Genomic DNA, 72,089 nt, shown 5'->3' on the forward strand with positions numbered 1-72,089 from the left:
GTTGGTTATTTGATGCGATAATGCAGAAATTGTGGTTGCAGAAGAAATTACGACGGCGCTGCAGTTATAAGATATTGGAGATGTGTGGCTTGGCAATGACGCGATTCGCGTAGGTAACAACGATCATTATCGGCACGATATCGCCGCACCAGAAGTGTCGATCTACGGCGGAATAAAAATTCTACAGAGTATCCCTTCTTTTGCGTCTGATAAGGGCATGAAAAATAAAAGCGAGCACTGGATGGGGGCTTTGCGAGTCTTGCGACGTTCCCTTACTGCATGTTCAAAAATGAACGCTTGTACTCATTATCTACTACGCCAAGTTAGACTAGTATACGCCCTCACTTTCCGAAATCGGCAGATACAACGGGCGGCAATGCTCTGAGGATGTATGGTGTTCGCAGTTCTTAGTTGTCCCCTCTGCAAATGTTGAACACAAAGCAACTGGAGGTGTCATTAAGGCGATGACTAAATTGGATATAGCTATACGCTCAAGTCTTTGGAGAATAGACGAACATGCAGTGCAGCCGATACAGAGCACCAGCTTACAACTACCAATAACGGCATTCCTGGGCTATATATACGTGTGTCCACGACATGCAAAGGCGACGCACGAAATGAAAAAAGAAAATGGCAGCAGTAAAAAAATAAATCCCAGGGTGTTACGTGCCAAAAGCACGATCTGACTTAGAGAAACGCTGAAGTCGAGGGTTCGTCATTGATCTGGGAAATCTCGGAACACTATAATTTAAAAAAAAATTCATAAGCGTTCTTGCATTTCGCCCCCATCAAAATGCGACCGACGTGGCCGAGATCTTCCGCTGGACTTTCAATGACAACATCCAGAAAATTTGCAGCATATATTCAGAGCAGCAATGCGACATACAGTGCTCTCATTATCCTTCGTTCCTTTCAGAAATGACTTTTTTTTTTCGAATGACCTCTTTCACGATTGTCCACCATGAAGTAGAGGAGAGTAGAAGATTAATATTTATGTAGGAAAAACAAAAGGTTCTCTTTACCCCTTGACCGATCAATAACACCGAGACCCCATGGGTGCTTGCATGTAATTGTCGACTCTGTACGTACCAGCAGGTTCATGGCACTATTCTTTGCTTCTGGCTTCCTTCGAAGCTGCAGGTCTTCTCAGAAATAAGGGAACATGTTTTTCAAAGCTCATAGTGATGACACGCTTCTAGCATCTCAACTGAATGTGGGATATTTTATAACGGACTGAACAAAACGTAAGCTACGTTGATGCGTACGTTAAACTGCTTCAGCTTCTAGTGTAGCGGAGCAACAGAACTTGCCTTGCATTTCACTATTTTGATGCTTTATTTAATGAAAACTTGTAGCGCACACTTTTACAAATATACTGCATTACGTGTAACGTAAGCAGTTGAAACGTCACTCATTGTTCGTGCTTTAGGTACATATTGGTATAGTGTTAAGCACAGCAACAATCAGCAAAAACGTCTTTTAGAACCAACGTAAGATTCGCCGTTCATTCATTAAAACACAACCGTCGCTTAAGTTGACGTTTCGTGTAAGAACCGCTCATCAGCACCACACAAACAGGATATTTCGAAAGCAACAGATAATAATAATAATAATAATAATAATAATAATAATAATAATAATAATAATAATAATAATAATAATAATAATAATAATAATAATAATAATACAGTTGTGATTATGAGATTGACATCGGAACAGTATTTCAGGTAACCATGATGGCTGCTATTATTTGCTTAAATTATGTTTTGTTTGTAGTCAATGGTTCAGCTTTCATTGCGTTAGTGCAGGAACACCGATAGTAACTTCAAATATCAGAGTACGCAAGAGATACTTTTTCTGCACAGCTATTCAAACCATGGTTCTCTCTCGCAAGACAGCCTAGTTTAGTGCCCTTACATATGTATAGGAAAAATTAGGAAGCATATGAAATATATCAGAAAATGCATCTGATAAACACTTTTATGTTCTAATTCTGCTTCACAATCTTTTCGCCTTTACGACGTTGGCGAAGCCCTTTATCTCTTTCAAATGGCTTCAAGCAGTGGGAGGTATTTATACTTGCTATTCATTGCTTCGCATATTTCTTGCTCTGTGCGTCAAGAAATACCGGATGATAAATATGACCAGCTGTTTGCTACCCTGCGCTCGCAAATTTCGCTGCGCGATTATGTGGCACTGGTAACGTGGAAAGACTACTGGAGTTCATGCAATCGTTCTTTGCTCCACGAGATGCCTTTGGCAGCAACGTTGTGGACGCTTCCCAGTAGAACTTTTCATAACTATATAAGGGGAAATGCGGCTGCGATTGTCAAGACAAGCGTGCTTGCACTAAATCTTGGTCATAACGCAATGAGATATCTTAAGATATGTCCCACACGTCCAGTCAATTTTGCTTTGGTGGATTGCATACTGATTGAGGAGAGTGCTGCTGGTAAAACAATTTCGAATGTTTATGTGAATGTATCAATCACGAGAACATTGCCATGTAAATTTGGTAGATTCTGTAAGGGAAACAAAAGCACAGCAGGATGTTTACAGCAGCCACCTACCCGAACTGTTTCACTGGCTGCTAGAGAATGTCACCTTTTTGCTCTAAAAGATGATTCCAAATATTTACGGCAAAGCAGCCTCAGAAATGAAGTAGTATATGTAGGCTGTGTAAAGCACGAAAATGTAGATTTCGCTTGCCACTCACATCCCACTGGATTCATCTTAGATGCACTCAGTTTTTACAATGTCACTTTGAAATGGTTCTTCAGCACCCGCACATCCACTGTGACGAATGCGCTCATGAATGGAAGTGTCGACATCTTTGGACACCATGTATACTTTTACTATGATAATGCACAATTGTTTGGCATTGATCAGGTTCTTTCTCACACCACTGAGGTGTTCTACGTCAAAAAGGCGAACTTTATCTCGACGTCTTTTACGAACATTGTCGTCGAGTCAAAACTTGGTATGTGTCTCCTACTGTCCTGCCTCGTAGTGCATGTTACTTGTGCTAACCATCGTTGACTGCGCAGAAAGAAAACCCTGGCGGATCAGCTCTGTAATGGACTCCTTTCTGTTTCTTCTGGCTTCATTTTACGCAACCTCATCACCTATTCCCCGCGGAAGAAATTCGTCATTGGCACGCGTGGTTCTACGCATCGTCTGGCTTATCGCCATCCTTCCACTCTCAAACTATTTCCGCAGTGAACTTGTTTCCCGCCTCAGTGTACAATCGACAGCGAAAGTTATGGACACATTGGACGAAATTAACGATGCGCTTAGCCGCAAAGCTATCACTCCATGCCTCCGAATCGGCTCTATGACGCATGACAGCATCGTACGGAACAAGAGCTACACGGATCTTCACGCCAAGCTTAGCTTAGCGTTCTACGCGGCGAAAGAGAGAAAGTCTTTAGAGGAAATAGACACTGTCGGCTGCCTGTCATGTGCAAAACAGAAGGGCCATGTTTGTTTTACAGACAGGTTGCGAGAGTGTTGGAAACACAAGCTCCACGGATTCGTTGAATCTAGAGATACTCTAAATCTCGCAATAGGGGGCATTCTAGTTCGGAAAAATTTCATGCTTAAGAAAGGCTTTCGCGAGACGGTGCGCAGAATAAGTGAAGCTGGATTTTTTGGGGACAAAATGTCGTGCAGTGTCGAGCCTGCCATTGGCGAGAGTGGCCATAAAGCTTACCAGTCAGTCCAGATGAATGAGCTTAGCAGCTTTCTACTTCTTTTTGTTCTGTTCATGGCAGCATCTAGTGCAGTTTTTATGCTTGAGCTCATAATTGGGAAGCTGTAGTTATCACTTCTTGCATGGATTTTTTGTTTGACAGGAATGTTTATATTGAGCCATGAACTAACCTTAAATTTTGTTCAAGGTCACCGAAGAAGTTCCGGTTTTGACAAACAGGGAGCAAATGGACATCTCCTTAATTTTTGTGACCTTGGAAAAGCACCGCAGGACTATGAAGCCATACAGAATGACTGGCGGAATACTAGTAAAGCAGTTTCTTTTGAATGGTTCCTTTGTGAATTTCTATTGTCAGTAAAGAAAGAACGCACTTAACACATTGCTCGCTTATGAGAGATGACATGTAGATTATTTCTTGCACATTTTAACTACACGTCCATTTTTTTCTTTATGACATAGAGAAAACACACGCAATACATTCGTGCAATGCCCTCCTTATACGTTCACACAATAAACATAATTTCATTGCTGTTTTGAAATATATAAGGGGAAATACACATTGTTCTTGCCGTGAATTGAGGTAATTAAAATTCGGCGGAACTCGTGTCACGATGCCTGTCTATGGTAATGCGTTTAGGTTTGAATCTGTATAGCAACACAAAGTACTGCCGCTGTCGAAACGAGTTAAGTATGAGGTGTGTATTGCAGCGGAACTCCTCTCTTCCGCTTCCCTAATAGTGCTCGGCATCATCTAGCGCCGCCGGCGCGAAGCTTACGCGTGATTTCCGAAATGCATGGCTCGGCGGTGCGTACGAATGCTGAGAAATGCGTCACGTGACAACCAGGCGCCCCTCTCCCGTTTCTTTCTGCACACACTACGTCATCTGGTGGCAATGGCGAAAAGTACGTACGCGGCCTCCGACACAAGTGTGGCGCTCGGGTGGCGGCGAACGCTGAGAATTGTTCCTTCGCTTCGCTGGGCTTACATCCAGTGGCACATATTCCGTGAGCCAAGTGGGCGAGTGGTTCACTGAAGAGTGGCACGTACCCAGTGCATTCATGGCGTTGCTCGCTAAAGCAATCTCGTGGAAGACGATTACTGAAAACGCCTAGCGTGTTTGGGGCGCGCCCTGCTGAAGTATCGGGTTATTGTCCTTGAGTATGGCTTGTGACGGGGGTTCGATTCCTCAAAGCATCGGGGAATTTTAAGGCATAGTTGTCGTCATTGTATAGCTGGGCATTCCCATTGCCACATACCTATTTACCGACGATGGCGTTAAATACGCTCATTGCATTAGAGCAGTGACCGAGCAGCATTTACCCAGTGCTCCAAGTCGGCGTCAAAGTGTTTCATTTAGCAGCGGTACCTACCCATTCCCGAATCTACTGCGACCCATTTGTTGTTAAAGAGGTTCGTTGAAGAACAGCACATATGTACACATTGCCACGTACTCAGTGACCCAAGTTTGTGTGACGGTAGGTTTCCAACCCTGTTCCCTCAGTACATCATCCCGATGCAGTATACGCAGTAGACCACTGACTAACGGTGACCCAGCCTGGCGGGAAAAGCGTTTCAAACAAGCCTATTCCAAGAATATACGTGTCCTCGTCTCTCATCTTTGTCGCACCGCGACAATATATGAATACATAGGCCTCAAAATGTGCTTGAAGTGAATGGTAATGGAGTAAAGGGGCTTGGTGAAATAATATAGACCACGGGTAGCGTACATTGCTGTGAACATCTTAGCCAAGTTTTGTTGCCTTACGCGATGCGTGGAGCTAGCCAGCGGAGCGCGAAGTCACCGTTCTCTCTAACGCTCTTTTTTTAACGGAAGCCATGTTCCTCACTCTTTTCTGGACGCTATATTTTGTAATAAAGCGGATCCCCAAACGCGGCTTCCATTTGTGGCTTCGGTTGTCTACGGAACGTAGATACCGCGGCCGGCGCGGGGTTCCGCCACGAGTCCACTGGCTAAGCGCACTTTGGCTCGCTGGGGAGAACAACGGATGGCTGAAATTTTTTAGCGCATTGTAGGCACCAAAATCATAAATCTTGGCGTCTACATTACCACCCAAAATGAAATTTGAACTGCTGCACCACGCTGACATCATGAAGGCGGAGCATTGTGGCCACGCCCCACTCCACCGTAGGCTTCACAGTGCAAGAGAGAGATAAGTTTAATGATGCGAAATGCAGAGAGGTCGGCCTGAGGTAAAGCATTGAAGAAGGAAGGGGAGCACAGCGTAAGCCGTGTTTAGTTGACAATAAGTCCGCTTTTGGTGAATGTATTGAAGCACTTTTTGTTGCAAAGTATTTCTGAAATAGCCTCTTTTCACTCCAAATGCCTTTCTCCACTTCGATAAGAAGTGGTTCAGGGCCCCTTTAAAAAGGTGCAGGGTATCATATAATCACTATCTCTAATGAGCCACGAGGGAGTATGCGCTTTTAATGGACGACCTGACTCTTACATCGTTGAAGCCGCACGCAATTTGTAGTGCACTTGTGGTAGTGATGCGGTCCCTGTTGCCTTTTTTTATTGACATGATATGAGGAGATGTTGACGCACAAGTAAGGCGCCGGCTACTCCTTAACTCTTGAATACATCTAACCTGAATACGTTTAAAATAGCCTTCTCATATAAGCAACGTTTGCACAGCAACACGGTGAGGAAAAAAAAGTGGTACATACAATGTAGAAGTTCAATCACTCCACTGCACTGGATAAGAAAGTCTCAAGAATATAAACAATAATGGCACCTTACAATACAGTCTAATCAGCGGGTGGTGCACACATCGTGTACATGCATTTTCACATATAGGCAGCACAGAATATAAACATAAATCCCAAATCCACAAATCATAATCACAACACGTACAATCAATCATACATACAACACAATCCTGTTGCCTGTTGCCTTCATGTTTCTGATATAGTTTTTCCCAGATTTGAAGCGGTTTGAAGCTGAAAAAGTCGGAGGACGTCTTGCTAGGCGCAGGACCACAGAGTTGTCAGACAACAGAGGCAATGCGTGCTTTTTCACGTTTCTTAGGCGACACGGGCCTGGACTCACGCTTGTGATAATCATTTATGCAATGTGTCCTTTCACCTAGTTCCTCTCATTATCTTCTCCCATTGTGACCCTCTTTCTTCCCCTCTTCCCCTTCCCTTACGTAGAGTAGCAGGCCAGATGCTCCGTGTTCCGGCCGACCTCTCTACACTTTCACATCAATAAACTACTTCTTCTTCTTGAAGCAGTTTGAGTAACGTTATAGTTATGATGAAAACCAAGCTTTGTGTGTTTGGGCGACTCAGTAGAGTAGCTGCTGCTCTGGTGTACTCTCTTTTCTGTGAACACTCCCTTTCATGACATATTTTGTCTGTGTGCTTTAATGACACTCAGTGGTACAATATTACAGATAGTGGGACTTGATGCGTTTGAAATGGCATATTTGTGTTTACCTTACTTCTCTGTTCATCTGCGCGGAACTCATTCCCCTGTAACACTGTGCACTTCTCAATGGAGACTGTAACTGCTCCGCTAACGTGCAGCTTCCGCGCTGGACAAGTTCGGCGGGGTGTTGTGAGTTGTACTATGTATCTTGAGAGTGCTGCCCCTTGTACGTGTATTTCGCAATGATCACCATGTGGCCCTCAAGTGGATAAGGACGAATAACGGCGGATCGTGACGAAGGAGTTGTTCTTTACAAGAAGTGGTGTGAACAGTGACATAGTGGTTTCGGTTGCAGTGAGTTCCGAGACAGAACATTTGATGTAGCCTGATGATTTCATAACAGCAATGGTGTTCCCTTCATAACCCTACGTGACCTCGCAACGCTGTGACAATGTAGCGCGCACGCGGGTCACCCGCCTCCCCCAATATGACCACCAACACCACAGCAACCTCGGCATCTGTTACAAAACTGTGGGGGAGCACTGGTCACCCGACCGGTGCCACGCATGATCTTCGGCGCACGGCGAGCTAGCCTGGCGGTATAGCTACGGCAAGCAGGCAGAGGGGTTTGGAAATCGTGGCGGCATGATCGTGGATCTGGAGAGAGCTGAAGTATGGGTTCGGCAGGTAAAGCCCCCACGATGCCGGAGCCTTCGGCAGTAGACCGACAGACGGTGCGTGTCCGCAAAGATCTTCGGCAGTAACGGCCCCGCGGCCCCACACTTCTCCAGCTCGCAATCTCGACGAGCACGCCTCAGATACGCCAACGTGTTCAAGCCTCCGCTCAGAACTCCCCGGCGAACTATGGTTTCCTAATTTGGCTAATTCCTCCGCTTACTTCATAATCGGGTGCCATTTTTTTCATATTCTTAGACTGTTGTAGTTGCCGCGTGCATTGTTTCGTGTGTTTTTTTATGTCATCGAAGAACCTGCTTCTGTATATACATCTCTCGTATATACATCTCTCGCATTACTGACATCAATAAAAAGATTCTGATCCTATCTTTTGTTGTTGGTCGTCAATCACAAAATGCCAGGAGGGAGACTTGTGGGAGTTTCGTGTGAGTTCTTTCAGTCGTTTGTTACCCGCACGCTTTCAGCTCAGCCTTGCACATTTATAGTTTGCCTACACAGTTTCTTCAGGCTCCTTCCCTTGATTTTCATTTTGTAAACTCCTACGCCTGTGGTCCGCGGTTGGTCAGGCGTGGGCCTAATTGTCAGTCTGCCGATGAAACACCCGAAAAAAGCCCCTAACAACTTTGGCCATTGATAACAAACTCGTGTAGCGTATACATGACGCTCTGACGACAGTGTCTGCAAAATATTACGGCACTCCACGCCCCCTTTGAAAACAGCTGAAATTTCAAACCAAACGCCACGGGCCTTCCTCTATAGGCACGCCGCCAAGCCTGAGAGTCATAGAAACACGCACAAGTGCGGCTTCATGGCGTGTGCTTCGTCACTAACTAATCATCCAATGAGTAATTGGAAACTGCGCGAAAACCGGTGAGAAGCAAATATAGGAGGTGGGGCTCGACGTGCCCCGGTTAAGGTATAAGATAAGGCACCCAAAGGAAGACCGCGTGCGAATGGAATGTCGAGGCAGAGGGACAAAGTGTCTCCGCAGGCAGCGACACTCACCTCCTATGACATATTAGCAGGACAGTTGATTTCTTCTATCTCCTCCAATAATGCACCGATATGAAAACTTATTTCGTTAAAACGCTCCTGAGGTGGCGTTTTACATCTTCCAGTGTATTTGAAGTGGTGCCTGGTGAGGGGCCTTTGAAACCCACGCGTTCTGGGGCGGTTTGGCGCCCCATTCCCTCCGTTCTAGAGGGTGCACATAACCTAACCACCTAATTTTGATGAACGCTGAGTAAGGGCATTCGTCTGCACAGCACTTGGGTCTGGGAATGGTAACTAGCCAGGATGACCCAACAGCATCATGGCCAGGACAAGAAAACTACTTACCCTACCCTCGACGGCAGTTATAGACAAGAGAGGCTGTCAGCTGAAAAAGTTAAACTTGTCGCAAGACCTGTGGCTGCATTACCAATACTAAGGGGTTGACGTGAGCAACGCGCACAATTGTTTAATAAAGCAACTTGATTTGAATTTTTAGAATGATATACAAGAAAACCGAAAAAAATGTATTCGTCGCTTCGTAAAGATTACATTATCAGAGAAACAAGCACAGGAAAACAGTTTAGCCCATGATAAGCTACTTTAATTAACATTTGCGCTAATTTGACGCACAAATCATCCATGGCTACTTTTTACGCTACTCAGAAAGTTTGGATCGCTCGCTGTTCACAATGGGTGATAAGATACCAACCACAACCAAATAACTGTTCAGATACGTCTGTGACGCGAATGCAAATCAAAAGAAAGCAATAGATGAGCTGCGTACAGCACAAGAAGAACTTGCAGTTTTAAAGAAAGAGCATGTCACCTTAAATAAGAAAAAAGTCGAATTAGAACAGGCAGTCTTTGCTACACAGAAATAACTGACTGAGCTTAAACAGTACAGTAGAAACAATAATTTGGAAATCACAGGCATTCCCCAATTGCATGACGAGACATTGATTGAGGTGGTTCACAAAATTGTTGACAAAGTTGGAGCACAGGTTGCACCAAGCGGTGTTGACGTGGTACATAGCGTGCCCCCCATAGAGAAAGAAAAAAGAACGTAGTTGTCAGATTTGTTTGCAGAGCAACACGGGAGAAAGTGCTCCAAGCAGCAAAAAAGAAACGCTTTTCCGCCAATGAACTCGGGTTTGCTGACAAAACTCCAGTCTACGTCTACTAGAATCTTTGTCTAGAATACAAAGCGTTGCTCGGCATAACTATCGCCAGAAAGAAGGAAAAGGGCTGGAAGTTTGTGTGGGCTTCCCAGTCCAAAATACTAGTTCGGAAAACGGAAGATGCTAGCGTAGGTCACATAGCTTCTACTGCAGACCTCTCCAAGATTGTTTAATTTGCTTTATTACATTGACTGCGAGCAACTGCGTGCTCCTGGACACTGTTATGGCCGACACGATTAAACATGACAGTTCCACGGTGCTACGCCTCTTGCACTGCCAACACCGACCGTAGAGGTATGTTCATCTTGTTTGAAGCAGCGTACGTTGATGTTATCCAGCACCTTGACGTTGCTCAAAACATCTAGCGCGCTGCGGTCTGCGACATCTATAGCGACAATGTTCTTACGGGCGTTGATTCTAACATCTTTGATCTGACCCGGAGCAAGGGCCTCGAGCGCCACAGATGTAGCTTGGTGGTTGAGCCGGTTTATATTGTCGCTAGCAGCCACAGGCACAAATAAAATTGTGTGCTCCGATCACTTTCGCATCGGGATCACAGTAGCCTTACTTGCGGAAGGAGAAGTCCTGATGAGTCTTCTCTTTGCTTTGCGCTTTGCTACGGGCACGAAGTCACGGTCATCCGAGGTCTCATCACTGGTCGCTGAGTAGATCACAGTGTCCTCACTGTCAGTGTCACTCGGGTGACTAGACCGCTTTCTCGGCGTGGCCACTGTTGACGTGGAAGGACCCGGCACCTCTCCAGGTGACTGCACATCCATCGCCGTAGTTATGGGACTTGTGGGAGCGGCGTCTCCCACAAAGTAGCTTGAAATTCGCAGAGACAGAAAAGCAGCGTTCCATACAAAAAACACGGCGACAAGCCGGCGACAGAGGGAATTGCCATATTGCAAGCCCGTCGCCTAGGGAAATCGACCTGCGTAAAGCTAACTTTCAAATGAGACAGTCTACAATCACACGTCAAGGTCGATCACTTTCGGCAAGTAGTACGGCCTTTTGTGCCAAAGCAGCTTCAGTGTCGGAAGTGTCAAAGGATAGGGCACGTTTGTGCAGTTTCCACAAAGACAGCCGAGTGCTCCCGACGCTCTGGGTCGCACAGCTCCGACGCCTATCGTGCAGAAAACCAAAAGTACGCCAATTGCCAAGGATCTCACGACGCATCTTCCAAGAATTGCCCACATCTGAAAAAGGAGATGAAAGTCTTGAGGCAAATGGTCAGGGATGGTTCGTCGCACAGGGAGTCTGCCGCTAAGGTGCGACGCCGGCGTTCACATCGCCGGAGATCTTCGAGGAAACCCACTGTTATTGCTAAGGATGCACCGCGTCCGCCGACAGTCTACGCACTTCCACAGACAACTAGCAATACTAGCAGTGAGGATCCTACGCAGAAAGTCTCAAATGTGATAGCCTCACGCGAGGAGTGGCCTCCGCTGCCGAGGCTAGACCAACCAGCGGAGAAGCTACATGACGCACGCTCGCCAAATCATGCTTCACCTTCGGACAGCAGCCAAGAAGACGACAAACAAGTTGTCACCATGATAAGGGCCCTAATGAACATGTTCCGTGTTCTCCTGACGTCAATACACACTCCGGCGGCTCGAGGTGCGCTTCAAATACTGGATGCGCTGAATCCGGTACGGTCCAGTCTTGAGAAGTACCATGGCTGCTCCTCTGCACTCGTTCCTTAAACAAGTCAAGGAAGCGTCTATCTTCCAGTGGAATGCCCGTGGCCTTAAATCCCGCATTTCGGACTTTCGTCCCTTTGTTTTTAAGAACAAATTTCCGATCATCGTTATTTGTGAGTCAAACATTGAGAGCGCGATCCGTTTATCAGGATATGAAGCTTTCATGTCTGGCACCTGTAGCGACCGCAGCAAAGTCATCGTTTATGTCAGATGTGATCTGACTTATGCTTTACATCCTGTGGCACCTGATGACGACAATCAGTACGTATGCTTGACCGTCAAATGCAAGAACGTCACACTCACGCTCGTAGGTGCCTACATTTCACCTTCGAGCTGATTTAACAACGCAAGACTAAGTGCAATTTTAAAAGCGACACCTGGACCATGGATTGTTACCGGCGACTTCAATGCGCATCATCCGCTATGGGGAAGCTTAAAGCTGGATTGCCGAGGACGACGTGAGCTAACCTTCGCGTCGAACCATGAACTCTGCTGCCTAAATGATGGAAGTCCCACTTTTCTGCGGGGATTGACTTACAGCAGCTGGCTGGACTTAACTTTTGTTTCAAGATCCCTCAGTAGCAGTTTGAAATGGTTCTCAGACAACGAAACGCATGGTAGTGACCATGTCCCAACATATGTCAAGGTCGAAGGCATCGGCAAGTCACACTATACCACAGTTCATCGCATCGACTGGCCGAAATACACGCTCCTCATGGAGCAGATGTGTCAAAATTCTCAGAACTGTGTACCTGGAAACATCGAGGAGCTAATTAATGATGCTGCTCAAAAGGCCACAAGCGTTTTTAGGCCTATACCGAAATTTTCCGAATTCGAAGCGGAATTGGAACACCTTCGAGCAATTCGCCGTCGCGCTGAACGACGCTACCGGCGCACCAAGTACATCTACGACTTAAGGACGCATACAGAAGAAGATCCTGCGTCGGATCAACTTACTGCAGTCTCTAAGGTGGAAGGCTTTCTGTGATTCCCTTGACCCACATAAACCCCTGTCATATATATGGAGGACGGTGCGCGGTCTTCGAACATGGCCGCAACAACGCCACCCCTTTAAATGCCTGGCTCTCTACCAAGGTCGCCGAGAGATCGACGTAGCGGAGGACTTCTGTTTGAAGGTTGCCGGCCAACCGACCTCGTTCACCGTGCATGATCCCTATGGCGTTCCTATCTCGAGGGATTCTCGTATGGACAATCTGTTTTCGATCGAGGAGTTGCAAGCGGCATTGGCAGCGTGCAGACGTTCCTCATCGCCTGGGCCTGACGGGGTGACGTACGCAGCTCTTGCCAACCTCGGTCAAACAGCCCGGCATGTTCTTCTAGACGTGTACAATAATTCGTGGCGTGAAGGACTGGTTCCTGCTGCATGGAAGTCCAGCGGCCATGTGCCTCTGCTCAAAACAGGCAAATCACCTCTAGACGTGGCGTCTTATCGTCCCATTGCTCTGGCCAGTTGTCTAGGAAAGGTGATGGAGAGGATGGTACTGACACGTCTAGAGTGGTACCTAGAGTGGTACGAGATATACCCTGACGCTATGGCAGGCTTCCGACGCAGACGTTCTTCTATAGACAACGTCAGAGATCTTGTCTCGTCGGTTCAGCACGAAAAAACCCTAAAGAGACTGTCAGCGGCGATGTTCCTGGACGTTAAAGGCGCTTATGACAGCATAATGCATCGAGCCATCCTGGACGCTTTGGGCGATGTCGGCCTAGGTGGGCTTGTTTTTCGATGGATACGCAGCTATTTGAAGGACAGGTCATTCTTCGTGCAAACAGAGGATGGTGTGACATCGCAACACAACACTTACCGTGGTGTACCGCAAGGTGGAGTCTTGAGCCCCACTCTATTTAATCTAGTGCTCATCGAACTGGTTCATTCCCTTCCACAATCCGTCCATGTGTCGATCTATGCGGACGATATATGCATTTGGTCATCAGGAGTTACGCGTCCCCAGGTGCGCGCCAGACTCTAAAAAGCGGCCACAGTAACATCAGGTTATCTTCGAGCACGAGGTCTGGAGGTGTCATGAGAGAAGTGCTCTATGGTCGCTTTCACGCGCAAAACAATGAGACCGTATGTCGTCAAAATTAATGGACAGTCAATCATCTACGAGAAGACGCACCGTTTTCTAGGAGTGATAATCGATCGAGACCTCTCCTGGAGTCCTCATATCTCCTACCTAAAAAAGAAGCTGGCCATGGTAACCCATGTTCTCAGATTTCTCGCGGGAAAGTCATGGGGTCCATCTGTGAGGGCGATGCTACAACTACAACGCACTCTTCCTGGGTCTCCTACGCTATAGCTTACCTGTACTGAGTGGGACCGGTAAGACCAACCTCCGTGCCCTTCAGTCTGTGCAAGCTCAAGCTCTGCGAATATGTCTTGGCCTTCCCAGGTGTGCATCCACGGCAGCAACAATAGCCATCGCGCATGACCACGCCATCAATACATACATTCAAGTCGACGCTTTAAGGATGCACATCAGGCACTTCACCCGACTTCCATCGCATCATCTCGCCTCCCTTCCTGCTGCTCGACCTCGTTCAGCGTTTAGCAGGATTATTGCCGCCAACTATGGAACTTTACCGTTGAACTTCACGCCTGCAGCACGACCATCTCTACCACTGTGGTGGCTGCATCCAATCCAAGCCCTTCTTGTAATTCCCGGTATCAAAAAGAAAACTGAGATGTCGTCATTCGCCCTCAAACAAACTGTGCTTTCATTCATGCATGAAAAGCACAGAGAACACACCCACGTTTACACGGACGGGTCTGTCTCCTCCAAAAGTTCAGCTGGAGCAGTGGTAATTCCCGTGGAATCTGTCACCATCCAATTCAAGACATCTGACATTACATCATCGACGGCTGCAGAACTCGCAGCTATCCGTGCTGCTCTGGAATTTATTGGTCCCAAATCATCACAGTCATGGTCCATCTTTTGTGACTCGAAGGCAGCTCTCCAGTGCCTGCTGTCCCCTTTCAACCACGGACCTAACGCACAATTAGTCGCAGACATCCGACTACTTCACCATCACGCAACCGACAAGGGGCACAACATCATCTACATGTGGAGACCGGGTCACTGCGGAATTTCGGGAAATCACAGTGCGGATGACGCTGCCCGATCGGCCCACGATGGTGCCCCTATCGTATCGCTACCACTGTCGAGAACAGACGCCGCCACAAAACTTCGTTCCCTCCCACGCGAGCTACGCAGACTCTGTGGAACACCAGTGATTTCAGCAACGCACGCCTCCACAAATTGGATCCACGTCTGCAACTCCGTCTTCCACCAGGGTTACCACGAGCGGAAGCAACACTTCTGTGCCGCCTTTGGCTCGGCGTGGCATTCACGAACGCCATTGGAATGGTTGACAGCCCTGCTTGCGATAACTGTGGCTGCGAGGAGACAATCAAGCACCTCCACTGTGACTGTCCCCGCTACAATGTGGCAAGAAAAGTGCTCGCGACTGCGCTTGAAAAACTGGACAATAGCCCCCTCACAGAGGAAAAAGTTTTAGGAGACTGGTCTAGACGGGCTTCGACACTCAAGGCCTTAAGGGCTCTGCTGAAGTTCTTGAGGGCTTGTGAATTGTGCGACCGGCTTTGAACGTTGTAGCGCGTAGGGTCGCGTTATTGCGCGAATTTTCTTTCATTTTTTTCTTCTATCACCTTTTATTCCCTTTACCCCTTTCCCCGGTACAGGGTAGCAAGCCGGTATTTACACTGGCTAACCTCCTTGTCTTTCTTCCCCTTCTTTCTCTCTCTCTCTCTCTTGCACTGCGACGTAAGAAGCTTAAACCAAAATAATGACGAAATGATAGCGCTTATTAGTCGACAAAGCATTAAATATGATGTTATAGCACTATCCGAGACATGGCTAAAAGATGGTGAATTCATAAACATTTGTGGCTACCAATTTGTATCCCTTCCAAGGAAGTCAAGCTCCCGTGGCGGCGGCGAGGCGCTGCATATATCATCCCGTCTCCCCTTTAAAAAACTTGAAAAATTTACGGACGCAAATTTAGGAGAACTAGAGATGTTGTTCGTAGATATGCAAAATAACGTCATAATGGGTGTCGCTTATAGGCCACCAGATGGGAAAATGCAGCCGTTTTTAGGAAAATTTAGAACACACTCTACAACATTTTACAAATGAAGAAAAACAAGTCATTTTATGCGGTGATTTTTATATAGACACAGGCAAACAGTCAAGCGCAGAGTTATGGCTTCAGAAATCATATTTTAGCACCGACAAGAGTTAAACCAATGTCATCTACAACAATTGACCACATTTTGTCAAACATTGATAATGAATGCATTACTGCCGGTGTAATTACTTCCGCTCATTTTGAAACAAAATTTGAAAAATCCGCCTGAAAAATCCTGAATGCGATGGCGAAGGCGGCTGTTTACTTCATCTGCCCATTGTTGCAAGACTTCCGTAGCTTTTCCGCCAATGTCCGGTATATAAGACGAGGGTCGACTTTTCGCAATGATTTTTTGAAAAAAAGTTCTACCTATATTCCGGCTTTTAGGGTAATCAACCGGCCCCTCCCCAGTCAGCCAATGGAAGTCCCCATGGTTGAGAAGAGCGATACGGAGAGGCCCGCTAAAAAGAGAGCAATCACTAATGAGTCAAAAAGAGCATGTGGTAGGGCCAAATTGGAGATTTGCGAGGTGCTCTCCGCCCTCAGTGACAGCATTAAAGAGATAAATGAGAAGTTCTCGCTCTTCCAAAGCAACATGACTTCCATAGAGGAGCGCACTAATGAGCGCATCAGCAAAATTGAATCCTTCTTGGAAAACGTGGTAGCACCTGTGCTGGTACCTACAGCTCCTACACCTCCAACAACAGCATTGACTAGTAACAGCGCGAGCTTGATCGGGCCTCGGAAGGTTAGCAAAGCAACGATGGTCACTCAAACTAGCTCATTCAGGATGTCGCAATGGAATTGCAGCGGTTTCCTTCCCAAGAGGGCTCCCCTGCAACAATATATTCGCTCACACACAGAGAAGCCACATGTTACCCTTATAGAAGAAACACTAACATCTAACGTCACGCTGTCCTGCTACAGGCCCGTAGCGAAGCACGAAGAAGGACGGGGGGTCGCGGTCTTGATTAGCAACAAGCTGACCCACATCACTCACGACCTTAGGATGACCGCAAGTAAAGTGGAATATATATTGATAGAAATCATCCCCAGCCCAGCGAACCGCGCAAGTATATTCATCTTAAATGTTTAAAGTAGTCCCAAAAACCCAAGACAGCGCTCCAAAGACCTAATCACCAAGGCCACGCAACTAGCGCGCGACTCCCCTTTGATCGTAGCTGGTGACTTCAACGCCCCCTACCACACCTGAGGCTGGACCTCTGGCGTGAAGCTCTCAACCTAAACTTGATGCTAGTCACGGACCCGGCATTCCCCACCAGATGCGGGACATCGTCGAGCCGTGACACGACACGGGATCTCTGAGAACCTTTGTCAGGAGCATCGCAGCGGTCAAGTGGACGAACCTCGGAGTAGACTTTGGTAGCGACCATTATTTCTTAGCCATACACCTCCAGGACGAGCAGAAGAGACAGCGCATGTTCCAGTACACAGACTGGGACAAGTTTCGCAAGATTAGGGAAGAGCGAAGGGAGAGTGAGGACAAGCCTAGCCTCGAAAATGGGTGGCACAGGTTAGAGACGATATCAAAGCTACCACCAAAGAGGTTTGTACCGACCTCCCGGTGGAAAAGATGGACAGTCGTCTGGCTCACCTATTGGAGGCCACGCAGTCCCTCCTCGCCAGGTGGAAGGGACAAAGGCTCAATCGCAGGCTCAGAAAAAGGATCGCTGAAATCAACAGAACTATAGAGGAACACTGCAGAGCCCTCTCTAAACAGCAATGGGATGAGGTGTGCAACTTTATCAACGGGCAGATGCGCAACGGGGGAACCTGGAACCTCTTAAAGCATCTCCACGGCGAGACGAACACTAAAACCAACCAACAGAACACACTGGCGCGCACCCTACACGCAGCCAAGCGAGAATATTCTAGCGACGAAATTTTATCCAGACTCGTGAAGAAATGCCTTTCTGTAGCATCGGGCCCTACACCAGCTTCCCCTGACTACGAATTCTCCAGGAACCCTGAGCTCGACGCAGAATTCGGGATTGAGGAGATCAGGCAGGCGCTCCACGCCTTCAGCGACAAATCGGCTCCGGATCCGGACAAGATCACGAACAAAGCTCTACGGAACCTGGATGATAAGTCCATCGAATACCTAAAGGACATCATTAACCAAGCATGGAGTAGTGGTATAGTCCCGGAAATGTGGAAATCTGCCAACACCATTCTCATCCCCAAGCCAGGCAAGCCACCCAGCCTCGATAACCTCCGCGCAATTTCGCTCATATCGTGCGTGAGGAATGTTGCTGAGCACCCAATCCTAAGCAGGCTTTCTCGCTACCTGGAGGACCACGACATTTACCCATACAACATGATCGGCTTCATGGCCGGACTACCGACGCAGGACGCGATGAAGCTCATCAAGCATCACATTATTGACTGTAATATGCGGGACACGAGAGCCATACTAGGTCTAGATCTGGAAAAGGCCTTTGACAACATTCTTAACTCATTCGTTTTAGATACAATCTCGAGCCTTAACCTGGGTAAGAACTTTCATTCCTACACGAGATCTTTCCTGTCAGACAGAGAAGCGACCCTTAAGATCGGGGACCTGACTTCAGACATGATCAAGCTGGGGTCTCAGGGGACGCCACAAGGGGCAGTCATATCCCCAACCCTCTTTAACCTCGCCATGATTGGTCTATCTAGGAGACTCTCTGCTATCGACGGTATCAGTCATACCATATATGCAGACGACGTTACCATCTGGTGTACGGGAGGTAATGATGGACAGGTAGAGACGGCCCTGCAAGAGGCGATTGATGTGACCAAGAGATACCTCGAGTCCACGGGCCTTCGGTGCTCACCTCACATGTTGGAACTTCTACTGTATCGACCCAAGCGGGGAGGCCTCAAACCAAAGGGTTGGAAGCCACTCGCCGAATGCGACATCATACTACGGACAAACGACGGAGGCTATATTCCGAGGGTGGATGCAATCCGGATTCTCGGCATGATGGTCGAGTCGAGTGGCTCTAACAACCAGACAGTGCTGCGACTCACTAAGAAGACGAACAATGCCATCAGACTAATAAGAATAGTGGGCAACCGGCAGCAAGGCCTCGGAGAAGGACAACCTTGTGAGATTGGTACGTGCGTTGGTAATGTGCCATTTCCCTTACGTCGCGGCTTTGCACAACTGTCAAAGGTCGGAGCGGGATAAGTTGAACGCATTAATCAGGAACGCAATAAAGAGAGCTCTCGGCCTCCCCATACATACACACACGGAAAGATTACTTCAACTCTGCATGCATAGCACGCTAGAGGAATTGGCGGAAGTGCAGGAGAGGGCCCAGTTCGTCAGGATATCACTACACAAGCTGGAAGACACATCCTGCAGGAGCTGGGCGTTGCCTCCACAGTAGTCAAAACAAAGTTCTCCAACATCCCTCGAGAGCAGCGGGACCGCATCACTGTCACCCCGATCCCACAAAATGTCATCATCATCATCATCATCATCTCATTATTAACAGGGCATTACATAAGGGGGGGACAGTATTGAAATGACAAATAATGGAGCGAATGCTATTTAACAAAGAGCCAACTACGTTACAAATACAGAGCGCACACACACAAATTTTTTTGTCATTTTGTTCACTTATAATGAAGTACAGTAATAAGCAGTGAAAAACACAAGGCAAGAAAAAAACGATCATGCACAAGGATGGGATGGAGCAAGTAATTAGGAATAAGCCAACTAATGAATAGATACTTTATAATAAGAGGGTGACACAAAACCGGACATTTAAATATAAGTCACAGTGTGCAAAGCAAAATGGAAATCAATGTCTTCTATTGGACAACGTCTGTAACATAAATGGTGCGAGAAAACAAAGAATGCGTAGTTCAAGTTATTTAACAAAGAGTGTAGTTAAGGACTGCCTGAATTTTTCTGGATTTCTCTCAAGAGCAACTGCTTCGGGAAGGCAATTCCAGTCTTCAATGGCTGCGGGAAGAAATGATTTGTTGAATGCAACAGTCGAACTATGAAGGCGTTGGACGCTGTTGGAGTTGAACAGGCGGCGAGAAGTCCATCCGGAACACAACGTAGGAAGACGTCGGGCGCGCGCGAAGGCCCTCCTGGGAAAGGCTCGTGAACGGGCTTCGAAGACCAGTTTCGTAGGCGCAGGGCGCCACGCCGACGGACAGGCCTTCGCTGCGTTTAGCGTAGACCATGAAAGTAAAGTAACGAACGCAATCTCGATTCGGACGACGTCCTCTGAGATCGTAGAGCAGGCTGCAATAGTGATGGCCTCATTGGACGACAAGCGGACATCAATCTACAATGACTCGAGATCAGCCGTTCGGTGATTTGCCAAAGGAACCATATCCGAGCTGGCCCTAGGTATACTAGGAAGCAAGCAGATAAAGCCACACACAGTGATCTGGTTTCCAGCCCACATGGGACAGATCGAGGGTACCCCGCCCAACCTCAATGAGTCGGCACACAATGCGGCGCGAAGGATTATCAACCGCGTAGCTACGAGTAGCGGACAGCGTGACGTTGGTAATACTGACAATCGGGACTCTCCTTCCTCGTACAACGAAATTACTAAGCACTTTTACTTGGCTCGTAGGATCTACCCCCTCCCACATTGTAAACTCAATAGACCTCAGGCTTTAACACTAAGGCTTCTACAGACGGGGGCATACGCAAACCCCCTACTTCTTCACAAAATGTACCGCGAAATTCAGACTAGAGCACTGCAAGGGCTCGGGCTTACCTGAAAGCCTGGGCCCGGCCCACCCCGTGGACCGGGTCGGGCTGGGTAGGGCAGTTCTTTCACGGGCTCGGGCCCGGCTCGGCATGGGCTTATTGACCCGGGCCCGGGCCGGGCTCGGGTATTTTGACGCGAGCCCGCGAGGGCTCGGACTTTCTGGTGGTGTGCATGAAACGTGCAGCGGGTTATCCTCGCGTGTCTCGACTCTGAAAATCCTGTTGCTCCGGCGCAGCTGGAAGCTAGCAGTGCATACTCCTGTGTACTTCCCTTTTCTTCTTCCGCCGTATTTGGCGCTGTTTGAACAGAATGTAAAAGTCCAGAAAGACCGAAGTCGCCTCAAACCAAAAGATGCCATACTATTCCTTACATAAATCAATGTAATTAATGCCTTCAGCGCGGTGTAAGCACGTTCGTGACTTGCTGATTCTTCAAAGGCGAATTGGTAAAACGATTACTGACAAGATAAGATAATTCGTGACGCGGCTGAAATATGACACTGCGTCTATCTATGATTGCACGCATGTTCTCAACCGGCCGCGTAGCAGCAGCGCATTACATTGCACCATGGAGGAACGGGAAGCTTTCTTTCTCAATTTACTCCATCCATGCGCTGCGCTCAGGACCTGTCGTGGCGTGGAGATCAGTGGTCGTGGCTGCGCTTCGGCTAGAGTGTACTAGAATACGGTCGAGTGGGACGAGCGGCTCGGGCGGCGCATGCTTTGCAATGAGGCGCCCGACGTGGTAAAATACTGTGGCGGCATGGTGATAGAAGTGGATTGGGCCGCATCAAACTCGCGCCGTTGAAAAGTGCTGGCGATACTGCTCGGCAGGGTCATTCGTACTACTTCGCTCGCTGGTATTTGCGTTCAGACCGCTCAAATAGTGTACATAATTGCATATGACATGAATGCCTTAAGAATAAATTCCTCACATTCTCTCCTTTATTTTATTTTTTAATGCCACTCGGTGCTCTTTTTCAGTCTCGAGCCGGGCTCGGGCCGGGCTCGGGCCTAAGCTAAAGGGGTCGCCGGCCGGCCAGGGCGGGTAACGTAGATTATTTCTGGGCCCGGGCCGGGCCCGCGTCTCGCCATAAAAGTTTTGGTCGGGCTCGGGCGGGTAGCTCGACGTACAACCGGAACCGGGATGAAAAAATCGGCGCGTGCAGTGCACTAATTCAGACAACAAATGCATGCGCACTATGCAATGACTTAGCGAGCTTACCTAACATGCTCTGGCGGTGTCCCGCGTTATGCGGCGATGAAAGCAACAGTTCACGTTGGAATGCGGTTCTACGCAGCCCGAACCACCAAGAACAGTTCTGGGCTGTCTAACAGACCCGCGACGCGGCGGAGAGGCTCGGCCTCTCTGTCCCGACGTGGGAGCGGCCCGCTGCGGGCTAGCGCGCGCCCTAAAGGACCCTAATAAGTTCTTCATCCATCCATCCATCCATCCATCCTTCACTTAGAACCCACCAGAAAACCCATTTGAGTGGTTTTTGTATGTTAATCTTTTGTCGCTGAGTCATTGTAATTTTTGCTGGGTCATGCTCATGAATATGACTTATACCATTACACTTTAGTGTTTCCTTCACTTAGCACCCACGTCAGAACCCGTTTGAGTGGTTTTTGAGTGTTAATCTTTTTTTTTTTGCTGAGTGATTGTCATTTTTGCTGAGCCATGCTCATGACTAGACTCCTACCATTATTCTTTTGTGTTTTCTTCAGTTAGTACCCATGTCCGAACCCATTTCAGTGGTTTTTGAGTGTCAATCGTTTTTTCGCTGAGTCATCTTCAGTTTTGCTGAGTCATGCTCATGACTATTTCTTCTACCACCATCCTTCACTGTTTCCTTCACTTAGTACCCACGTCGGAAACCAGTTCAGTGGTTTCTGAGCGTTAATTTTTTTCGCTGGTTCATTGTCATTTTAGGCGGCTGTTTTATGACCTACATGACAGGCATGTCCTGACATTTATGTCAGGACCTATCATTTATGTTCGTCATGCACTCCTGTCATACTATGCCAATTTTGGTACCTACCAAGTTAACGAAACGACCATGAGTGCACCAAGACGTAGGCAGCTGTTTTATGACCTACATGACACACATCTCATGATATTCATGTGATAACCTATCATTTAGGTCTGTCATACAATCTTTTCATAGTATGCGAATTTTGGTAAAAACCAATTGAGCGATACGACCATGAGAACACCGAGACGTAGGTGGCTAGATAGAAAAAAAGATAGATAGATAGATTGATATATATATATATATATATATATATATATAGATAGATAGATAGATAGATAGATAGATAGATAGATAGATAGATACTGTCAAAGTGTCAAATGTTCGCCAAGAAATGCTTCGCATTTAAAATCAGGAGTCGGCGAGCTGAACCTATTCATGATGGTTCGCAGAACGGCATCTCGGCGCTGTTCATTGCCAATGTTGAGGGAGCCTTAGATGTACATAACTATGGCGTCGGATTCGACGTCTGTGGCTTCCGGAAGGTCCACAGGGGGGTGTAAGAAGCAGTCGGCGTCCTGATGTAAACGTCCGGATTGGTACACTTCAGAGAAACTGTACTAGCTCTTGCAAGCGCAATGCCCAACGCCCAAGACGCCGCATAGGGTCCTTCAACGAGTAGAGCCAGCAGAGCGGGTGGTGGGCGGTAATTACGCGGAAATGGCGACCAAATAGGTATAGGCGGAACTTCGCTATCGCCCAAACCAGCGCTAGGCACTCTCGTTCAATGATACCATAGTTGCGTTCGGCCATGGACAGAAGACAGATTGTGTTAGTTATAAAGCACTCTTGCCCACGCTGAATCTGAGCAAGAACAGCGCCAATGCCGAGACCACTTGGATCTGTACGGATTTAAATTTGCGCTGAAGGGTCAAAATAAGCTAAAATTGAGGAGCTCATCAAGAGTTTGAGGAGTGCTCTGAAGGCTTCGGCCTGCCGTTATCCCCCCGTGAGAGTGACGTCGATCTTCAAACGCTCCGTCAGAGGGCGAGCAATGTCAGCAAAATTTTGAACAAAGCGATGAAAGTACGAGCATAAGCCAATGAAGCTGCGAACTTCCTTAACTGAGCATAGTACAGGAAAATCTGGTACGGTTTGAACATTGGCCAGGTCAGATTAAATTCCATCAGCGTTTACAAGGTGCCCGAGAATGGTTATTCCACGACGCTTGAAGTGACACATCGACGACTTGAGCTGAAGTTTCGCAGCCTGAAAGACAGCAAGGAAAGTCGGTTTCGGAAAGTCGGAAGGTGGGTTTAAATGTGGGAGCTATAACAACACCGTCATCTAGATAACACAAACAGATTATCCACTTCAAGCCCCGGAGGAGAGTGTCCATAAATCTCTCGAACGTTGCTGGGGCATTGCAAAGCCCGAAGAGCATGACTCTGAATTACAAAACTCCATTAGGCGCAATGAAGGCTGTCTTCTCGTGACCTTGCTCATCAACAGCGATCTACAAGTAGCCCGAGTGCAGGTCAATCAATGAAAAATATTTCGCCGCATGTAAGCAATCAAGTGCACCATCGATACGAGGCAATGAATACACATCCATTTTGGTGATCGTGTTCAGATGGCAAAAATCAACAGAAAATATCCAGGTGTGGTCTTTTTTCTTGACCAGCTCAACTATTGAGGCCAACGGGCAAGCGGAAAACATGACAATGTGCTTCTTCTGCATCTTAGCGACTTTGCTTTGAATGATGCTGCGCTCTGGAGCAGACACACGGTAGGGACGGCGACGGACAGGACTTCCATCTCCCTTGTGAATCCGACGAGTGACGACGGCTGTCTGACCAAGCAGGCGGTCATCGAAATCAAAAATACCGCGGCAACTGAATAGTATGCACCTAAGGTCTTCAGTTTGAGTTGGAGAGAGGTCGGTAGCGATTATCTTATCGAAGTCGTGGTAGGGTGACGAAACCGAGCTGTAGCACGGGACGATAAGGCTGACAGATGCAGAAATAGCGGGTGCGAGCGGAGATTCGGGAACTCGTGCACAGGTGTCAGACGGGCTAACTGTGATGTTACTGGGAAGAACATGTGCAACATATCCAAAGTTGAGAACGGGAATGAAAGTTGAATTATCCACAATGGTGGCAACGATACTGGGCGGCGCGACGCCATGCTGCAGAAAAACGTACGATGTAGTCGATGTAGTCGACTACATCGACTACATCGTACGTTGTAGTCGATGTAGTCGATGGCGTACGATGTAGTCGATGGTACGATGTACGATGTAGTCGATGTAGTCGACTACATCGACTACATCGTACGTTTTTCCATGCCATGTCTCCAGCAACATGGAGTCGATCGTGAAAAAGTACAGTAGTAGAGGCTTGAGGCGGCAACCGGGTGAATTCAGCAGAACACATGGACGGAGGATGTGCATCAGAAACAAAGTTGCTCTCAGTCCAACACGCGAGCTATTGAAACAAATCGGCCTATCCTCCGGTGTTCCCAGTGGGCTGGGCTACGACGGCGAGTTGGAAACGCTGAAAACTGGGATGCAGTGGCTGGGTAGGGCCGGTCCTGACTGACAGTGGAATCACAAATGGGGCAGAGAAACGGGATGTCAAAATTTGCCATCTAATGTTTGACAATGGCCTGTATAAGTGAGACTGAACATGCATTGTCTTGGCAATGCTGACGATGAATGGCTGGAGACATGGCTTGGAGCTGGCGACGAATTAACTGCGCCAAATTGTCTTGTCCAGACAGATGAGGTCCACGTGGATGGTCCGCACGCGAAGACGCCGGCCTGTTGAACTACTGCGTAATGCGGCAACTCTTCATTAGTTCGAAATTGCGGCACTCTTTGATGATTATGTCCACCAAGTCATAGTTCTTGCAGATAACCAGGTTGAATGCGTCAACTGCTATTCCCTTCAGGATGTGGCCAATCTTTTCCGTCTCCTTCATGTCTTTGTCAAATTTACGGCAGAGCGCGAGGACATGTTGAATATACCCACGTAAGATTCTGCAGATGTTTGAGCACGGGTCGATAGCTCCTTCTTCGCTGCCAGCCGACGGCCAAAGGGCTTTAAAAGGAGGTGTAGAAGCTTCTCCTTGCAGACGTACAAGCACGTTATGTCGTGTTCTTCGATCTCGTACCATGCTAGCACTGTGTCTCGGAGGCAGAAAATTCCGGCAGATCGCACGCCTTGTGGGAATCGATATTATGCGAAGCAGGGTGCGGGAAGCCTACCAAGTTAACGAAACGACATTTTAAGCACCAAGACGTAGGCGGCTTTTTCATGACCTACATGACACGCATGTCGTGACATTCACGTCATGAGTCCTCAGGAGTTCCTTTAGCAACGCCTAGGAGACCTCAACGCGAAAGCCTTAGCCATGCTCACAACTATGACTTCAACCATTGACCTTTATAGCCTTTTCCTTCACTTATAGTAACACATCCGAGCCCATTCCATTGGTTTTTGGGTGTTAATTTTTATTTTCGCTGAGTCAGTGTCATTTTTGATGAGTCATGGCCATGACTATGGCTTCTACCACCATCCTTTAATGTTTCCATCGCTTAGTACCCACGTCCAAACCAATTTCAGTGGTTTTTGAGTGAAATTCTTTTTTTTTGCGGAGTCATTGTAATTTTCGCTGAGTAATGCTTATGCCTATAACTTCTACCACCATCCTTAAGTGCTTCCTTCATTTAGTAACCCTGTCCGAACCCATTTCAGTGCTTTTTGAGTATTAATCTTTTTTCGCTGAGTCATTGTCAGTTTTGCTGAGTCATGCTCATGACTATTTCTTCTACCACCATACTTTAGTGTTTCCTTCACTTAGTACCCACGTCATAACCCATTTGAATGGTTTTTGAGTGTTAACCTTTTTTCGCTGAGTCATTCTCATTTTTGGTGAGTCGTGCTCATGTCTATTTCTTCTACCACCATCCTTTAGTGTTTCCTGCACTTAGTACCCACGTCAGAAACCATTTCAGTGGTTTCTGAGTGTTAATTATTTTTTCGCTGGCTCATGACCATGAGAGCACCAAGACGTAGGCAGCTGTTTCATGATCTACATGACACACATGTCAAGATATTTATGTCATAACCTATCATTTATGTTCGTCATACATTCTTGTTATAGTATGTCAATTTTGGTAGAAACCAAGTAAACGATACGACCATGGGAGCACCAAGACGTAGGCGGCTGGATAGATAGATAGATACGGTCAAAGTGGCCAATATTCGCCAAGAAATGCTTCGCATTTAATATCCCATTCTTTAGCATTAGCGTTGCGTCCCAACGATTGTTTTCGCTTACACGCTCATATCAGGAAATCCAGTGTTCAACGCCCGTACCATCGATGCCATTGAAGGTCCCTGGTTCTCGCAACGGGGACAACGTGACGTACGTCAGAGCCTGCGGCACTTCAGGTGGGCAGTCGGGCATTGTGGCGCCTTGGCCGTCGGTCATCGTGTAAGGCTTACACGGCGACCGCTGCAGAGCTCCGTGTTGGTACGTTGGTTCCCCCTACTTTCCACCAAAATGTTGGGAGGCGGAAACAACGACAAATGTCCTTTATGCAAGGGAATTTCTGAAGGCACCACCTGACACTTGAACATGGTGGCGGAAGCTCATGATGATGATGCCTCAATCAATGGCAGAACTGTGGGAGATAGGCCATGAACCGGGTGGTCTTATGATCATAATTTAAAATAAATTAGTTTAGAAATAAATAAATAATAAAGATTTAAGGAAAATAATTGAATAATTGAATTGATCATAAAATAATAACAATTCTTCGTCATCGTCTCTTGTCTGCTAGTCCTGTTCTTCTGCATCGCGACGAACAGGAACGCCAATGCATTTCTCCGCAAAGCTCAGGAATTATTATCGCAAACTGGTGTCCTCCTGAGAATTGGTTTCAACTGAATCCGCCTTGCAAACTCCCTGGTAAGAATTTGTAAATTTCAATATGGGCCATAAGTTAATTACTCAAGAACCCAATAAGTGAATTTTAATAAAGTACTCTATTATGCGTTTCAATTTCTGTGCAACTATCGTCCGCGTCTTCGAATAGACCTGCTCATGAACTAGAAGTGTGCTTCTGCATCAGGCAACCTTTAGAAGTTTAGAAGAAACACTCTGTTTAGGTTATGGTGTGTTTTCGTGCCGAACACTCACTTCCACGTGTCTAACCTGTGGGGATTGAGGAATGCGCCGGAGCCATTGCGCGGCTTCACCTGTTCTGCCATCCTTGCGCCTTCCCCCGGTCCCCACTCGCAACCGCTTTCAGCGGTGGCGCTTTACTCGCGACTTTTGTGGTGGGGGCGGGGCGCTGACGTCATGATGCGGCCGCGTTCGGCTGCTGATAGCTGAGTTTGACTCTCGTATCTCCGGGACCTGCGCAGGTTACATACAGTACATGCTTTCCTCTCGTCCGCTGACACCTTTGTGACTAGGAGTTTAGCCCGCGCATGGTGCCTTTGCCTGTGCGGGGAGCACGTGTTTTGCGCCCATCCTTTCCTGACACTAAGCTGAAGAGCGGTGCCTAGTGCTCGCGTGAGGTCGTACCACGCAGAGCCGCACTTGCCGAAGGCCCAATCCGAAGGAGATTGCCCGAGTTCTCGCGAGTTGACCCATTGGTAATAGCGAGGGCAAGTAGCATAGCCGCTGGGAATATTCCTTGTGGCGTGTCCCAGCTTGATCCTGTGCTCGCGCAGTGACGTGTTATAGGCGCCCGTGTCTATATTTTCTTTCTTGGTGCGATAAGTCTTTGGTTCCCGCCACCCGAGCACTTGCGCAGTGCTGGTGCCGCCGGAGACAATAAACGCTTTGCGTCAACTCAGGGCAAATTGCGTCCTTGCGTGCGTCGCTCGGTAGCCCCTTGCAGCCTGAGCTCGTGCGCAGCGGTGCTGGAGGCGACGGCTGACGGGGCCCTGTGGCTCACTAAGCTCGAATTCATTTGAGACCCTAAAGCTCCACAAACCATACAGCAGCTTTTTTATCAAATTTTAGGACAGCTACCAGGCAGCCACCTAAAATGCTCTTTGTTCGTTGGGCTCCAAATTAGAACGCCATCTATTTAAATCAGAACGCCTAATAGAGCATCAAATAACTCGAATATTGCTTCTTGAAACACCTAGGTGTTGACGAGATGCCAAAAGGTAGCCATAGGAAGTGGTATCTGCCGAAGGGCGGCGAGAACGTACAAATCTAGGACGTTTGATCATGCAGAGGCAAGGGCCGAAGCTCGGAGTTTGGATCCCGACAGCTACAATAGGTAGTGCCTCTGAGCCCTACTTCCAAGTTCTCTAACCCGGGTATCGAAAAGGGCAGCCTGTTTACATACTTGGTAATTTTTCTGTGGTCCATACAAACTCTAAGGGTACAGTTGTTTCTTTCTACCAATACAGGAGTGCAATTATCCGATCTGTGGGCTCATTTTTATTGATGATTATAACCACTGATGTCATTCGCTCAGGTTATCTCTCGACTGGTGGTATCAGCGGAGCCTAATGAGCTGAGTGAACAACTGGAACATCACATAGTTCCAGGACCATGTTATACGGTATCTTCAAGCACCCGAATCCTCAGCCGACATGCTTGAATTTTGTAGCGTTAGCTACACTGGCCTAGCCAAGCCCGTTTCGCGCGGCACATCAAGAGCCGTGCTGCGCATGCGCAAGGATCAGTGATGTCACACGGCTTGCGCACCGGAGCCGGCACCTCTCGCGCACTCCGCCGCCACCGCGCGCGACTCACCGCCGCCGGTCTGCGCATTCCAGAGGAGTGACGTCGTAGCCGTGGTAGACGCACTGGCGCCGGCGCGCGCTCGCTGTGCAGTCGCCGTCTGACACTGCGCTGGAGCCGCTGCGCTTCTGACTGGCGTTTGCCAGTGTGGTGTAGCCATGGAGAAGGAGAGCGCAAATGCTGCTCAACAGCGCAGAAGAACGGAGAAGCTTGACTCATCGGATCCCGAAGTAGTTGCCTGGCAATTAGCGGTTGAGCGTAGGAGGAATGAACAGAAGAAGGCTAAACGTGCTGCGGAGACACTGGAGCAAAGGGACGAACGTCTAGCAAAGCGGCGTCGCCAGGAGGCTGAGCGACGTGCCCGACCACCCCTGCAGCAACAACAAAACGCCGTCGATGACGTCAAGGCTCGCCGATCGACTGAATATACTGTGAAACTCAGCGAAAGCGCCAATGCGACTCGGACCTTCAGCTGAACCTTTGCTAACGCTACGTATATCCTGGCATAGCCGAGCTAAGCCACTGCAACTATTTTTTTTAGAAGTTCATACTGAGTGGATGGGTACACTGCGTCTACATTGTGTTGGATTTACTTGAGGGCTTCATTGGCATCGTCTCCTAGGGTGGCTTGGCGCCCATCCTTTACAACAACAACAAAGAAAAATTAACGCTTATCTCGGCAGCTCCTATGGACACTTTCTCCAAGCTTGTTCCTTAACTTATAAGCAAACCCCATTATATGCTCGTAGCACGGAGCTGGCAGGTTGCAATGCTTTATGAGCTTGAAGTTTACGGTGTGTTGAAAATGGTATGAATCTGACCTGGAAATGTGTATCTACTTGGCAGGTAACTTCAGGGCCGCTTACTGGCACTTTAACTGACCAGTCTTTAACGCGTCCGTTTTCTTTTTTTTATGGGGTTTTACGTGCCAAAACCATGATTTTATTATAAGGCACGCCGTAGTGGGGGACTCCGGAAATTCGGACCACCTGGGGTGCTTTAACGTACACCTCAATCTAAGTACACGGTGTTTTCGCATTTCAGCCCCCCCCCCCATCGGAATGCGGCCCCCGTGGCCGGGATTCGATCCCACGAAACGCGTCCGTTTTCGAAACAGATTTCGAAAATGACTAAGTCAATCTCGTCTAGTTGGCCGACTTCACTATGGCACCAACTTGCAAAGCGCTTAAACTTGCCCGAGCTTTTGCCACCCTTGGCCCACAGAACAAAAAACTAAGTGGAGCCCACATGAAACCAATACCTGCCATCTATTTCCACCTCCTCCAACACTACCCTCGGTCTAGCCGTCTATAGTCCCCTCCTCATAATACCCTAACTGTGGAGGAAGTAGTTGCCTGTTGGAAACTAGAAATGAACACCTGCCCTCAATCTATCTTATGCACTACAAGCCACCCAATACTCCAAAATGTCCGCACTGTGGAGAGTACGCCTCTCTGTACCACACCGCTTGGGCTTGCCCCAACACTCCCAAGCTTTCCCAAATTGTACCCTCCCCCCGTACTGTAGGAGGCTGTTCTGCCTACCGCAAACCAGCACGGCCAGCTAGAGTTGGTGTGGACGGCAGGACGGCCAGCGGCAGCAAGTAGGACACCTGTGCTATGGAGTGCCAGCTCTGGCACCAACAGGGTAGAAAAGAGAAGCAGAAACATTTGTAACTCGCGTTTTTTCCTATGTATTATTAAATGTTTTATCGTCGGCCTTCTCCACTATAATGACGCATCGCAAAAGGCAATTTGAATCTCTGTTCTTTGCCAGCGTCACGCGGTTGATCGGCACTGGCCAGAGGTTCACAAAAACGGAATGGCGAAAACGTCATGGCGGCGCGCTTAAGCTTCCTCTCAGCTTAAGGTGGCTTTCAGAGCAACAGAGGAGCACATCTGGGTAGAGCTGTGGCCCCGTGCCCGTTGGAAACATGGAGCAATTTAAAATCTGATATTTGTTGGGGGAGATGAATTGTGTGGGACCAACATTCCGCCTGCCCAAATCGTGCCGGCCGTGGAGCGCAGATGATGCTTACCCAGGCAGCGGGAGTTCGCACAATGATTACGCGATATGTTAAAATAGTTACCTACAGACCCGTTAAAATTCGTTGGTGTACCTTCCATTGTCTCGAATGCGCTAACGTTGCCAGGACTTATGGTAAAATTATGCCGGACAATGTATTTTCTGTGTTCTTTGTGTGTAACGGCCGAAAACACGTGTAAAATAATTTCGAGAAGACAGTATTGATGACGTTCACGAACAACAAAGGACTTTTTCCCTTCGACTAGGGAACACAATGGCAGAAACTATCTCATGTGAAAGAGAAACTATTTCGAAATAAATATGCACATAACTATGCATTTTCCTGTCCGCGTACACCAAATTCAATATCCGCACGCACAAAAAAAAATTGCTTCACTATTTAAACACTGCTATATAGAATGTCACTATCGAGTGCAAGCTCTGGGCATACAAATCTCTGGTACACTTAGTGTTTGAATATGCCTGCGTTGTGGGGTCACCCAATGTTTCACAGGACATTGATAAAATTGAATCAGTGCAAAAATTGTGATTACAATTATTTTGCAAAAGGAAGGACCATGTCTCTTCACCGACAGTGAAAACTGCCCACTGAAGACTTTCTTCCTTAAAGTGCCAATTGGATTTTGAGCACATTTCCTTGCTACACAATATAGCGCACTCAACGTTGGTCATTTACCATTCATGAGTTTTGTAGCCCTTATATCCGGCAAACTATACTTATGCATCCGCTAAATAATGTGCCATTTAGGTCCTGCTTTGGCTGTTACATATTTTGTTTTATTTTTTGCTTAACCAATAAACCATGAAATAAATTAGATGGTTGTTTGAGTAACCTACCATTTGATAGTTTTGGTAATCTATTACCCAGCCATGGTTACAGTTAAACATAGCATATCGACTTTGTTGTGTCCTGTATTACAGCTTTATTCCTTATCTGTACGTACTCTTGCTATGCATTGCATAATAACAGCAGTATTTGTAAATGCAATAAATAAAATAAGTAAATATGCCACAAACACGTTTGCGCCTTCACACTAAGGTGACCTTTTCCCACAGGTCGTGCATACCCACTCGGACACTGTCCCTTTTTCACACCATTTTGAATGGCACGATGAATCCCATTTGCCTCTTCAACTACAACCATTCAGATAGGCGCACTGAAGTGACAAGCGGGTCACGGTTGACATAACGGCTTTCATGAAGTGTAGTGGCATTACCGAGTCAAACCGGTGCACATCGTGGCCACGAACGATGCGCTAGGCAGCCCATATACAGCGACACAACCTGTGACATTCGTGGAGCATTCGGCTGATTTTATGGTGAAGCTTTTTAGCCTCATGTCTTAGGTTTCACGTGGCTGCCTGGCAGCTAGTTGCTGGGTTCCGTGTCCCGCAGGGTCAGTCGCAATCTCGGCGGATATATGCCTGGATACGTTACGTATATATTAATATACACGTGTGGATTGATATATATATATATATATATATATATATATATATATATATATATATATATCACGTCAGTGATATCAGACGTCAGTGAGTGCGTCACTGGAGGTGGTGGCAGAACCATTGATGAGTGCGGCTGTAGGAAGCGGGCAGCCACAAAGAGCGTCTGCGTCTTGGTGTTTCTTACCAAACATGTAGGTGATTTCACAGTCATATTCTTGCAGACGAAGAATCCAGCGACCAAGGCGCCCTGACAAGTTCTTGAGTGTGGAAAGCCAGCATAAGGCGTGGTGATCCGTCACGATGGTAAAATGGCGACCGTGGAGATGGGCGAAATTTCTGGACGGACCAAACGACAGCGAGGCACTCCTGCTCCGTGAAGGTATAGTTCTTCTCGGCAGGTGTGAGCACACGGCTGGCATACACAACGACTCTCTCACGCGAAGAGTGTCTCACTGGAGGAGCACAGCACCAATGCCATGGCCGCTAGCATCCATGTGCAAGAGTGTGGGTGCAGTCGCATCAAAATGACACAGGACAGGTTCAGATGTGAGGGCGCCCTTTAGCTGGTCAAAGGCAGATTCACATCGAGGTTACCACACGAAGGGAGCACCAGAACGAAGTAAGTGGTGTAAAGGTGCAGCTATGGAGGCGAAATCGCGAATAAATGCGAAAATAGGAAGCGATGCCGAGGACACTGCATAGGTCCTTGGTCTTTTCTGGACGAGGAAAGTGAAGCACCACCGAAATCTTGTCAGGATCAGGTCGAATACCATGCTTGCTTACAACATTACCTAAGACCTTGATCATCGTGCTTGCAAAATGACACTTTTGGGTGTTGAGCTGAAGACCAGCACTGGCTATGCACGTGAGAACCTCGTCGAGACGTTGCAGGTGCTGTCAAATGCAGACGAGAAAATAACAATATCATTCAGATAGCACAAGCAGATCTTCCACTTCGGGCCACGCCGAACGGTGTCAATCATGCGCTCAAAAGTTGCGGGAGCGTTGCAGAGGCCGAAGGGCATGGCGTTGAACCCGTAAAGACCATATGGGGTTGCAAACGCTGTTTTTTCTTTGTCGGCTTCGTGCATCGGAATTTACCAGTAACCTGAACGCAGATCAAGACTGGAGAAGTACTCGGCACCTTGCAGGGAATCGAGGGCATCGTCAATGCGAGGCATGGGGTACACATCCTTGCGCGTGATCTTGTTGAGCACTCGGTAATCTACACAGAAACGCACGAAGCCATCTTTTTTTCGGACCAAAACAATGGGAGATGACCAAGGGCTAGCATAGGGGCGAATTATCCCACGTTGCAGCATGTCGGCGACGTTTTGCTCAATAATTTTGCGCTCAGCTAGAGGCACGCGATACGGCCGGCGATGCACGATGGATCTGCCGTCTGTCTGAATCCGATGCGCTGTGATGGTCGTCTGTCCCAATGTCGAAGAATGGGTGTCAAATGAACCTTCATGCTTCTTCAACAAGGCAAGGAGCTGTTGCGTCTGCGAAGGGGTCAAGTCCGAGCTAATTACTGCAGCAAGAGCGGAGGTAGAGGCAGAATGTCCAGCAGGAGGGATTTCAGAGGGAGCAGCCTTGAGGGGAACGACAGAGAGAGGCTCGGAATCAGCGACGCAAGCCAAAGTGGTGCCTTCAGGAAGTAGAATTTTCTCAGGTGTTGTGTTCCTTGCTTCGAGAAGCGCAGATCCATTATCGAACCTAACTAGGCCTGAAACAATGGCTATCCTTTTTGTGAGCCAACGCGCACAAGGTAACATTAACACATCGCCATGGTCGATGGCGTCGGACGTGATGGTCAGAATTTGCTGACAGCCTGGAGGTAGCTCGGTATCTTTTGCTGCGAGTAGACGAAGTGGCTGGTGCGGTTCATCGCCGAGCGAATAGTCGGAGTCAGTCATATGTACGACACCTTGCCCATAACATATAGCAGCAGAAGCCGAGGCAAGGAAATCCCATCCTAGAATGAGCTGGTGGGAGCAGGGCGACAGCACAGCAAATTGTATGTAGTGGACGATGCCATCGATGGATACACGCACTGTACAAAACGCGGAAGGGCGGATTGTTTTCCCTTGAGCTGCAACAAGCGCGGGTCCATCATAAGGCGTCGTAACTTTCCTGAGACGCCTACACAAATCGGAATGCATAACAGATAAAGTCGCCCCGGTGTCCACCAAAGCTTCAATGGGCACACCTTCAACAAACACGGACATCATATTACAAGGGCGCGCTGGAGGAATTGTAGTCCTGTCGGTAAATGGTGTTTTTCCTCCGAAAACTACATTACTTAGTTTTCCGGGCGGCGGTCAGAGGTGAATGAGGCAGGCCGAAGCGGTGACGAGGAGCGGCGGAAGGGCGACGGTGATCGGCGTCTGGTGGTGGGGTAACCGTTCGGCGTCTCGGTCGTTGCGGGCGGAGATGGGGAACGGCGCGGAGGGGAAGCGTAACGACGGCTTTCGTAAGAGGCCCCACCAGAATACGTATCGCGTTCCCACAGGTCGTACTCGCAACGCTCATCTTTTTGGCGCTTGCGGCAAAAGCGGGATATATGGCCGCGATAACCACAGGTAGAACGAGACGGTCGCCAAGGCGGGTAGTAAGGGGCGCTCGGTGCGCTGTGAGATAGTGCGGTCATATGCGGCGATGATGTCTCAAGTGGTAATGAGGGAACATTGGCCGGAGGAGCGACACCAACCTTCGCGTATGTGGGTAGAGGCAACGTTGGACGTACACTAGTTGGAGGCGCGGTAGCAACCTGCGCGTATATTGGTAAGATGCGAGGGGCCGGAGGGTCCACATTCGCAGAGCAGGTCATTGACGCAAGTTCCTCTCTGATGACGTCACGCAATGTTGCACCAGAAGGCTTAGCAGGAATCAACGGAGATGACAAGCCAAGTGAGTGCAGTTCGTCGCGTATGATCGCCCGGATCATCATACGCAAGTCAGGGTCTGCCGCAGAACGGCGTTCGCTGAAGTCCGGCTGCAAGCGTACGGACTCGAGCTCGTCGAGGCGCTGGTACGTCAAGACGATATCAGCGACGGTAGCCGGGTTCTTGACGGCGAGCGCGTTGAAGGCCACAGTCCCAATACCTTTAAGAATGTGGCGTATCCTGTCTGACTCAGCCATGGCATCATTGACACGGTGACATAGTGCAAGCACATCCTCGATGTACGATGGGTAGGACTCACCGGAATGTTGTTTGCGAACATCCAGAGTTTTCTCCGCAAGGGCGGAGCGAACCGCCGGCGTGCCAAAAACTTGCCGAAGCTGCTGCTTGAAGTTCGTCCAATCGGTGAAATCAATCTCATGGTTGAAAAACCAGCTCTTCGCCACACCGGTCAGGTAGAACGAGACATGGCGGAGCTTGTGGGGATAATCCACCGATTAGCATAGCTGACGCGCTCGTAATTATCCAGCCAGTCCTTAGCATCTTCACCGCGAAGACCAGCGAACAGATGGGGATCACGCTGGTGGCCGCTCATGATCACAAAAGGTGCGGCTTGTGGAGGCGGTATGGTTAGGGTAGAAGCACCAGGCTGCTCGTCCTGCAGCATGCTGACGGACAGTGGGCGCAAGCGGCGACCCGAACGAAGCTCCAGGGAGTAGGCCAGGGGCGTAGAGGACGGGGAACCAAGAAGCACTTCGACCACTTGTGACGTCACAGTAAGGGCGGACCTTTATTGAGCCCGAGAGACGACGCGGCGAAGAAGGGTGGCGTCCACCACCAGCCTGAATTGCCTTCGACGCAGTCCACGCTGATGATGATGCGCCCGCAAGCACGATGAAAATGAGGGGCACACGCATGCTGATGATAATGTACAGCAGATGATGAAGGAGTGCACAATAAATGCCCACACACTATATATATGAGAAACTACGAGCAAAATGGCTTATAACAGCCTTGTATGCTGACCAATTCTTAATTTCTCGATTATTATATTTCCTTTCGACATGAAACTTGAACATACAATATCGGCTCACAGGCATCATATAATGCACAGCAACCTGTTATTAGAATGGCGAATGATATTTAGAGGCTTCCTCGATTTACTTTATTTGCTGTGATTTAGCCATTCAGTATGTTTAATGGGTGTATGTCCGTCCTTGGCCTATCCTCCAGAATATGCATGCCTCGATTCTATTTCTACATAAGACCTTAACCATTCATGTCTGTTCAGAGCACACGGATATGTTAATAGCATGGCGAATTATATTTCATGCATTCTTTGATTTATTGTTTTTTTATTATTTAGCCATTCAGTATACGCCATCAGAAGCGTGCCCGTTCTTGAGCAATCCTCCAGAATATGCATGTTCTACTGTTACACAAGTATGGAATCCCTAAATGTTGCCGGATACGTGTCGTCATTGTCTCTGCATGCACCCGTCATCACCATTCTTTCCTCAACATCCATCATAGCTGCCTTCGTCCTTGTCACATGCGGACGTATTCTGTGATGATCACTTTGGCGATACTATTGCCTTTGCGTGACATAGTACCCAACCAATCAATCAGCTCATCTGGTTTTCTTCATTAAGCTAATCAATGCGTGCCTGATGGCCGGGACGATAGTATCGCCAAAAGTAATCGACGCAGAATGCCTCCCATGGCTGCACATACGTCTCACACTGTTCATGAGCCTCAATTGGACTTTGCGTTTTGGCATAGCTTGTGAAAGATGTTCTTCTTCTTTCTGGGGTTTTACGTGCCAAAACCAGTTCTGATTATGAGGCACGTCGTAGTGGAGGGCTTCGGATTAATTTTGACCACCTAGGGCTCTTTAACGTGCACTACAACGCAAGCACACGGGCGTTTTTGCATTTCGCCTCCATCGAAATGCGGCCGCCGCGGCCGGGATTCGATCCCGCGATCTCGTGCTCAGCAGCGCAACGCCTTAGCTGACTGAGCCACCCCAGCGGGTATTGTGAAAGATGATGTGCGAAAAAAAGTGCATCATAATACACTTGTGACATTTGTGGCGAATTAGCATAAACATTTTATGATATTAATCGTTTAACAAGATGAAAGTAAAAAAAATGTACTCATTGCCCCTAAAAGAAGCGCCAACTTTTTTTTTTTGATTACAGCCCCCAATCGCTCGGGAAGGTTCGGATGCCCTTTTTGCGGCTGCGATCTAGAACTGGCCCCACATGGTTGCGAGTCGAATATGAAAAGGCAAGAGAGACCGACATAGTGCAGCATCATCACTTAACTTTCCTTTAGACAGAACCACAGAGTTCAAAGTTCGGCTGCTATTCGCCACGAAATTTGGCAGAATGCCATTTTCATTTTCAGTCCAGCTGTAAGTCGCTTCGCAAGAATACCTGTTTTGTATCGCGCTGACATGTGCCGATAATGCAGTGCAATTATTAAACCTTTATTTACTTTTATTGCAGCGCGAGCAGAGAACCTGCATACGCCTTCAGCGATAATAAAATTCTGAGGTTTTGCATTCAATAGCCACGTTCTGATTATGCGGCACGATGAAATGAAGGACTCGGGAATAATTTAACCCCGTAGGGTTCTTTAATGTGCACCTAAATGTAAGTACGGAAGCGTTTTCTTTTTCTTTATTAAAGACGATAGTGTTTCTTGGGCTCCTTAAACGCGACACACTTTGTATGTCTGTCTGTCGATTCAACCGCCCAGCCAAAACCAAGCATGGGGAGAGGAGGTACAGAGAGAGAAAGAAAGAGAGACAGACAGAGAGCGAGAGTAATAAATATAATAAACTTTCTTGGCGACGCCGGACTCGAACCGATTCAACCGCCCGGCCAAAACCAAGCATGGGGAGAGGAGGTACAGAGAGAAAGAAAGAGAGACAGACAGAGAGCGAGAGTAATAAATATAATAAACTTTCTTGGCGACGCCGGACTCGAACCAGGGTACCCGCGGTCCGAAGGCGATCGTCATAACGACGAGGCTATACACCCACGCTTGTAGAACATACATTGCGTTTCGCTTGTAGAACCATATGATTTCGTTGTACCAACGATTGTAACAGAACTTTCTATGGGCGAGAGAAAGAGAAAATGAGAGCGAGAGAGAGAGATACGTTTAAAGAAAGAGAGAGAGAAAGAAAGAGAAACACAGATAGAGAGAAAGAGACAGACAAAAAAAATTATCAGCCCTTCCCCTGTACAGAAAATGGGGGTAAGCGAAGCTTGGCGTGTTGGTATTTGACGTTCGTGATAATTTTCTTTCTTTTTTTCTCTTTCTTTCTCTCTTTCTCGCTCTCTTTTTTTCTTTCTCTAGTTCTTCCTTTCTCTCTCTTTTTTTCTCTCTTTCTTTCTCTCTTTCTCGCTCTCTTTTTTTCTTTCTCTCTCTTTCTGTCTCCCTCTCTGTCGTTCTCTCTTTCTTCCTCTCTCTCCTCTCTTTCTCTCTCTTTGTTCTTCTCTTTCTCTCTTTCTGCATTTCTCTGTCTATTTCTTCCTTTCTCTCTTTCTTTTGTTCTCTCTTTTTGTCCCTTATATGTGCCATTGAGCTTGGACCCTTTCTGCACTATCGCCAGGATCGGCCTGCTACACCGCCGCCACCACCGCCGCCAACACTTGTGAGCCTATAAAGCTTCGCTTAAAAGGCGAAAGCTTGCACTAGGCCGCGCAAAGCTCAAGACACATAAAAGCTGGCCGATTGATTGCGTCTCTTTCTTGTAGCTAGGTTGAACTTGACTATGTCGAGGTTTAAACTTGTAGCTAGGCCTAGTACTCATGTACTCATCTGATGAAGTACTCATGTACTTCATCTGTGATAGTTATAGAAAGGCTGCGCCGTCACACTACCGCCGCGCTATCGCCGCCGCCACAGCTGGTATGACGCACCCGTGTACTTAGATTTAGGTGCACGTTAAAGAACCCCAGGTGGTCCAAATTTCCGGAGTCCCCCACTACGGCGTGCCTCATAATCAGAACTGGTTTTGGCACGTAAAACCCCATAATTTAATTAATTTTAGCTGGTATGACGTCATGCTCCCCCTCACCGTCGCACCAGCGCCCCGCACCTTTCCAGTACTACCGCAGCCTTTCCCGTACTAGCACAGATGACGTACATGAGTATAGGCCTAGCTACAACCAAGTTTAAACCTCGCCATAGCCATGTTAAACCTAGCTACAACCAAGAGACGCAAACAATCGGCCAGCTTCGCTGTGTCATGAGCATGGTGTAACATACATATTCTTTAGGTGGGGACACTTCTCGGCTTGTGGCGCTTGGCGGGAAATCCGAAATGATTGAGTGACGTGCGAAAGTAGGTCGCCGTGATGACGGGATAGCTTGGGGGAGAGGGCATCACCTTGACGAAGCAGATAGGGCGACGCGACGCCACTTGCAGGTGCTGTTCTCTGGCTGCTTATGGTATCCGAGTGTTCCTTGCCCTCGCAAGCTCTCGCCTTCGTTTTAACTCAAGTTGTGTCTTCCCGCCGATAGATATCCGCTGCCGTCTCCGTGCCGACGGACGCGTGCCGTTGCTACATTATCTGTTCGATCGCGTCTCGCCAGTGTCCTCCCCTAAAGACTATATCTTACACCGTGGTCTTGAGCTTTGCGCGGCCTAGTGCAAGCTTTCGCCTTTTGTTTTCTCTCTCCTGTCTCAGCGGGCCGCGGAGGTGGGAAGGGAGAGAGCTGGCGAGAAGTAGACCGGGTGCACATGCGCCGCGTCGCCCTCCTGGGTGTCGCCGCCCTCCTGGTTGCCATGGCTACTGCGCGCCACTTTCTTGGTACAAAACACGAACGACACATTACGGCTGGCTTAAACAGCTTCACTCTTAAAAGAGAGAGGCAGAGGCGGTTTTCAGCCCGGGTACTGACGGTTCGAAGGCGAGCATTATAACCACTACGCTAAACACCCTCGCTTGCAGAGATCCGCTGTTTCATCACATTTCACAAGCGTGGAAGTAGCTTAATATTTGAAGACGATAGTCTTTCTTAGGCTACCTAAACGCGAAAATTTTTGTCTGTGCCTCGATTCAACCACCAGGCGGAAACCAAGCGGCTACTAGCACTGGTGGAACGGGGTCATACACGTCAACATTATACACCCAAAGGAAACCTCAGGCCGATTTCAGGAAAAATATATGTACATTACCGTGATCCACAGCGTTCATTTGATGAAGAATACACATTGGACTGGTTTATACGTTAGTAAATGAAAAATCAACGCGTTAGAAATGGTGTTGAACAGACGCTACGCGTTAAAAACAAGTCGACTGAAGCCGCGGCTCTGTAGCCGGCTTTAAGCCAACACTAATAAAAGGGCCCAACAGATGGCGCGAGAGCAGGCCGAATGCGGGAAACTTGAATTGAGTTCAGCTATAGTGCCTAGAATATACTGGCTAGTGTGCCGACCACCCGCTCTTTTCAATGGAGGAGCGTGGCACCATCTGCAATGAATGCCCACGGTGGCCGACAGGGGTCGCAGCTATACAGGTGGGTGCCGACTGCGCGTGTCGTCTGCTTGGCTAGAGCAGTTTCGCAGTGGTTGCGTCGATTTCTGTGTTTGCGTTTTCAGTCTCATTACAGTGTTGCGTGTTTCTTCTTGCGTCATAAAAGCTTCGAGTGAGTTTATGGTTGTTCTGCTCCCGTGTATGTGAGTACGAGAACTATGTGACGGCGGTGAAAGAATGTTGAAACCACTGCGACAGTGAAGCGTTGCGTGGTTGTGCTGGAGTAATTACTGCTCGAGCAAAGGGCTTGTATTCGTGTTTACTGCACCATGTGATAGCACACGGATCGCAGAAGGGGAACGAAGGATAAAAATAAATGACAAAACGCTGACGCCAACTGCTGTGGTGGGTGAAAAGTATTTAAAAAGCCGTTTCATCGAACGCACGTTCACTATCATCGTGAACGGCCGGCGTTTTCAACGATCTTCGCCGCAATAAATCGCGTGTGAAATCGATGCGATACGTACGATATTTCATAAGTATCCTACACACCTTGTATCTCAAAGCAGAAAATTAAAAGAGACGAAATATATAAATATGTGAAAGAATTTCCGTCAAAGTCACGCAGGCGCACCCAGTCGGTGGCCTGCTTAATTGTTGCGCTCAGCCGTTGAGAGCGCCGTATCGGAGAACTTCGATCGAGGGATCTGGTGTCCACCGCAAAGCTTCTGTATCAGAAGAGTGCGCCCAACGCTGTAGTTTCAAAGCCGCTGAGCGCTGGTGGATTGCAAAATGATGGTGCACAACGTCCGCAAACCGCTAGTGAAAGTCGCCATCTGTACTGCAATACGCCCTCGGGGGGTCTTCAAGATAAATAAATGAAATTAAATCTCGATCTCTATTCCAGTCGCGTAGATGAATGTGCTATCTGGGCCAGTGGAATCATTAGCTTATGCCTATTGAGAAGGTGCAATGAATAACTTAAAATAATTTACTTGCCACCTTTATTTAAGGAAAATGGTAGTGTTCTGAGTGCTGTGATGATGACAGAAGACAAAACAGGTCGCACAACTTGTTGATGAGGTGCGTGTAATACTTGATCAAGAAAGTACTTATCAGTTCCAGCTTGTTTATGATCGACGCAGTTTAATTAAAGCCTGCTTCAAAGGAGCAGTACTATAGAGGCATGGTTCTCGCTGAAGAATGTGTGTTAGATCTTATGAAAACACGTACAACGTACGGGGAACATTGTACGTGTTTTCTGCATGTACCAAATAGTTCTCATCTAATAATCAAGCAACCATCCTTCTCAGCTCACCCTCGCAAGCTTTCGCTCGCACCTATAGACATAATACGGCGTGCGGCTCCAATATTATATCGCACTTGGATTTTATATACGGAACATCACGGCGACGGTGGAAATTCGCCTGGAGTGTCCACACAATTCGTTTTGCAGAAAAGCGAAAGTGCAGGAAAGTATAGCGAAAACGAACAATCAATAGGAGTATAATTCATATAGGAAAATTCTGGCAAGTGAAGCAAAAGGTAATATTTTGCCCTGAAAGAGCAGCTCTGGTTGCACGACATAAGTCGCATCACGGCATGCGATACAATGGTGAGTTTGTAAGACGTATGATGATGAACATGCGAAGCACATATACGAGGATCATCGAAGAGAAGTCATATATAGGGTGTTTTTATAGATAATCAAGATTTTACACAAAGAGGCTATATAAGAGCAGCGAACATGGCGTTGTCTTGCAGATGGGTTCCGAGGCGAGGCGGAAATACATTGCCGCTAATAACGTGAGGTTCAGAAGACAAATTAACAAAAATTAATAATTACCTTTTTTATACAGTTATTGAACTGGAGAATATGAAGGCACTCACATTTTAACGCACCTTATTTTTTTTACCTTGAAAGCCGCACTTAATTCGAGATATTTATCATCGAACTTCAAAGGTCAATTCAGGCAATCCGCTGAAGCGCAGAAAAGGCGACCGCGCGCTGTCGTATCAGACCGAAACACCGTGACGACAAGCGCGAGAAAGTAGCTTTGCCTGGCAAGCATGTGCGGCTTGTGTCGGGTTAGGATTTGCCGCGGTATGCCGTCATTCGAACTTCGCCGCACACATCTAGAATATCTCGAATTAGGTGCGATTCTCCAGATCGTAAAAAGATGCGTGTGGATGAAAATGTAACTGCCTCCTACTTTGCCATTTAGACACGGTCCCCAAGGCACGAATAAAAAAATGTAATCATTAAATTTTTGCTAATTAGGCTTCCGAGGCTCATGTCCGCCTCGCTTATGAACTCGTTTGCGAAAACATCAGGTCAGCTTCATTGATTACGTTTAAAAATTAAAATATCTATTGTCTAAAAAAAACATCCTGTATATATAGTCAGTTTCACTGGTCCATATAAATTAAGCATTCTTATTCTCTATTAGTAATAAGTCGCCGAATATGTATACTTTAAAAATCCTACGTGACAATGAGCTGGACTGCCTTAGAAAACGAATGTAGGGCTTTCTTTGCCACCGGAGGTTCGACACTCGAAACCGTAACCCCAGCAATTCCGGACATCGCCTTTAGTTCACAGCTTTTACACCACGTGGCGTACGGACCTTTAAGATTCGAAATTCGCGCGATGACGCACGAAGTATACTGGACGATAACAGAATACACGTTGTAACAATAAAATAAAAATAAAAATAAGGACCACGCCAACAGCTTTCACCGTCGAGCATGGACGAGCGCGAATCAGGAATAACTGATCTGATAACCGCCGCGCGTATAAGACGAGCGGCCAGCTAGTCTACTGTGAATCAGCAGTTTTGCTGCTATTGATAGTCGTTTAGAGGCTCAGCCCCGCTTCGAGAAAGCGGGTGCAGAATCTTGAAAGAGCGGCCTCCGCCCCCCCCCCCCCCCCCCTTCCGTCCATCTTTTCCTCGTCCATCTTTTTGTCCGATCGAATAAAAAAAAAGCAAAAATGCCCTTTTGTCGCTTCATTTCTCGAAAGCTGATTCTGAAATAATAATGTAAGCTTGCTAAATGGTCGCGATGGGCGCATGTTTCAGGACATGCATTCGCATGATTGACACCCTTAATCTCGGTTGGCCTCAGTTTACGAGTCCATTTGCGCATTTGCGTGCAGGTGCCTTATCGAGTTATGTTCACTGCCACGGAATTTCTGTTTTTCGAAGGCGAAAGCCTTAGCTGCATGGCTATATTTTCGGTGCCATTGGCAGTGACCTTGGCGAAACCGCGCCATAACGAAAATGGCCGACACCGCAAAGAGTAAAATCACGTCAACAAAAGCTCGGATTGACGTCAGTTTTCTCAGGGAGGTTCCTGTGAACAAAGTAAATTAGTAGCTCTGTAAAGAAGATTTGCTACGTTTCAGCCGAACACGTTTTCTAAGTTCTTGGTAAGCGACGGGTGTAAATGCAGAAAATCATCTGTAACTGGTCAGTGTTCGAAGACCTGCTTCACTGCACAGTGGCATAGCCAGAAATTTTGTTCGGAGAGGGGGGCTCACGTTGCAGCGCGGCCTCCTCCCGATAGAATTTGTCGAGGGATCAAATACATGAATAATAACTGCATTTCCATTGCCAATGTCATTGTATATTAGAGGCTGCAAAGAAACTACCGAACGCTACCCACTGTTAAGTAAACTATGTATTTTTTCATAAAAGAATATATTCGCATGTCCCAAAAATCGTGGCAGAAATAACTGATATCAATGCTTCCGCGTTTTTTTTTTGTCTATTTAATAAGTAATGAAATTATCACACGAACTTTAGAACATCAGAATATCATAGAATTCCAAACCAGCAAAGCAGTGCATACAGCTGGTGCGAAAAACGTAAGGGCCATGAAAAGAACAAGTTGGGCACAAATATTTTGATAAATCTTTGTCATTAAAGAACCTTGTTTACTTTTTTGTACAGTCGCGAGCAGAAGTTTGGAGACCATGGCATCAGCAAAAATTTTAAACTTATTCAAGCGCAGCTGCACGGCCCCGAATTGGCTTAATACGTTGTATTGGTCCATCACGCGCACGTAGGCTTGCGCTCTTGATTTCAGCCGGAATGCCCAGGCTGCGAAGGAAAAAAAAAATCGTGGCAGCAGAGAGGCTCGGCCTTTCTGTACCGACGTGGGAGCGGGTCGCTACGTGCTGACGCGCGTTCTGAGGGAACGTAATAAAGCTTTATCATACCATCCTACCATACCTTTGGTCCACAAACTTTTGCTCGGGACTGTACATATGCAATGGCCAGGGAAAACCCTCAATGGCGCTGTCCTTCGTTGCAATAGATTGCGCATGAGCAGTTGTTACCGGTGGTGTATTGTAATTACACCGATAATATAGTCGCAGCAGTGAGCACATATAAGAAGCAGGAGTTCTGCAAGATGTAGATTAGAATTGCGAAAATAGAATGGAATATACAAGTGCGAAGATACAAGTTGATAAAGGGCACAAAAGTGTCACTGGTAACAAAATGCACTGCTTGTATACACAAAGCCTCGCAACAAGATGTTTAAATATATGTACAAGTATCCAAAAAATCCACGTATTTAAGTAAACGTCACTGTATTTAATGTGTCAAACAAGACAAATAGACATGTAGCGCAGTCACACATAGTAGTAGCTTTACGCATAGAAAGACAGATGATCCCGGCAAGAACAAAACTATGATAGCAGAAATCGTGATATGTTCCACAAGGACCACCAGTTGGGCTAGTTGGTCTAACATAGTTACTTTCAGTTTGGCAGAACAGTTTGGTTCTCCTAGAAGCTGACAAGGAAGGTGGATTTGTTGTGATGCCGAAAGCCATGTTCAACGAAAAAACCCAAGCGGCAGTGGACAAGAACTTTGTGGCTGTTTAAAAAAAGTGCAGTGAGGGTTAAGACTAAGTTCATCAAATTTTATAAGGACTTGGAATTGAATGTTCTTGCTAGTTCTATTAGAAATAGTAAGGGGAACAGTGAATGTTTTCTTTTCTGCAAAAACACATAAGGCAGATGTCCCTTTCAGAACCATTGTGAGCGAAGGGGGGGGGGGGCTTGGCAAAAGAAGGTTAGTCAGTTTTTACTGAAGAGCCTTAAGTAACTCACGGTTGTTGATCCTTTCCGCGTGAGGAAATCTGAAGAAGTCGCTGAATATGTGAAACACAACGAGAGTATAGATTATGGCTTGTCTGTGGACGTTGAGGACTTGTTTTATTCAGTACCTCAAGATGAGCTTTTAGTTGCTGTTAGGAAGTGCATTGAACAGAGTGGCGAATGCGATTTTCAAAACTCCGCTTGCTTGTCGATTCATAATTTAACGCTTTTAGAATTTTAGCGTAGTGTAACATTTATTGCTTTTAACGAGCAGCATTTTCTGCAACGCAGAGGAATGTGTATTGGGTCTTGCGTGGCTCCGATTCTATGCGACATAATTTTAGCTGATATTGACAGTGCGCTTGATTTGGCTTTTAATGGGGGGGAAGGTATTCAAAGTGCTTCGGTACGTCGATGACTTTTTAATTCTTTTAAAAAAAGAGGACGGTTTCACTGCCCTTGGGAGTATTTTAGATGTTTTTATTCAAGCAGGGCAGGGTTTGAGTTTCACTCATGAATTTCTTGGAACTGAGGGGTCACAATTCCTGGATCTCAGGCTAAAATTTAGTGTAGGCCATGTTTGCTGAGAGTACCTCCCACGGGTTAAGAAGTGTCTCCTGCCTTTTGACTCTGCCCACTCTAAAATAGTAAAAAGGGGCATCGCATTACAATGTCTGGATGCTGCGCTCCGTAAGTCATGCCCGCATTCAATGCAGCAAAGCTTTCCCAATCAGATTGGTCGCCTTTTAGCAGCGGGATTCCCTGAGTTGCTTGTTGTTCCGGTGGCCGAGTCTATCCTGCAGAGGGTAAAGAAGAGAGCTGGAGCGGAAAGGGCTGCGACCCAGCGATGGATGGCGACACCCGTAGCCATGCCTTATATGCATCAGGTCTCGCACAACCTGAAGAAGGTCGCGAACAGGCATCGTATTCATGTGGTCTTCACGGCTCCTAATAAGCTATCCAGGCTCTGCCCTCGAATTTGCGGTGACAGGAAAGAAGGTTGCCAAACAAGCCAAGATAGCCGCTTCATGGGGTGTGCGACAGGAGTGGCATACTCCGTCCCCTTGTTGTGCGGGAAGGTGTGCATCGGCCAAACCGAACGGTGCATAAACGACCGGCTCAGGGAGCATGCGCTAAATGTTAAGAAAGAAGAGGACAAGTATGCTCATTTGGTTGCCCACATCATTACGTGTGGTTGCGACGCACGATTTTATGAGACCACTATCTTAGGCAAATCAACAAACTACACGGCTCGAGTGGCTCTAGAAGCATTCTACATCCACAAGAACTCAGATATTTGTATAAGCGAAGCGCCAATTCTTTTGCCCAGTGCCGAACTGAACTATTTGAACTCTGTTGCCCGAGGCAGAAAGTACTGTTAACTTTTTTAGATTTCTTTTTATCACCTCTCATGGGAAAGGGACGTGACACTGGTGTACGTGGTTCACCTTATAAATCGGAGGGTTTGTTGACTGAAATAAACGGTTGGTAGTAGCGCTCGTCCGCATCTGTCGTGTCTTCGTGTGTGTTGTGCGTACTTTTCTGCGCTATGTCTGAAAGTAACTCGTGATATGTACTTGGGCCATGAGGCGGTTGCGACAGCACCATATGGGTAGATAATAGAGGAATAATGCAGAAATCAGTACGAAAATGTATAATTTAACTGCCTGCAGAGCGGCGACAAATTTTCTGCACCCAAAATTAAGGAAGGGCATTGCTTCCGCTCAAAAAAGAAGTAAAAGCGCCTAGCTAAAAAGGAAAGAAAAGACCAAACGAAAGCCACAGATGATGCGGCAAGTTAAACTACCCAATATCCGAGTGTGTTTGTTGGGAAACGCCGCGAGGGCCGGGCTTTCAATAAACAAGATCGGTAAAAATTGGTTATTGATGTCCTCGCAATTTTCGTTTTCACACAATAATTTTGATCATGATGCTAACTGTTTGAATAAACGGCGGAAATTTCTGCGGTTTTAGAAACTTATGAACAGTCATACGTTTTCATAATTACGAGTTTATGGACCTGAAGGAACAGAACTTTTACTTGCATTGATTTTTGCCGCTTCGCTATCTAAAGGACAAACTTCACTTGGCGGGAAGTTTAGTGAAGCGGTCAATGACTTTGGACACGTTGATGCCGACGTCTCTGTGTACGTATATAAGCGCCTGCCTAACAATGTGTTCTTCTGACATTGTAGAGCGCAAGTAGTTTTTAGTAATCTCATGTAAAAAAAACACCGCATATCCACGGGGTGAATGATGAGTGGGCGAAGCTCCGGAGGGAATCATCGGTAAACCGTGAATCTTCCGTTTAATTCGCCCAGTCTCGCCGCACTAAATCGAACGATTGACTTCCACCAATGACACGCGAAATATGTGACGTCATTCCTATTTTATAACAGCGCCCTTCATTATAATTGCACTATCTCCCGCTTAAGGGGACGCTAGCACAAACGCGTTAGAAACGTGCAGTACTCTCTAGTAAGGGGGAGAGGCCACAGCGTCTTACGCAGCCGTTTACATATGCCGGAACGTGCACCGCGTTTTCCGACGCCATCACATGACTGCTGAGAGAGTATAACCCCCGTATTCATTAACGCTCCTCGACTTGAACTTGACTTGCCACCGCCTTCAACGCGTTTCGAACGCGCTGCCCAAGGCGGTGGCAAGTCAAGTTCAAGTCGAGGAGCGTTTATGAATACGGGGGTAAGGCGGAGAGGCCACAGCGTCTTACACCAGCTTCTTACACGGGCCGTAACGCGCTAGCACCAATGCGTTAGAAACGCGCAGTCTTTCGTTAATGTTGGGTATTTATTGTCATCGTGGTGCGTGTGTCCATGTGCGCTTCGTGGCGTAGTGGTTAGCGCCGCGCGTTCGGAAGCGAGTGGTCCCTGGTTCGATTCCGCGCTGCGGAAACAACTTTCGGAAATTTTTTTCATAAAAGTAGACGTGGCTACCTACTACTACGACGACTACTGCTACTACTACTACTACATACTACAGAGGAGGTACAAACCCACACCCTAAGGAGCTTCGCCCCTAAAATTTACTATCTGCTCTGGAAGTGGTTACTGGAAGGGTGACTAGAATCTGAAGCCGTTTCTACACATTTACATAGAACCTGCAGTCGCAATGAGAGAGGGCATCTATTCCAGCGCTAAAACCTAAAAGTACTCCTTCGATGTCGTTGGCATCCTTGTTTAGGTACCTTGCACAAACAGTTAACTGTTGGATACCGGCAATATCCGTCGTTTCATCAGCAAATATGGAGAAGCAGCCAGCACCATTTGCTTTTGCATCTAGTATTTCTTTGATAATTTCACCATAAATTTCTATAATTTGGTTTTTTACATCTGGGCTTAAATGCGAGGTATTACTGGGGCAACATCCAAATGGTTCTTCAGATATGTATCTCCACAATCAGCTCGCAAATGAAGAAGCGCTCGGAAAATACCAATATTTTCAGAGGGTATTTGCTTAAATCCATAGGACCACTGTCCCTATGGTCACGGAGAGCCAGACCTTGTCGTCCGCAAAAAAGAACCGCCTCAATAATAGGCCATTAAGTTTCTTCTGTTTTCACTTATTTTACTTTGCCTGCCCTGGTCCAGCTGATTGATCACATCGGGCGCCCTTCCTGAAAATGTTTGGAGAAAATTATCAGCTGCCAGCTGGCAGTCACGGTCATATTCAGTATTTTCGTCTGTGGAAGATTGCGAGCGCGGGCTTCCATTTCTGAAACGGCTTGGACACGAGGGCTCCAGTGCGCGCCTGTTAGCTCAAGTTTATAAGAATATTAAACCCATAAAGTTCCAGAATTGAAAATCTAAATCTAATCTAATCGCCTTTGGAAATGTCAGTGCACCTTTCGCGTCATAAGTTTATGATAACTTTATACCCATAAAGTTTCGGAATTGAATTCCATGCGCTCCGTAGATTCCGCCGCCACTGCGAGATGCCGCAACGCCCCCGCTCGCTATCCAAAAGCCCTTGAAAGTTTGTGCTCGGATGGGGCTCCTTGCGTTACGTGACTCCAGGTGCAAGGGCGTTGTCGCGAAATCCAGCCGGAGTTCGCAATGTTCGTGCCGAATTGTCTTTTCGAGCGTGAAAAAGACATTGTAGACAGAATCCAGAATGATTCCCGGCGTCGGTGGTAGTTTTGGTCGGCGGTGCATGCCGGCACGAAAAAATTTCGAGGGGGGAGGGAGGGTCTGAAGCCCCATCAGTGCTACTACTGCTACTACTACCCCTACTGCTACTACTATAATACATTATTATTAAAAATTATTATAGAGGAAGTACAACAATAATGAAAGCTTTACATGAGATCCAACGCAGTGTTTTAGCATAAGTGATGCGAATGTTCTATTGCGATTATAGAAAAATTTTCATGCGTTAAATCTGTCGATTTGATGCAGATTGACAGTGGAATCAACATACTCTGGCTTACTTATCCTGATTATTTTTTTTTCATTTACGATAAACCACATCTCCAGTACCAAATCTCTTAAGCAAACTTTAGTGGACTCTGGGCTTGGGCTCCCGTGTACTGGTGAGGGATAGTGCCCCTGTATACGCAGGGCCTCTCTTTTCCTCGCGCCACCGGCACCGCCGTTGGCCGAGCGTCGTCACGCCGTGACAAGTGATATAAGTCCTTCTACTCGGCACAGAGCAGAGAACATGGCGAAAACAACGCCGGTATACCACTTGCTTCAGCTCTTGTGCCATCCGTATCGGCAAAGGCGCGTTCCCACCACGGCGTCAGGAAGCACATCTGGCCGCTTAGGCCGGAGCAGCGGTCTCACTAGTATCGCGTGCACTCGAGTTGGGCCGCGATTTTGTAGCGAGGCATTATGACTTATTCTACTCTAGTCTTATCATCCACCGCTCACGGCCGGCTGATCCCGTTGATAACGCGAGCGGACCGTCGCTCCGACCACTGACAAAGCGCGATAAGCGCGAAAAGGCATATACCGGAAAGGCATCGCTACAAAATACCGGCCCAGTATACACGCTTGCCCTCGTCGCCGCGCAACAACTATCTGCAGCAACTCTGAGCATGACGGGATGCCGCGCATCGGGGCAGCGCAAATCGCAATGAAAATGGGAAAGCTGTTTACTCTGTGCCGTGCAGACGGACCGTTGTCGTCTACAGTAGTCATTAATGCGAAAGCATTACATGAGCCTTGAGGTAGAAAAGCCGGCATCTTCCACAACGAGTGGTATCAAAAGTCAATGTGACGTCATCAGCGTCTTCAATGAAATCAGTAGTAATAGAGAAGATAGTAAATGGTATGACAACGTTAATTAGTAGTAATTATGGGTAGTTATTGTGAAGTAATGTGAATTACAGTGAAGTTAATTAAAGTTACAACAAGTTATATTTGGCTGACTTAAGGTGGAGTCAATTGAATTAAGGGGAAGTAAACTAAATTACAATGAATTAAATTTGGTTAAGGTGGATTAAAGTGGATCACCATATTAATTCGTAGCCACTCGGCGATGAGTTCTGAATGGTTGTGGTCTGGTGATTAATGAACGCAGAGAAAAGAAAGCGAAGGAAGGATCGCAAAAAGGTTGTAATAATTAAGAAGTCTTTATTGGTAATGACTAAGAGAAGTCATAATGATTTCGCATTCAACTCACGTAAGGATACTTAAGGTACAATTTTTTTGCTTATGGGCCACCACAGGGCTATCGCTTTAAACCCCACCGCGCCTCTACCCGCCATATACCTCTTTGCGATAAACCTTCGCTGTGATAGCGTTAATGATCCACCATTAAAACCCGCCATGTTTGGCTGCGTCATAGTGCACAGCTATCGGTTTATTATCAACAATCTTTTTAATCTTCGGCGCGAACGTCCGTCCCATCCAATTATCCTCGCGTTGCAACGGCAGCCCCCGCCACATCCGAGTTGCACCCCACCGCGCGTATACTTCGGCCGGCAGCGTGCTGCACTGTCATTGCTTGAAGGGGTCTGCTGCGTCACGGCGTGAAGCTCCCCTCGCTACAAACCGGCGTAGTTTCTGCGCACGCTAAGAGTGCATGTTTATTTCCCCTTAACCACTACGATTAGCAACATCTAGGTTTTAAACGTTTAATTAAATTATAGGCTTTTACGTGCCAAAACCACGATCTGATATGAGGCACGCCGTAGTTAGGGACTCCGGAATAATTTGGACTGCCTGGGGTTCTTTACCGTGCACCTAAATCTAAGTACACGGGTGTTTTCACATTTCGCTACCATCGAAATGCGGCCGCCGTGGCCGGTATTCGATCCCGCGACCTCGTGCTCAGCAACCCAACACCATAGCCACTCAGAAACCACGGCGGGTCGGAGCAGATACAAAATTGAAATGAATCACATGCATCAAAGTTTGCATTGCGAGTATTATGAAGGACAGTTTCAGTTTTTTTCTTGCAATTTATGATATATGACAGTCTTTGTGATGACTTCAATTTCCTGTATTACGTTTAGGCTACTGACAATGCACAAAATATATTTTTTGTCATAATACGGAATACAGGCACCAGAGTGCGGCTCATAAACACATCGGTATAATGAGGTGTAATTTGTGGATACATTTCTCGGTATGGGTAATATAGGAGCTCCTTTCTCGCAAATATGTGTCTTGGTTTAGAGAGCTTGGGCTGAAAGTGGACTGATTGTCCGCGCTTTCCGTGGAGCTGCCGAAGTGACTGTGAAAGCCTTTCGCTGTGTAAAGGTGTAAGCCCTTCGATGCCAGGCGCCTGAATTATGCCCAAAGAACGCGCTCGTCCGGAACCTGAAAAGTCGCAAGCATCACGCCAAGGTCGGGATTACCTTTCTACGGGTTAGTCGCGTCCTTGACAAAAAAATAAAAACCGGGGAGTGACAAGTCATTTTTAACGACGCGCTGTCGTTATTATCGTGATCACACATGACGATTGCGCCAACGTACCGCGCTTTGTCGGGAAGCTGTGATGGTTCATTCTTTAGAAAGGGTATTTATTTTTTTTCCGCAACGTAACTTACGTCATCAAGGCAGATTTAAAAATATAAAGGTCACGAGTCAGGCGGTGGTACCTAGGTGAAATGAACGCCCGAGAAAGATGGACTTGTAGTCACTTTCTTTTGGAATAACGTTGCAGTTTAAAGCACAATAGAACTTCGTACACAATATTTTTACCAACAGCTTAACAAGGGGCTATTCAGTCGTGATATTATTAAACTTATAACTTTTTAGCAGAAACACTCTCACATGGCTTCAACATATATACAATAAAGGGCTCTGTAATTTCCACCGTGACTTAACCTAGGTACGTTGGCGTACTTCATGCAATAATCCCAGTCAGCCTACTCACATATACCGCATTACTAATCATATCTACCATGGCCTCGGCTACATCCCAATGAGCAATTGCCTACCTCTTCTCATTGCTAAAGATTCGGTAGGCGTAAGACAGGCCAAAATTCGAATATAAATGCCCTGTATGGAATTAGCATGGAACCTTTAGTGATATAGAACGTATGCATTACACTCGAGTCTGTCCACAAATGGACAGTATTTATTAATTTACTCTGACTATTCATTTATCATCAGTGTTAATAAACAAAAAGCATGCTGAGCTTCTATCGCTAGGTTTGCGTCGTGAAGTCACCTGACTTTGCACAAGTTCTACAATTCTACGCTCTAATATTCCATCATCAAGAGCTCGGCGCTTGTCATCACGTATAAGCTAAAAAGCAGCCTGGCCTTCAGACCATATAGTCAGCGTCCAAAGCTTTCGCACGTTGAAGCTGAAAAAATATTATATTTCTACGCCTGAGGCACGCATCGTGGTATTCGGATTTACAGCGTATGCTGGTCTAGAGTAAACAAAGGTTTTCCATACTTTTACTGGCTGCGGGCGTAGCTGCGTTGAAAATGAACTTATTCGCGGAATCTCGGCCGCGTAAACTTTTGACGGTGACTGTGCCATTGAACACCTGTATTTTCTTTATTCTGCACACATTTTTTAATGAATGGCCTTCCAGCCAACGTCATGCAATGCTTACACCTGGTTAATTTTCAGGACAGCCATCTCAGACATGATGTATTAAGTATAAGAACTGAACTACTATGTAGTACGTCATTATTATCACCAATGAGGTGTAATAAATTTGTAAACAAATAAGGATAATAACATTGCCTATGAAATTTTACTCAAATCTCAGGACTACTTCAAAACTTCGCCTGTTCGTCTTGTGTACCTACCACCCTATGCTTTCTAGGAAACTGCACTGGCGAAAATCAAGTGTGAAATTGACATGTCCTGTGGCACCATGGCAGAAAAGGGAAGGTTTGGCTTAGTGGGACATATGAAAGGTTCAGCTGCCATTGTGCTACTCACACACGAGGAACGACACTTTGGCATTTTATGTATAGGCAACAGACAAAATGATAAATGATGCTCAGTGCGCGCTGGCGTGATCATGACAAAACGACCGTACCGATATGGGTCATAAACGATTCTAATAAAGGAACATTTCTGCAAACCCTCACGGTCCTTTCTCATGTTTCTTCAATTGTTCAAACATGTTAAATTTAGGGTAGAAGAATATTCTCGCAGAATTACTCAAGAATTGCACCAGTAATTATATCATGGTGCTGTGACCTGATTCAGCAATAGAGTTAGTCAAGAACAGAACAGCAGAATGCTATATGGCAACTTCGGTAATTGCAGTCACTTCTTGCACAACTTTGTGGGCATAACTCAAAAAGGGTGATTGGAGTCGTTCTCTATTTTTACACGACAGGCTACATTAACACGTCCCCAGAGTCTTTTCGCATAATTTCCAGTACTCCTCTGCGTAAGTTGTGGTAAAAGGGTAAAAGGATATGAAGACCTTTAGTATTTCTGGAATTTTGTGAAGGTATATTGGAATGGTTCAATTGATAAGACACGTGCGCTGCATATTGAGGGTAGAATGTTTATGTTTCTGGGTACTGGTTTGTACTAAGCAAACAAGCTTGTGCAATAATTCGGACAGCCTTCATTTGTACCGAAGATCAGGTATACACAAAAATTCTGCTTTGATATAATGCAAATATACTCAGTCAAATAGCTTCAACTGTATTCCTTTGTAAAAATACTACGTCTGGGGCTGCAGCCAACTTTTCTACTTCTGTGTCTTTTAATTGCACACACTGGACGCTAGTTATGTTTGTGGTACGTTTCAAGCCGCACAAGAGTCGCACAAACACCCCTTTCCGAAGACATAGCTGAAAAGGCAAAATATTTCTTAGTAATGTCTTCATAAATATTCACCTTAAGAAAGAAATGAACTTTCAAAACACGTTACCTGGGTTTATTCTCCAAAATAATATATACTTAAAGTGCAAAAGATGGTGGGAAGAGTGTTCGCATGTTCTCGAATCCAGCCAGCAATTTTTTTAGGAAGACGTTGGTACAGTAGAAAGTAACCTAACAAGAACCGTAAGCAAATGACCTGCATTTCGGAATATGCCATTCTGGCGGAAAACCGCCAAACTAAGCAGCGACAAAGTAATAAGAAGCGTGGCGCAGCTGGCATCGAACCTGCGAACTCACGATCGTGGTATCAGTGATCTTGATCTGTGGTCGCTCAATACGCTCAGCTACCGTTTCGAAGCGCTGCTGTTGGCGAAAACTAGGTTTATGTATGTACCACAATAAATTCCGCGACCTTGTTATGAAAACTGCGATTTTGGAACGACTTTGCCATTTCAAGAGCTGCTGCTTCAACTAGCTGAAAGCTGATTCATTGAAGTTGATAAATCCCCAGGAATACGTCAGTCGATGCAATAGGTTCATCGCAAATTGCTTTTTACTGACCAAAAAACAATTTTACACGCCTTTAATTTCAAAATCTGTTTCTTTTAGGCTCATTGTAACTACTGTATGCTACATACTGGGGCCGGATTCACAAAAACGTTCTCACGCTAAAACTGTTCGCAGAAGCAGGTTTCAGCCAATCGTGGTGCAGCACTTACGATCGAAAAGCTTTGTGAATTCGGCCCCTGGTGCTTTGTTTCTCGGTTTTAGATCTGGTTTGGTTTGGGTATCACTTCTTATAATGTTACCTTGAAAAAAGTTTTAATGCGTGTATACATCCACCCCGCTATAATCCTCCTCGAGCGAATATGGGACTGTATGATAAATAAATGAAAGGCTGTTCCAGTGACTGAATCGTCCTGGTTCTGTTTTCAAGAAGGCTTAAATGTGCGTGCGATGAGGCGAAATTTAGTCACAGCGTTACGCAGGCTAAAAACCAAAGTGGGCCAAGCAACAATAAAACATATACGTACCGCCGCTAATATATATACAGGCTTCAAGCGTTGAGTTGTACGAACAATGCTGAAAATGTGTTCCTATAATAAAGATTTACAGCATGGCCTGCATATTGGTTCTTGGTTCACTAAAGTCATGGTATTCTATTGATTGACTAGTCGTATGCACGCCGTCATGTGCAAAAGTTGTCGCCTTGCGTCACCCTTGAATCACCTGTTAACAATAAGATTGTCGAACTTAGTAAGTCCTAGTGGTTTTTCCCTCATTCCTTTGCTGCAAGAAATCATTTTATAGTTGGATTCATGATCTGTCTCGTTAGCGAATTTATTGTAAGGATAAGACCATGCCGCGTGCAGTTGTGCCTTTTCTCTGTGCTCTATTATGTCTGACTAGCGGCATTTTCAAGCTTAGTACATTAAATAAAAGAAGCAAATCAATGCAGCACTTGCACCATTGGACATTGATTTGGAGAGCACAAATTTTTCATGTGCCAAGAAAATGACAACGTAAGGGTGTGTAAATGGTGTCATGCCACTGAAAAAGCTTTTAGCATTTAACGAGAGTGCATCAATCAGCTGCTGAATATCGTATTTGACCGTTTTTTTCCCGAAGCTCTACTCAACGCCGCCACACACGTCGCATTGCGGGAGAAGACGAATACTGTCGAAAATGTTAACTTCACATTGACAATGCTTATTCTAACCAGAAAAAAATTTTCTGCCGACTTTTTCCTAGCGCAGCATGCGCTAGAAAGAAAGCAAGTGCTAAGATCCAAAGACAGAGAGTTGATAGACTGTCACTATCCGCTTTCAAAAGCACAAAGCCAATTTGTCTTGTTTGTGGTAAGGTTATGACTGTTATTTGACCGACTAGGGGGTTGGGACGGTTTTTTAGCGAGAAAACAAAATAGTAGCCCTGGCATTGTCCGATAAATGACCATACCCTGACAGTCCATGTCTCGGCCGCACGAGAGTGGAGCCACGTGTGCAACTTTCAACAAAAAACGACTACAGCGCAAAAGCTAGTAATACTTGCCTTCGCGTACTACGATTAAATGTCGCACGTTTAATAAAAGAAAAAGAAAGATGAAGTAGCACTGTGCTTTTTGATCACCTCGGAAGGGGACTACTTCCAAGAACGCCGAACGCAGATGACTCTACCTACTGCAAAAATGTTTAGGTGTTTCCGTCGAACGAGACAGTGACCTTATGTTAATGTATTCAGACGCTGCCCAAAACAAACAGGAAGAAAACAACAAGAGACGGGAAGCAGTGCAAACTGCCTAATACCACCATTTTTGGGCACTTGTACTTTGGATTCACTTTTAAAGCAACGGCTTGCGCCAGAGATTATATCCATTTTTCGAACAAGGAATCGACACACCACCCGAAATTCTCTTTCTGCGTGCTGATCTGCGCCATCCAGTTGAAAACCGGATTTACAACATGTCTATGCCACCATATCCACAGTGGCCGACACCAAGCTGCTTTTTGTAAACGACACGCTGTGCCCCATTTGCTCAAAAAAAATTATTGGCACTCAGTCGCAATGAGACAGAACTGCGCCTGTATTCGAAACTTGTATGTGTATTGCGCCTGGCTTGAACGTAATAAGTAATAATAATATTAACTACAATAATATTAACAATAAGGTCAATTTCGCCCGACAGGCGAATCACTGATTGTGACAGAAATTTATTAGACAGCTGTACAAACTAAGGTTAGTCATTTTATCAGCTGCATAAACTGCTGTAAACATTCGCTTACTAACTAAATTAACCTGCACGTTGTCACGCGCGCACAATCACACACGAACACACCTCTCTCGATAAGCGCGGACACTCACTGTCAAAACGATGGCGTGGGGGAGAGCGGCAGCAACAGCGAGTGAATTGTCCATCGTGCTACTTCTAGCTTCAACGCGAACTAATTGCGCCGAGAATACACCGCACACGAAGGCATCAGGGGCGCTTTAACGAAAAGCTATTCCAACTGCTTCTATTCTGTTTTTGCAATCAGGTCTCCATGATTGCCCAACTTCACTTGTCCTTCACGCAACGTAAAGGAAAAATATTTGCGTAGCTTGCACGTGAGGCGCAATGCTACAGAGAAAGTGCAGCTGATGGGCACCTAGCTTGGCCTGGCTTTTGGGCTAGGCTAAGCACTACCAAGTCATCCCCAGCATCTCCGGAATTTATTGATCATTTATCGATTATCGATTAGCTGCTGGTTGACTATCGGTTGTCTATCGATGACAGACTAAGCTTAAGTAGTCCCAACCATGCTTAGCTAGACTTAACCAGGCTCAGCTTCGCCAGTTCACAGAGGTACGTGTCATCGCGCTTGGACCGTTTCTGCACTACCGCCAGGATAAGCCGACAATTTCTGTTCGCAGGTTACGGACTAACGCTCGGCTTAAACAGCTCCGCTGTTAAAAAACCGCGAGAGCTACTCACTCTTATATGACGTGTGCACACTAATTATGCATGTGAGACCGAACAACCGAAAAATCTAATTTTTCGATTCTATGCCTTTTTACCATCAGCCATCCGCAATTGGTCAAAAGTTTTCGGGCTGCGTCCACTTCACCTGTCTGTCACCTGACGTCCAAAAACAGTGAAAAATCACTGCGTCAAAGTGGCGTGTACGCATTAAAGATGCATTCTTACGCCGATCAAAACTTAATTTTCTTTTAAATAGCCGGACACTGCCCCGTTCCGACATGAATAGAAGGTGGGTACCCGCCGATCGCTCTGGCACTGGCTAGTCGTTGCGGCCGTGGAGAATGGATTAATTTGCCTATACTAAAAATTTTGCTGGACATTATATCGTTGTCGAGTCCTTTCAGCACGTAAACAACATCGCTATGTCAAATTTTCTTCACTGAAGATTCGTTTTAGCTGCCTTGTTACGTTTCCGTTGCACGCCGACGTGATTTTCTAGCAGACACCGATAGCTAAGTAAGAAGAAGCAGGGCAAACGCAGACGCCGGCAACACCCTCCTCATCGGGTTATCTACTTTCACTGCGCTAGCCCGGCCACACCTTACCGCCTCCACTTCTGCGTGCTCCTCGCCCTTGGTGAGCCAATCAGGTAAGAAATATATGTCAAGTTAGGCAATGCCTATTCCTTTTGAAAGCAAACAACAGTGACCTCCTAGAAAATAGGAGAGCGTTTCAATAGCCTTCTCAAACAACGCTGCGAGTCACCGCCCGGTGCTTGCGTTGGCGGTTACGTAAATTGGACATCAGGAGATTGGAAGGAAAACAGATTGGAATAGCTTTACGTTATTCCAATGGTCCCAGCCATCGGCCCGCCTAGACTTTGTACCCAGCGCAGATCGCTCTCTAGATCGGGGCCGCGCGGCCGCGCTCAGCCGCGTCATACGTAGCCGCCACAGGAGTAAAACGTCCCCCACTTTCCCTGCGGCCTTGTGCGCGATGGACGACGGAGCGCTTTTTCCCCGCCTTCCTCCCTTGCGCACGCGAGACTAAGCAACCATTCTCTGCTCACCCTCTCACGCTTCCAGTTTCACCCACACCATACGGCGCACGGTCACTATGTTATCGCACTTGGACACTATACGAAACATCACGTCGACGACGACGACGGCAATGTGCCTGGAGTGTCCATATATTTGCAATCGCAATAACATTATGTGGTTCCGACTCAGTGTGGGAACCAGAGTAAGCGAAGCTTTCTCCGCTGTTTGCTTTGACTGATGATAGTACGCGGTGATCTTAACAGTGAATGTTTAATTTCTTCAGCATTTAGTGCAATGCGAGAGTGGTGAGTTGATGTTAAACGTTACCCTGCGTGCACCTGTTTGTCCGTGTAATACACACAATACACAGCGAGACGTGCTTGCTTGAGGCATTGTTGTGCGCCATTTTTCATAACCTTCGAGATTGAGCCACCAGGCTTCTCATATGAATCTGGCACGCTTCCACTCGCACCGGCAACTTACGGCATCCGGCCGCGATGTTATCGCACTCGGACTTCACACGGAACATGGCGGCGACAGCGAAGGCGACGCGGATGACGTCGGCGTAAATGCGCCTGGAGTGTACATATAATTTCTTTCACAATAATAAAAAAAAGTTTTGTACGGGAAATACCGCTGCCATAAACTAGAAGCTTGTTTCCCCACAGTGCGACTGAGTTTGTGGAGAAACAAACGCATTGTATATTTTCTTCGTATTTCCAAGCGATCTGGTGCGACAGCATTTAAAAGCCCGGAATCAGGTTAGTCATGTCCGAACGACTGTCAGACCAGTGTTTTCTTGGGCTACGAGGATATTGTAAGAGTCACCTTACGAGAGGAAATATTCCCGACCAGGCGGGGCTCCGAGAAGTATTGTCAAGCGATTACCTATTTGCGCAGCTAAGCAATCGTGTGGCTCACAGCAGGCCCTACAACAATTAACCCGGTGTAGTTCAGTGGTTGCGGCTCCACTTTCTCAAACCCTCACAACCTTACCTTCGCGTATAACGTGCGAAATTTGCGTACACTTAACAGGCACGCATGATTTTAGTTATACTTCCGAACTGAAAAAAAAGAAATCACGCAGAAACTCCTCTGGGAGTTGCCTAAGTATGCACAAGCATTGTGCCGCTTGTTAATCGCCACGCAGCCCGGTGTCATTATCAATGTTATGAAATTTGATTCGACCAGCATAAACCCTTATTAACCCTCATCCTCAACCTTATCGAACACGATCTGACCCTTATCAACTATTATCGGTCCTTATCAACCTGGATGACCAGCTAAGCTGTTGCAAAACTACCATTACAATTGCTGAGGGGGGCATGCAATGTTTTATTCATGGTTCGGATGCTTGTTTTGAAGTTTTTCTTTGTTGAAACATGAGCTGTTCTTTGTATTGTATGGGTGACCTCAATGAATGTATGCGCTGTTCGCTTCACTTCGCTGAGCGCTTGTAGCCTCTGCCTTACGTGCTTATGAGCCATTGCATTAGTCTGACGTGACGGACGGAAATGGTAGACATAGATTTGGTAGGCATAGAAATGCTTTTGCATTTAAAACTAAAATGACATCGTTTATTAAACGAGACGAAGCTGCTGATTTTCGTTGTAACGCGGGGACTCTGATTTTTTTATTTATTTCGTTCCGTCACGCGTTCTATAGATCATAAGTTCTCCCTTTCAATTTTTTTCCACTGATAATATTCAAGCCTTCGCATTGTCGGCAATTTGCACTGTCAAGTAAACACAAGTAACAAGTGCTCTATTTTTCGATGTCCTTTTGTGTCAAAAGTTTGCGTAATAGTAAATCTTTCTAAATACCTTATCGTTCTAAATACCAAATGAAACACTTTACCATGCGCCGAAACTTGAGAAAAGGAGGCAGGCGCAGCCGTTTTTAGTGTTTCGATGGCACTCTATAAAGCCATTTGGCCCGCTTCTTCTTGCAGAATCTGACACCATCATCTTTCATTATACGCCTGGGCGCAAATATGCATCACAGCTGCACATTCGTGTCCATTTTTAGCATGGTCCACAAGCTCTTTCCCATCAATTCAACGGCGGACGAATCTTTTGCCCCTGTAAAGATGCTTTGCCGCATAGTAGCCAAACAAAAGCGGCCCAGGAAAAAAATTCAGCCAGCGGAACAAAACCAAACTGGACCTACATATATAGAGAGACCTACAGTATGTGCCACTAGAGTGCAATTAGCGGATTAGTTTTTACTGTGCTGCAAATGACGTTTTAAAAATCACCTCATGCATTTCAAATGGGTCTACAAAATGCCCCAGGAAAGAAATCCAGCCGGCAGAATTAAACTACATTCGACATATAGCTTGAGAACGTTGTCGGCATTGAGTGCCTAAAGTGCAAATCGCGAAAAACGAGCCATTGCTCAGAAATCGATTTTTTTAAAAATGCTGCCCATAGAGTTACGCCAACCGCATCGCCCCAGGGTTGGCTTCACCGCAGTATTCGATGTCCCAGATTGCTGGACTTGAGAGCTAGCTAGTACGTAAGTTCAAACGCAGGCAGCAAGCAGTAAATAAGCCTTCTTATAGCCAAAAGAAACCCTAAATTAGAAATTACCTTCCCACATGGGAAATTTACTGCTCTTACGGCTTTATAAATACAAAAAGCGCAGCAGCCCTATGTGAAAACACGGCGGTCTATGAAGAGCGGGTGGCGCCACGGCACACACCCGCACTGCAGCGCTCCTAGCGGCAGCCGCTGACATTCATTGCAAACGGTGCCACCCGAAAGGCCGCGGTCGGCACACTAGCCAATATATTCTAGGCACTATAGTTCAGCTAAACCTCCATTGCTTCCATCACGGGAGGAGTGAGAGGGGAGGGGATGAGCGTAGAGGGGTGCAAGGAGAAGCGAGGGTGTTACGTATCAGGGGCGGCAGAATACTATCATCTTTCGACGTCATTTGCAGCGAAGCAAGCAGATATGAGGCCAATTCCTAACTTTGCCGCCCCCTCCTCCCCTCTCCTCCAAATAGGGTTGCCACCGGTCGGGATCAAACACATATTCAACATACAATATGTGCCAGTTAACTTTAGCTTCAATTTACAAAATTCAAAGACATTATAGGGCGCGCCTCGGCAGCGGAGCTCTATAAGCCGGCTGACCTTTCGCCTGGGCTTCGTAAACTCTCACGTTAGAATCGGCACGTCGACTACGCGCCCTTTCCCGAGCGCGTTCATTTAGGTTGGATTTCAAAAAATTTCCTTCAAAATTAATCACTCCTTCACGAAAACAACGAATGCCTCATACCCCCTTATGCAATGGCTCATGCCCCCGTAAACGCGGCCCCTCCATTGCGACGACAGCAGAGAAGTGAAATCCTACGCTGGAATGATTAGCGGCAACGCAACCAGATGTGGAAGCAGACGACGACGCGCGAGCCAGTCCTGATGATGATAATTTTTTACGCACATGGACGCCACCGAAATCTGTGAGTTATCCCCCAAGCTTAGCTTGAAAAAAAAAACATTCGCAGTTTCGCCCGAAAGGCGAAGCATCAATTGCGATAGCAAATTAGTAGAGAGCTATACGGAGTAAGGACAGTAGTTTTATCGGCTGTATAAACTTGGACACATTTGCTTACTAACTGCATTGACAAGCATGGTGTCAGCGCGCACAAGCAAACATGAATAGATCATACCCGACGACCGCACACAACCGCTGTCAAAACGCTGGCGTGAGCAAGCGCGCCAGCAGCAGCGAGCGAGGGTACGTGCGGTCTATCACTTAAACGGAAACTGAGCGGCGAAAACAGCGCATACAAAGGTAGGAGCCGTGTTGCAGATCGTTTCAAGATACTGTGCGCGCGACCGGCCGCCGCCGCTCAAAGTACGGAGTGGCTCGCAGAGCAGAAGCCCTTGCCACGCTGCCTTCCCGCTTTCCTCCTTTCGCCTGCGAGATTCCAGTTCTTCCTGCACCCGGTCACAAGATACGCATTTGGCGCCGCAGCACAATGTCGCCCTCCCCCCTTCTCTCCCTTCCATCCCCCCACGGCCTTTCGCTCAACGGAAGGAGGTGCGTTTGCTCTCCGCCGTGCGTTCGCTCCCCGTGAAAGCTCACGTCCCTCGCATGCTTTCACGCGCGCATACGGCATAGAGCGCGCGGCGACGATTTTATCGCTGTTTGACTTTATACGGAACCTCACGGCGACGGCGACGCGAAAAATACGCTTGGAGTGTCCATATAATTGCTATTGCAATAAAAAAATTAGAGAGAGAGAGAGAGAGAGAAAGAGATTTTAAGAAACACGGTGCAAGGTGCAATTATAGGACCTACGGTGTTCAGTCGTCAGACCTCTGACGACCGAACGCCATACGTCTTAAAATAGTGTCCTGCACCATGGTTTACCAATCTTTCCTTTTTTCTTTTTTTTTTCGTTGAAGAGCTTGGCTAAAGTTAGTTGGGATACTCTATATATCGTTCCAGAGCTTTCCTAATTTCGAAGTGGGCCTAGAGAGTAGGGCTGAATAGTCGAGTCCTTGTGTGGTGCGTTGAAGGAGGGGGGGGGGGCGGTGGCGGGAAGGGGGGCGATCGGTGTCGTCACATCAGTTACAGATAATATAGGAGATGTCTGCGGTCACTGCGTGACGTGCTTGAATAAGCTTGTAGGTGCAACAAACTGCACCCATCTTTGCCGAAAGTCAAGATGAATAGTTTAGACCACTTATTAACTGTGCTGTCCCCATCACTACCATTCAAATCGGCAGACAGCAAAATCCAAGCGCTGAGTCGACATACCGTAGTGTCTGTTCGCACCCGCCAGAGCTCACTCACGTGACTGCCCCTCGCAGCCTTCAGCTGGCCTCACAGCGGCGCCGTGATGGACGCACTTGGTGGACGCCAGGCGACGGTGGCACAGTTCCTGCTCGTCACCGTCGCTGCCGGCGCCACGCTGCTGCTCAACGGATTGTTGGCCGCCTGCCTCGTGCGCCGCCGTCGCAGGAGGCGGCGGCGGCTAGCCGGTACGTGACCAATAATGCCGAGTTCTTATCACAGGTTATTTAATACGTACCGACTCGTCCAACTTTTCGCTACACTCCAGTTCTCACCATCATTTTATTCTGATCGCATTAAGCCGATAACTCGCAGGCCTTGACGCTGTGGGTTGTCATCGAGAGCCGCTTGGGGAAAAGGGAGGGCACGTGGAGGCGAAAATGAAGGAAATGGGGTTAGGAATGCGGCGCCGGAGAGAACGCGCGCGCAGGCGATTACGTCAGCGTCACGTGACAGCACTCTCGTTATGGTCGGAAAGGAGGAGGTGAAGGCGTTCACGCCCGAACAGGCCGCTGCTGTGGCGGGGGTACAACGTTTTGCTCAGCGCAGATTTATGGTAGGAGAACACTGTATAATACAACCTCCCAAATGCTATATTGATTGACACATCTCTTAGTCGATAAAATTTGCAGTCCATGATCTTGTTCAAGCGAACCTTTCTTAGCGAATTCACTCGGACTTTGCTTACCGTGGCTACCTGCTTCTGCGTGTAGCTACTCTCTTGCAGAATAGTTCACACACACACAAATATTACGGTATAGATCCAATGCACATGTTGAAATCAACGTTAAGCGATGATTTCTTAAAACGTTTTAATTAAATGTTATGCAAATACATACAAGATGCGCGCAATTTTACGTTAAGGGTCCCGTGTCGCAGAAAATCCGGTGTTGACGTCCACTGCCGTCGGCGTTGTCCGTCAGAAAAAAAAAAAAAACATTCCGAACCACAACCACGCAGGCCCTCCGCGTGGCGCATAGGCGTTACTGAATGATCTAATTGAAGTTCTCAAAGTAAAATGTTTAAGAAAATTCGTAAAGTCAGATTTTCACACAACCTGCAGACATGATAGCGTCGGGTTGTAATTTGACTATACGAGAAAACATAATTCTGTTACGTGGAAACACAAACACAAACCCCTTTTTCCTTGCTTCCGCGGGTATGGACCATTGATGAGTCACTGCTTGTAGCCTCTGCCTTACGGGGTATGAACCATTGCTCTGCCCTGCACTGCCGCCGGGATCAGCCCAGCATTGTTTTCTATCGGGCCCCGTGTCACAGAAAATCCAGTGTTGGTGTCGGCGTCAACGGCGCCCGATAACGCTGTCGCCGTTCCACTCTTGAAAGCTTAAGCGTCCTCCAAGTTTTTATTTCCAAGCACAAGAAAGGAACTATGCACGTTTTTCTTCCATCACAAAAGTTCACTGCATTTTGTGTCGTACTTCTCGCTGCGCACACCTCATCTCATCGTTCTTACCTCGACAAATTTCATCGTTGTCCATCGTCGTCTCACAGTCTGCATTCGCGTGAACTGCTGTCCGCATTTGTACATAGCTTATGGGCGGGGTTGTGCATAAACATAAACATTGCATGACATTGAAATTGTAGTAGAGTAGCAGTCTGGGTCAGTTGGTACATACTGAATAGTAAAAACCAGTCAAAAGACGGAAGACAGAGAAGAGACGTGGCACACACGACGACTTAACCAGTCGTCGTGTGTGCCACGTCTCTTCTCTGTCCTTCGTCTTTTGACTGGTTTTTACTATGCATTGAAATTGTAACCTTTACAGTAGATAAAAATTAACAATACACGAGTTCACACGTTGCCCTAGGATGACAATAAAGACACTTAACTACGCATCGCATTTAATTTTTCAGCATCGGGTAACCGCTTTTTTAAAGGTCCAATTAACATAGATTCTAAATGTGCGATGAATCTGCATAATATTCTTGCAAGCAGTTTTGCGTATTACTTGTATTGTTTGCGCAGGATACAGGGTGGTACGACACAGAAGCAATGGCACAGATGAATTTCGCATGCGTTTAGAGGTAGCCGAACTCTCGGTAAATTCCCGCGTATTCACCTCATTCAAGAAAAAAAAAATACAGTCTACGTGTTTTTCTCATGTTGATTTAGTTTCCTAGTTGCCTTTTTTATACTTGTGTTTGTACTTTGGCTGTCATCGTCTTCAGAACGCTAATTGCATTTTTTTTTCGCAGCATCTGAGAAGAACTCTGTCGGCCCTTCAGCGGACATGCAGTTTTGCAATTCGGCGAGCCATGAGTCCACCTTCGACGGGCAATCCATGGCGACGAGTGATCGATGTTTACGTTGGTCAAGCCATAACTGTAAGTAAAGACCAGGGTTCTGAAGGCTTTATTTACCACAGTACTACCAGCAGCAGTGCGATCAGCATAATCTATAGGCACTAAAGTTTAACAACCTCGGAGTTCTTGCAGTAGTTCTTAATCAGTGCGGTCTGGGAGTGGCTATACATAGCTTGCACTGACGTCAGTGAAACAAATTCTGGGATATGCATCCGCCATGCATATCAACCGCTCACTCTCCCACAGTCGTTGCAAGCCCCGCAAGACGTGTTGTCACCACCATGTTCATGTGCATGATATTTGGTTGTTCCAACCACAGTGACACTCGCGGGAGAAAAAGTTGTCGCAGTTTCACCTGAAAGGCGAAGCATCAATTGCGATAGCAAATTTGTAGAGAGCTATACGGAGTAATGATAGTAGCTTTATCTGCTGTATAAACTTGGACATGCAGCAGCACCGGCAACACGCAGAACTGTTGTCGACGCCGTCGGCGTTTTGCCCGCGTTCGCACAAAATGCGTGCGGCGTTGGTGACTGCTGCCGGAGCCTCTGATATAAATAGGCACTTGGTGCCGCAGCTAAACGTCGCCTCCCTTCCCTCCCCCTCCCCCCCATGGCCTTTCGTGCGTCAGAAGAAGGCGCGTTTGCTCTACATATATGGTGATGGTAAAGGAGGAAAGAGACGCCTACTTCTGCAGCCCTTAAGGCTGGCGCTGAGCCGTGCTCCCTCAAGGGCTGCAGAAGATAGCGCCAACCTTTCCCTTTCCCTCAAGAACCACTTATCATATATATCAGCCCTTAAGGGAGCACGGCACAGAACGCGCGTTTGTTCTCCGCCGTGCGTTCACTCCCCGTGAAAGTGCGCGTCCCTCGCGCCCTTTCACTCGCACATACAGCGTTCGGCGGCGCGCGGCGATGATTTCATCTCCATTGACGTCATACGGAACCTCACGGCGACGGCGACGGCGACGCCAACGGCAGAAATCTGCTTTTGAGTGTCCATATAATTGGTATCGCAATAAAAGCTCCAGTTGCCGACAAGCCTCGACGAGCCGTCAGGGATCTTTGAATGCTATCGCGTTCCACTATTAATGGCGAAGCTTAAGCGTCCTCCAAATTTCTTGAACGCGATCTGTGACGTGGAAAAACTGCGCGCCCGCACGGGCCTAATCTTCAAAGCGATCTGGGATGTAGACAAAGTGCAACTATAGTGCTGGCAGTTTCGTAAGCGCTGTGCTTTCGACGTTTAGCTCGGGTTCAAGCGAGAGACGGCACAAAGGTTAATTCGCTCGCTGCTGCTGCCGCACCTCCTCATTCCAACGTTTTGACAGCGAGCTTTCGCGTTCTTCGAGCGAGATATCTTCATGTTTACCTGTCTACGCGTGACGTGGTGCTTGTTAGTTTACTTAGTACGCAAATGTTTAGAAGTTAATACGGCCGATAAAACTACTTCCTTATTCCTTGTAGTTGTCTACTTATTTGCTGTCGCAACCGATACGTCGCCTTTCAGGCGAAACTGCGACATTGTTTTCTTCCGAGCAACGCCTGGGACCGCTTGGGTCGCGGCTCTTTTCATAATCATACGGCTGTTTTCATAATTCGCATGTTTTCTTCCAATCATGCAAAAAATAATTAGGCGAGACACAGCAAACTGAAAACAACTGAATTGTTACACTATCACAATGTCGCACTGCCACAGGAAATATAAATTTACGCCACACGTCTTGCGATAGGCAATAGGCGAAACACCGAGTTTCGGTCAAACTAATACATCTTTTCGTTGTTCCTAACGGCCCGCAGCAACATGATTATACGGGATTTATTCTTCAAAAGGTACAACCCTACTTACGAGTCAAAAATTGCATGGTTGATGTGATAACCTCATAGCTCTCGCTTTGAAGCTTTGTTGGCAGGTAGCCAAGCATCTTAAGCGAAAAGAAAGAAAAAAGTGTCAGCCCTTCCACTGGGGTGGAGACGGAAGACCAGCGAAGCTGTACTATGCTGGGAATTCTGTATTTCGCGTTATGACTATTATGATGCGATGGTGTAATTGATTATTTGAACTAATACAGAATTATAAATATATATATGATCCGGTGGTTTTCATTTATTTAGTGACTACAGGGACCATGGCCTTATGGTCGCTATGGTACGCCGCCATAGGGTGTACGGCAAAGGTTGGCACGTTCTTCATAAACACTTCACCAACGCCGCACGCGTTTGGTGCGAACGGGGGCAAAACGCCGGCGCCGTCGACAACAGTTCTGCGCGTTGCTTGTGTGACCGCGCACTACTGCTGTCAAAACAGTGGCATGAGCAAGGGCGTCAATAGCAGCGGGCGAAGGTTCAAGCGGTCTATCGCTTCAACGGAAACTGAGCGGTGAAAGCACAGCGCATACAAAGGAAGGAGCCGTGTTGCAGATCGCTTTCAAGATACGGTGCGTGCGACCGCCTGGCGCCGCGCAATGTACAAGTTGCTCGCAGAGCAGAAACCGCAACCCTTCCCACCCTCGCGGCCTTCCCTCTGTCCTCATTTAGCGTGGGAGATTGAGTCGCCAGTTGCCCCTCGCTCGTTGCGTTATTCCTCTGAACGAACGGCACGCGGGCGGGCTATGGCGAGCTATAAGAGCGCTAGCCCGATTTCTACGTGATGGAATGGCAAAACGCCGTTGGCGACACTGTTAGGGGAGAGGCGGGCGAGAGCCGAGAGAGAGTCCGCGGCACAGGCGGTAGAGGCCGGCAGGGCTGCGCGCATGCGCCGCAGCGGGAGAGCGGGCACGCACATACACAGTATAGGGCAGGGTGCAAGAACATTTAGGTGATGACACTGCACGCGCGCGAGCGTCCAGATTATGTTCGGCAGCGCGCGGGCGCACCGAGTAACTCTGCTGCGAGCCGTTAGATAGCGCTGCGGTCAGCGGTCCCAGCTTAGCGGCGCCGGCGGGTTGCAATTGATCTGCCCCCCCCCCCCTAAATTTCCGTTCGTAGTGAAGTGAGTAAAACTCAAAGCGCGAAAAAAATTCGTTATTTCAGATTGCAGTGATAAGTGTACCAGGCTTAATTCTTGGCTAACATGAAAGTTCCTTGTGCAGGGTGTGAATGACGTGCACATGGATCGATTGGGCAGCACTCAAAGCCCACTGATGTTACGCTCGCGCGCACAATTTGTTTCGTCCGGTCTAGCCGTTCATCCAAGCATAAAAAAATAGAACCGTTAGCCCACGTGCTACCCCTCGATCAGAAGAAAATAGTGATAGCATCGGAAAATGTTGTATTTCGTGCTTATCGCTCCTTCCATTCACGTTCAGAAAACAGTTGAAGCATCGTTGCGCGAATTCAGTGTGGCCGCTATATAAATTAAGAAATGAAGCGGTGCAAGCTTGCGATATGCAACCCACTAGAGCAAAGTTACTGTCCATGGCTAGAACTTATGATGAGAATGCACATCAGCTATGTAAACACTCTCAAATGGAAAATTATTAGGCGGGGCGAATGCAGGTGTCTTATCTTGGATTACAGCATCACTAATACAGTTTACTGGTGAAAACCTGAGCAAATGCCTTTTTTATTCAAATTCTACTTAACATAGACCGTGTATGTTATTCATTTGGCTTTCGCCCATTGAGGATTGAGTGACTCTTGCGGGATATAAAAAAAGAGGTGATTTTGTATGAGAATGTGTCAATGTAAGCGTATTGGACAATGTACAGCCTGTCCAAAAATACACTTACACCCACCACACAATCATCTCATACACTTCTTATTTTTATTTTCGAAAGACACAATACAAAAAATTGCGCACGAAGCAGCTCGATAATTTTAATAGGGGATAACCATCCCAGAAGCCTACGCTCTCATACACTCCCACAATGCAAAAATGCTGAATAAAAACGTGCAAGCGTGTAATATATGCCGCACGCACATTGTAAAAAAAAATTGGCAGCCAGGATGGAACAAACTTGAAAATCAGGCACACATCTGCACAGAAAACAGCAGGTTTATCGTGGGTGCATAAAGCTTTATAAAGTACGCAAACGTCTCGTAGCTGGACAGAACCAAGGTAATGTTCGTTGCCGTCTCTTGGAGATACTCCAATTATTGCTTGCATTCCGCCCTAAAATCTAATTATTCCTAATTAAATATTCAACGTCTCAAATAATATAATTATATGAAAAGTGTCAAAGAGAAAATTGTACATCAACGTGAAAGACTCCGGAGGGGGCTCGAGCCCCCTCAGAATTTCCCCGAGGGGGCTAAGCCCCCCCCCCCCCCCCGCCCCTAAAATGTCATTACCGGAGTTCTGTTACCCACATAACTTGAGGATTCTCTTGCGGTGCCTCCACATTTTCACTTTTGTTGTGGCTAAAAGCTTACGGCACCATTATTCGCGCGGACGTGCACGGCTTTTAATTTATACTTTCGCTTTATTTCGGCAAATTTTGACAATAGGAGGACAAGCGCATTAGAAGCACCATCGGCGGCTACCTCATCCGTGTTTCCTCACTTTAACATTTTTTTTTAATTTCCCCTGAGAACACCACGCATAGACACAATATATTTAAATATATACAAAGGACAAAGTTTATTATATTTTTTAAAGAGTAGGAGGTATCCAACTAAATGGATAGCCTATACCTATAAAATGAATATGTTGATGTATGTTCACCTCACTTCAAATTACTTTGCGTGCTTTTTTGACCCTGAAAAAAACGTGCAGACTTCAGTGGTAGAGTCTTCTATCAACGGCATGTGAAAAGCACGTGAGTGATATGTGTCTCAATGTTCATTCTCTTTCCAGTAGGGAATGCTAACGACTGCCGACAAAATAA

The sequence above is a fragment of the Dermacentor silvarum genome, chromosome 6, assembly GCF_013339745.2.
Source record: "Dermacentor silvarum isolate Dsil-2018 chromosome 6, BIME_Dsil_1.4, whole genome shotgun sequence".
NCBI lineage: Eukaryota > Metazoa > Arthropoda > Arachnida > Ixodida > Ixodidae > Dermacentor > Dermacentor silvarum.